Raw genomic sequence first — 68,058 nt, 5'->3', positions numbered from 1 at the left:
GCTCTTAAAGCCCATTCCACAAGGGCAGTAGCGTCCTCATGGGCCGAACACAGTTCAGCCTCGGTCGAGCAAATTTGCAAGGCCGCAGTCTGGAAAAAACCCCACACGTTCACTAAACACTATAGGGTAAAAGTGCAGCAGGACGAGGACATGGCCTTCGGCCGTAAAGTCCTCTCGGCAGCGATCCCACCCTAATAAACTTTAGTTGGTACGTCTCAGTTGGTGCTGTCGTGGAGACGACTGGGGGAAAAAGTGGATTATACCCACCTGATAATCAGGTTTCCAGTAGTCTCCACGACAGCACCCGTACCTTTCCCGCCCTATAAAAGTAAAATAATAAATTTAAAAATAAAAAAACCCCGGTTAGGGGAAGAAATTTAAGTTTAGCTCCTGCCCCGGCAATTCGTTAGAATCCACTGAGGAAAGTGGGGAAGGGGGGGAGCTTTTAACCTCTCAGTATGTTCCTGTCCTACCAGGGGGAGGCAATCTCAGTTGGTGCTGTCGTGGAGACTACTGGAAACCTGATTATCAGGTGGGTATAATCCACTTTTTTCAGCATTTTGAGGAACACTTTGTTTTCCTACACCAATCCAAGATTGGAAAGGCTCATAGGAGTCAAAATGATAGATACCCCCACAAGTGACCCCATTTTAAAAACTACACCCTTTAACGTATTCACTGAGGGGTGTCATGAGTATTTTAACCCCACAGTTTTTTTTTTCAGGAGTCAATGCAATTTAGAAGAGAAAAACAAAAATTTCATATTTTTGCAAATATGTCATTTTAAAGACAGGACTTTTTTCTATAGTACACATGAAAATTAGGATTTGCGCCCCAGAAGAGATACCCCAGTTTGTCCCGTGCTCAGAAACATACCCATTGTGGCCCTAATCTTACATCTGGATGCACAATGGGGCCCAAAATGAAAGGTGGCTTTCGGAACAGAAATTTTGCTTGAAGGAGATTTAGTCCCCATTGCCCACTTGTAGAGCCCTTGAGTGACCAAAACGATGGAGAACGCCCACAAGTTACCCCATTTTGAAAAGTAGACCCCTTAACAAATTTATCTAGGGGTACGATGACTTTTTTGACTTTACAGTTTTTGAATGAATCTAAGCCAAGCCGAAGGAAAAAAAATACGATTTGCATTTTTTTTGGTAATTCTGTCATTTCAAAAGCAGTTTTTTTTTGTACCGCACATATATGAATGAAGACTTGCACCCCAAAATGGATACCCCTATTTGTCCTGTGCTCAGAAACATACCCATTGTGGCCCTAGTATTGGGTCTATATGCACAATGGGGCCCAAAATGAAAGGAGCAATCGGTGGCTTTCGGAACAGAAATTTTGATTGAAGGAGATTTAGTCCCCATTGCCCACTTGTAGAGCCATTGAGTGACCAAAACGATGGAGAACCCCCACAAGTGACCCTATTTTGAAAAGTAGACCCCCTAACGAATTTATCTATGGGTATGATGACTTTTTTTTTTTTTTTTTTTTAAATTCAATTTTTATTGACATTTTAAGTATTAAACAATCAATCGACAAACAGTGAACAATGTCTCGGATAGCTCAATAGGTGGATCAAAGCGTACAGAACAGCCATTAACGACATTCAGCACCCATTGGTAATTTCAAGACACACAAGGACAACAAAATGGCCAAGCCACTAGGGGAGGGGGGAGAAACCCCTGCCATTGGGGCGACAGCCCCTTCGGGATCCCTCCCTCCAACCAGCATCATCAACCTATAAAGTGGGGAGAAGGGAGACAGTGGGAACCTAACAGAGCCGGGGGGAGGGGGCGAGGGGAGGGAGGGAGGGGGGGGAACCCAGGGGGGGGAACCCAGACTCGCGCACCGCCAACCTCTAAGTGTAGAAAGGGGGACGTAGCAGCCAGTAGCAATCCGGTTAAGGGCGACGCCTCTGTATCGGGGAGTTGGTGAGGCGCCGCGGGCCTGTGAGCAGAGGGGTCACTCCATCAACCCTCAGTAGGGTAGTATCGCCACCCCCCTCGTGAGAAACGGGTGAGCGCCTATACCCCCTACCCGCCAGGACCGACAGGCCTCCCTCCCACCCACCTCAGAGATCAGCCCTAACAGCGCGCCATGAGCTCCATGTCTTCAAGAACTCCTCATGAGAGCCCCTGGAGTAGCTGGACAATTCCTCTAAATTTGAGAGGAGATCCACTTTCTCCTTCCACATTTCCAGGGAAGGGGGGTCTTTACGGAGCCAGAGACGTGGGATAAGCGATTTCGCCACATCCAAAAGGAGCGCTATTAATTTGTGCCTCTGCGGATGGAAGGCAGCCGACGGCCTCCACAGGATGACCACTTCAGGGGAAAGCACCAACCCTGGTAGGAGCTTGTTCAGCACACCCCCAACGTCCCTCCAGAAGGGTTTCAACACCGGGCATTCCCACCACAAGTGTAAGTACGAGCCCGTTGCCGAATCACATCTCCAGCAGGAATCTTTAGATGATAGCTTGTGATCATAGAGCCATTGGGGAGTCCTATACCATCTCGATATTAATTTATAATGTGACTCCTGTGCTGTAACACAGGGCGAGGCACCGAAAGCATTCTTGAGTATGACTCTGATATCCTGTTCTGAGAGAGAAACCTTGAGCTCCTTCTCCCAGGAGGTGATGAATACTGGTTTATTGTTACCCGTAGGGGATATAAATTGTTTTCGAATAGCCGCCAGTTTCCTCCTAGAAGCGTTGTTATCGGACAAGGTTTTCTCAAAGTTAGTTAGCGGTCTAGTCGACCTGTGTTGAGTTAAAAATTTTTTAATGACTTCTGTCATGTGTGCTGTCACTAAGAATGGGAGGTTGTGACTAGGTGCTAAGTCCTTTGGGATCTCCTCCGGGGGGAGATGGGCCCTTGTCTGTATGTCCGCTATTTTTGGGGTATGATGACTTTTTTGACTTCACAGTTTTTGAATGAATCTAAGCCAAGCAGAAGGAAAAAATTATGATTTTCATTTTTTTGGCAATTGTGTCAATTTAAAAACTGTTTTTTTTGGAAAGTGTACATAGGAATGAAGACGTTCACCTCAAAATGGATTCCCCCCGTTTGTCCCGTGTTCAGAAACATACCCATTGTGGCCCTAATCTACTTAAAGAAAACATAGCAAGGCCTATAATGGAAGGAGCACCTGTTGGATTTCAGGGTACAACGGAATAAATTCCAGTCCCCATTGCCCACTTGTAGAGCCATTGAGCGTCCAAAACAATAGAGAAACCCCACAAATGACCCCATTTTAAAAACTAGACCCCTTAACAAATCCATCTAGGGGTGTACTGCATATTTTGACCCCAAAGTATTTGAATGAATCTAAGCAAAGCAAAAGGAAAAAATTAAGATTTTCATTTGTTTGGCAATTTTGTCAATTTAAAAACTGTTTTTTTTTGTACAGTGTACATAGGAATGAAGACGTTCACCCCAAAATGGGTACCCCCGTTTGTCCCGAGTTCAGAAACATACCCATTGTGGCCCTAATCTACTTACAGGACACATGGCTAGGCCCATAATGGAGGGAATGCCCGCTGGATTTCAGGGCAGAACTGTATAAATTCCAGGCCCCATTGCCCACTTATACGGAAAAAAATTTGACTTCCTAAAAATAATTCCCCCCCCCCCCGCCATCCCCGTTTTTTGGCATTCCCTAAATATTAGATAAAGGTAATAATATAAACTGTGTTTTATGTCCGAAGACAGGGGTAATTACGGAGGCTGGTTGGGTTGGCCACATGGGGCAAGAAAACCGGGTATCCCCCCTCCTCTCATGTATTTTGGGGGGTATTTCGTAACCTTAGCGGCGGGGATGGGGTGTAGAAAGTGGCGCTGTGAGGCTTTGTAATCTTGCTGCGGTGCAGCGGTCTCACAGAGAAGGCGCTCAACAAGGTGCTCCTGGAACTGCAGGAAGACAAACGTTCCCGGGGCTTCTTGTAAATTACGGATTACTGGTAGCGGTCTGAATAACGCCGTGCTCACGTAGCCGTAGGCGGAATCCGCTTGCGGAGGCCAGCAGCGGATTCCAGCTGTGAGCCCGGCTGTGACCCTGCGTACGGCCGCGTAATGTACTGCGCATAACTGCCTACTCACACAGGCGGTTTTTTGTTTGCATTTCTCGCGCCATCGCTTAGAGATGACCCGGGTACCCGCTGCTCGTACACAATGTGTTTGCATATGGGCTGCGGGTATATCCGCGGTCATAGAGCACAATGGGCTCTAGGTCGCAGATATTTGTGGTAAAATATAGCATGCTGTGTTCTGTTTCTACGAATGGATTACGTAATTCCGACCCGCTAATTGGGGGGAATTGTGTAATCCAATGCATGCGATTGATCCGTGGATTACCGCTGATCAAGCGCATGCAGAACCCGTAATTCCTCTCCGGTCATGTGTGACCGGCCTAATGTTAGATCGCTACTTTATCACGTGACCGGGGACCGCTCAGCGAGGCCGCCGGTCACTGCTCCAAGCACTGGGAGCAAGGAGATTTACAATTTCCTGGGCTTCCCGGCTCCTGCGAATGTGTCCGGCATTTTGCCGGCGGGCGCATGCGCAGCAGCCGGAAGGGTCCATGGAGGATAATCGCATCTGGATTCAAATGCGGAAGCCTCCGAGAAGATGTTTGATCTCCCCCAACCGATCGCATCGGTGAGGGGAAATGAAACTGCCACTTTTTAAAGAACTTTTACATGATCGCCATTATGCATTGGATAACGAGTAACCAGTAACCGCCCCGTGACATCTCCAGGCTCTTGGCTACCTTTGGTAGCCAGCAGCAGGGAGATTTTATATTTCTTGGGCAATATTTCACTTTTGTGCATGCGTCCGCCATCATGCTGACGGGCGCATGCGCTGAAGCTGGGGTAAGATCCGCGGATCAACATCTCACCAGGGAACAAATCCGGGACCTTGGGTACGTAATTTTATCCCCCCTTATGGATACGATCCATAAGGGGAGATGAAACTTTAACTTTTTAAACTTTTTTTTACTTTTAACTTTTTTTGTTTTTTTTACTTTTTAACTTTATATGATCACCGTTATCTGATGGATAACGGTGATCATATGACTGGAAACCACATACAGTGGTCCGCAGTCATATCTCCCTGCACTCGGCTATCTGTGACAGCCGGGTGCAGGGAGATTTTGAATTTGCCGGGCTCGCCGGCTTCTGCGCATGCGCGCCGCATCGGCACATCGCAGAAGCCTGCGGGGGGTCCCGACACCGGCCGGAGGACATCGGCGGACCTGAGGTGAGTATTTTCACCTCCCCTCATGGATCCGATCCATGAGGGGAGGTGAAACTTTTCTTTTTTTACACTTTTTTTCACTTTTCCGCGATCGTCGTTATCCATTGTATAACGGCGATCGCGGTACCGGGGACCGCTCAACGTGGTCCCCGCTGACATCTCCTGCCTCCCGGCTACCTACAGGAGCCGGGAGCCAGGAGAGTTTAAGTCTCCCGCGCCGCCGAGCCTTCTGCGCATGCGGCTGACATAATGCCGCCTGGCGCGCATGCGCAGAAGGACGGCTACGGCGCCCGGAGCATCGGGACAGCGGGGAGTCGTGCGGCGGACCTCGGTGAGTAATTTCAGCTGCTCCGATGGATCCGATCCATCAGAGCAGCTGAATCTTTAACTTTTATTGCACTTTTATTTAGTTTTTTGCGATCGGCGCTATCCATTGCATAGCGCCGATCGCAATGCCGGGGGGGGGGGGGGGGGGCTCCGAACAGCCCGGGATGACAGCTCCATGCTGTCAGCAACCTGCGGACACCGACAGCATGGAGCTGTCACGTTCACAGCCCGAGGGGCATTATTCTCTGCAGGACACATGTTTTTACGTCCTCAGAGAATAAAGCCCACTTCGGGAGGACGTAAAAAGGCTATGGGCTGGTCGTTAAGGGGTTAAGGCACTTTCATACACACCAGCATATTGTGCAGTCAAAATCTGCATGTCTGATGGTGGCCTCACATGGGTGTAAGCGCATATACCCTTGTTATCGCGAAACCTTAATGTGCTAGGCAGGGAGCACGATCGTGGACTATTGCCCCCGTATCGGCACATTTTTCTGTACTTTTTTGCACTGCAGGGACCGCTGGTTAGAGTAGGTGGGTCAGCTGACTTTGTATTCCTATTTAAGGCAGCAATATTGCACCATTTGTTGCATGATTTCGGAGATACGGGGGCCTTCCATGCACAATTGTACCAAAATAGGGCATGTCGTGGGTTTTTACCAAGTGCTCTAAATGCACGCAGAAAAAAAAAGAAATGTGAAGCAACTACTTGAACTCAGTGGGTTCTATTTGCTGCGACGTCAGCGTGCAGATTTTACGGCCACAAATATGACCATGCGAGGCCAGGGGCATAACTAAAGGCTCAGGGCCCCCCCTCTATCTGGATATGTATCCGTACCCATACCTAAACCATGCTGCACAGAGACATAACTTGAAGTTTCTGGGCCCCAATGCAAAACCTGTAACAGGGCCCCCAACTATAATGCTTTACTCATAGTACTGGGCTCCCTATATGGAGAAGAGAGGCCTTCTGGGCCCCCTAAGGCTCCTGGGCACGGGTGCAACCGCATCCCCTGCGCAAGGCCTCTCTAAATGTAAGATTTGATGCAAAATAAAGCCATTTTCAAATCCGCCTCAGAATCCATATGAAGATGATAATTTCCACAGCATTTGCGCTAATTGTAATGATTCTCTACTCTGACTAAAAGGGGTCTTTTTAAAGGGGATGTCTGGTTTAGAAAGATCAACTTTCAAATACCCTATTAGGGCATTCTGAGTCAATCGAGGGGTGTCTAATAGTAAAGGGGTATTCTGGGCATTTAGTATTGATGACCTATTCTCAGGGTTGGTCATCAATAGTTGATTGGTAGGGGTTCACTGCTTGGGATCCATGTCGATCAGCTAATTCTCTGGCCTGCTGTCGTTATAGCAAGGTTGCACGTCTACATTGGCGGTTAAGGTCGGAAGTGAAATAGATGGCTTCACTTCCATTGAACTCAGTGGCAGCAATGCCATCTATTGCATTTCCGGCTCTGACTCCAATGCGGAGCTTGAAGTGTAATAGAAGGCACCACTCCCATTAAAGTCAATGTGAACTGGGCCTGAAATACCAAGCTTGGCTACTACAGTGAGAACAGAGTTGTCTGCTTCCTGCAGAAATCAGCTCAGTGCATGTGTGCACCGGCTCGGCAAACACTTGATCGGTGAGTGTTCTGAGCATCAGACCCCCGCCAATGCATTGTGGATGAACTGTAACCGCAATATTGTCCACTATAACAGTAGAAGCCATTGTACCCCACAACAGCGCTAGCCACAATGGCATAAAAATGAGAGCTTCCATCACAGGATTCCCAGAGCATAATGGTGGCAGCTGCTGGGCTCCCATAGCGGTTACAGAATCACCATGTATAAGGGTGTGTTCACACCTGGCAGATTTGATATGGATCCTCACCAGAATCCGCAGCATATTTTGTGCTATGGATACACACCCAGATCTGCAGGTATGTTGATATGGATCTGCAGCTGATTACACCCTTTCAATAGAAGAGGGGAAGTCTGCTGCCGATCTGTGTCAAAATTCACACCAATTATCTGCATCAATTATCAAAAATCTGCATCAATTCCGCTACATGTGAACGCACCTCTAGGCTGTATTTACAAAGGCGAGCGCGGTATCTGTCCGAGAATGCTGGAGCTTCTGAAAATACGAGTGTGATGCGATTTATGTGAACATCACATTGCTGAACATAGGATTTTTCACATGCAAGGTGCATGGTATTTCGATGGAGAAGGGGGGGAACCTGCATCGCACTTGCATGAAAATCACATCTGCATATGTGTGATGCCATTTTTTTTTTATTGTCTAAAAGTAAACAATGGGCGAAGTGGCCTAAAAAATTAAGACATGCTGCATTTTTTTTCTCTCATTTTGCGAACAATGGGTTCTCATCTTCATGCTAGTTTTGTGTGTCCCATGTGAAATTAGCCTTAGGCCATTCACACACATGCATTCAGATAAACGCCGCTCGAAACCGCAATTTGGGGCGGCATTTTTGAACGCATGGTACAGCTTTTAGCTAAAACCCTCTGTCTTGTTTGCTACGTTAGTTCACTTTCCGGCGTATTCGGTAATGTTTTGGTACTGAATGCTTACTATCTGTGCCTATCCAGTAAAGAGGGAGTAAAAAAATGAGGATTAAATTAACAGCCTTCAGATTACACAGGTCTGCAAAAAAAAAAATTAAGAGCTGCTTTGGTTATTCCACGTAATCTTTATATTTTGTTTCGGTACGCTGAATCCGAAAATAACTCCATTTTGTCATATCACATCACGTTTCCTGTCTATTCAGTTATCTATGTTAAATAAGGCAATACCTCAAAATAAATGAAATAGACTTATAAAATTAATTTTTAATTACAAATTTTACATGAAAATCATTTTTGAACTGAAATGAGCACTAAAACACACTCTTCTTCCCTGTGAGGCTCCTATTGATACTTTTATGCTTGTGAGTAGCATCTGGAATGTCTCTCTAAAGCATCCAGCAGTAATCTGCCATCATTGGAATGCTCCATTTTCCCTGGTATCTTCTTTCCATCTCTTTAATGTCCTGGTGGAATCGTTCACCTTGTCCTTCACTCACAGCTCCCAAATTATTGCCTAAAAAATTCTCTACGACCTCTTTAAATGCAATCCACCCTTCTTTTTGGGAATCCGTCATGGTATTGACAAAGTCTTGATCAGCTATAAGCCTTCTAATGTCTGGTCCGACGAAAACACATTCATTCAATTTTCCCTCCGAGAGCCCTGGAAACTTGGTGACCAGATATTTCAAGCATTCTCTATCTCTTGGAAATGTTATCACAAATTGCTTCATCAATCACAATTTCATATGGAGAGGTGGTAGAAGAACTTCATGTGGAGGTACCAAAGTTTCTTGGAGGACATTTTTTGAGCGACTGTGAGCACCCTCGGCTGCCAACTCTTCTTGGTGATTTTGTCGGTCTCGACTGTCCCATAGACCCAGAAAACAAGGGTATTTGGTATATCCAGCTTGTTGCCTGAGCAGCATGCACAAGACCTTTAAATCCCCACACACTTGTCACCCGTGGTCTTCATATTTAAGTTTACGCAGAACCAATTCCAAGTTCTCGTAGGTTTCCTTCAAGTGTACGGAATGACATACAGGGACTTCTTTTTGAAGAATCTATGAAAAGACGCCATTGCGTTGTATCATATTGGATTTTGAATTGACCCATCAAACCTTCAACATTGATGCAATAGGGGGCGTGGCTTAGCCAACAAGGCAGGAGGATACACGCTGCTTGACTCCTCCGTTAAGGGGCATAAAAACAGGCTAATCTCCCTCTACTGTAGCCCTGACTAGCTGCCTGCACCTCCTGACGTCTCCTGGAGGAGATCTGGTAGGGGAGCAGTGACTCACCATTCTCCTGTGATCATCCTGCAGCCGTTGGGGCTGAAGAGGAGGTTGCGGACTGCAGAGACTCTCACATCCTCAGGCTAAAGTTGCAGCCCCGGTCTCAACAGGTGCCCAGTGTCTGCAGGAGAGGGTCTCTCACTCCTGACAAGAGAGGCAGCAGTGTGTAGCTCCAGTGACACTGCGGGCAGCAGTAAATAAGGAGAGCAGGCAGTGCAGAGGATCTCCCATGGAACATCATAGGGCTCTTCTCCAGGCACTGAGAGAACTGGAGGGGAAGGGGCGGCACTGAAACTGCCGATAGACCCCCACAGTGAGTACCTGAAGCAGCAGCAGCCTGTGACAGACAGTGGGTAAAAGTGCTAGCAGACCCCACAGGGAGAGCAGCTACAGCCACAGAAGTGAGAAGCACAAAAGGGTTCTCAGGCACACAGTGAAACTGAGGCTTCACAGGAGATATATAACTGGGAGCTGAGAGTTCCCTTAGACTTTAATTAAAGATCAGCTAGCTCCTACCCAGAGCATGAACATAGATGCTTCCCAGTATTCTATACATCCACCCATCTCTCCAACAACCCTTTGCACAGTAACCTTGAAAAGAGACTTGTGGCCCCACAGCTGCTTGAAGGGCCCCATAATTGCCAGAGCCCTTAATAGAGCGATACCTGCATCTAATCTGTGACATCTAATCTGTGACCCCTGCCAGGCTAACTGCTCCCTTACTCTTGTAGAGGCGAGCGACCAAGGGCCAGAGAGGGAGACACAGCAATATGGAGGAATATTTGATTAACATACAGACGGGAGACCCTGAGACTACAGCTACCATACCTGACAGACCTGATAAACCAATATATAAAAATATAGCTTGAGAACACAGCTTGCAGTAGCGCGACATTGTCTACAGCACGATTGCAAAATGGTGAAGCACGGGAAAGAAAGAGGCAGAGAACACGCAGATACCCCTAAAACAAGCAAAAAACAGGCTGATATGGATGAATACTAGAGATGAGCGAGCACCAAAATGCTCGGGTGCTCGTTACTCGAGACGAACTTTTCGCGATGCTCGAGAGTTCGTTTCGAATAATGAACCCCATTGAAGTCAATGGGCGACCCGAGCATTTTTGTATATCGCCGATGCTCGCTAAGGTTTTCATTTGTGAAAATCTGGGCAATTCAAGAAAGTGATGGGAACGACGCAGAAACGAATAGGGCAGACGAGGGGCTACATGTTGGGCTGCATCTCAAGTTCCCAGGTCCCACTATTAAGCCACAATAGCGGCAAGAGTGGGCCCCCCCTCCCAACAATTTTTACTTCTGAAAAGTCCTCATTAGCAATGCATACCTTAGCTAAGCACCACACTACCTCCAACAAAGCACAATCACTGCCTGCATGACACTCCGCTGCCACTTCTCCTGGGTTACATGCTGCCAATTCCCCCCCCCCCCACGACCCAGTGTCCACAGCGCACACCAAACTGTCCCTGCCCAGCCTTCAGCTGCCCTCATGCCACGCCACACTCATGTCTATTTATAAGTGCGTCTGCCACAGGAAAAGCAGGCACACACTGCAGAGGGTTGGCACGGCTAGGCAGCAACCCTCTTTAAAAGGGGCGGGGCGATAGCCCACAATGCTGTACAGAAGCAATGAGAAATCCAATCCTGTGCCACCTCCATCTGGAGCTGCACACGTGGGCATAGCAATGGGGAACCTATGTGCCACACACTTCATTCTGTCAAGGTGTCTGCATGCCCCAGTCAGACCGCAGTTTTTTATAAATAGTCACAGGCAGGTACAACTCCGCAATGGGAATTCCGTGTGCACCCACAGCATGGGTGGCTCCCTGGAACCCACTGGCGGTACATAAATATATCCCATTGCAGTGCCCATCACAGCTGAGGTAGTAATGTCATGTTAAATGCAGATGGGCTTCGGCCCACACTGCATGCCCCAGTCAGACTGGGGTTCTTTAGAAGTGGACACATGTAGTTACAACTCCCTGTGGACCCACAGCATCGCTGGCTCCCTGGAACCCACCGGCGGTACATAAAAATATCCCATTGCATTGCCCATCACAGCTGAGGTAGTAATGTCATGTTAAATGCAGGTGGGCTTCGGCCCACACTGCATGCCCCAGTCTGACTGGGGTTCTTTAGAAGTGGAAACAGATGCATTTACAACTCCCTGTGGACCCACAGCATGGGTGGCTCCCTGGAACCCACCGGCGGTACATAAATATATTCCATTGCATTGCCCAACACAGCTGAGGTAGTAATGTCATGTTAAATGCAGGTGGGCTTCGGCCCACACTGCATGCCCCAGTCAGACTGGGGTTCTTTAGAAGTGGAAACAGATGCATTTACAACTCCCTGTGGACCCACAGCATGGGTGGGTGCCAGGAAGCCACCGGCGGTACATAAATATATCCCATTGCATTGCCCAACACAGCTGAGGTAGTAATGTCATGTTTAATGCAGGTGGGCTTCGGCCCACACTGCATGCCCCAGTCCGACTGGGGTTCTTTAGAAGTGGAAACAGATGCATTTACAACTCCCTGTGGACCCACAGCATGGGTGGGTGCCAGGAAGCCACCGGAGGTACATAAATATATCCCATTGCAGTGCCCAACACAGCTGAGGTAGTAATGTCATGTTAAATGCAGGTGGGCTTCGGCCCACACTGCATGCCCCAGTCAGACTGGGGTTCTTTAGAAGTGGACACATGTAGTTACAACTCCCTGTGGACACACAGCATTGGTGGCTCCCTGGAACCCACCGGCGGTACATAAAAATATCCCATTGCAGTGCCCATCATAGCTGAGGTAGTAATGTCATGTTAAATGCAGGTGGGCTTCGGCCCACACTGCATGCCCCAGTCTGACTGGGGTTCTTTAGAAGTGGAAACATGCATTTACAACTCCCTGTGGACCCACAGCATGGGTGGCTCCCTGGAACCCACCGGCGGTACATAAATATATCCCATTGCATTGCCCAACACAGCTGAGGTAGTAATATCATGTTAAATGCAGGTGGGCTTCGGCCCACACTGCATGCCCCAGTCAGACTGGGGTTCTTTAGAAGTGGAAACAGATGCATTTACAACTCCCTGTGGACCCACAGCATGGGTGGGTGCCAGGAAGCCACCGGCGGTACATAAAAATATCCCATTGCAGTGCCCATCACAGCTGAGGTAGTAATGTCATGTTAAATGCAGGTGGGCTTCGGCCCACACTGCATGCCCCAGTCAGACTGGGGTTCTTTAGAAGTGGAAACAGATGCATTTACAACTCCCTGTGGACCCACAGCATGGGTGGCTCCCTGGAACCCACCGGCGGTACATAAAAATATCCCATTGCATTGCCCAACACAGCGGATGTAACGTCAGCTGTAATGCAGGTGGGCTAAAAATTCATTTGATTACACTGTAGGCGAGGGCCCACAAAAATTGCTGTATCAACAGTACTAATGTACATCAGAAAAATTGGCCATGGCCAACCAAGAGGGCAGGTGAAACCCATTAATCGCTTTGGTTAATGTGGCTTAATTGGTAACTAGGCCAGGAGGCAGCCCAGTTAAAATAAAAATTGGTGGAGGTGAAAGTTTCAACGCTTTAATGAGCATTGAAACGTATAAAAATTGTTTAGAAAAATTATATGACTGAGCCTTGTGGGCCTAAGAAAAATTGCCCGTTCGGCGTGATTATGTGAGGTTTCAGGAGGAGGAGGAGGAGGAATATTATACACAGATTGATGAAGCGAAAAGGTCCCCGTTTTTGATGGGGATACAGAACAATGCTTCCATCTGCGGGTGCAGCCTACCTATTGCTTAGGTATCGCTGCTGTCCGCTGGTGGAGAAGAGAAGTCTGGGGAAATCCAGGCTTTGTTCATCTTGATGAGTGTTAGCCTGTCGGCACTGTTGGTTGGCAGGCGGGTACGCTTATCTGTGATCATTCCCCCAGCCGCACTAAACACCCTCTCTGACAAGACGCTAGCCGCAGGACAAGCAAGCACCTCCAGGGCATACAGTGCGAGTTCAGGCCACGTGTCCAGCTTCGACACCCAGTAGTTGTAGGGGGCAGAGGCGTCACGGAGGATGGTTGTGCGATCGGCAACGTACTCCCTCACCATCCTTTTACAGTGCTCCCGCCGACTCAGCTGTGACTGGGGAGCGGTGACACAGTCTTGCTGGGGAGCCATAAAGCTGTCAAGGGCCTTAAAGAGTGTTGGCCTGCCTGTACTGTACATGCTGCCTGATCTCCGCGCCTCCCCTGCTACCTGGCCCTCGGAACTGCGCCTTCGGCCACTAGCGCTGTCGTATGGGAATTTCACCATCAGTTTGTCAGTCAGGGTCCTGTGGTATAGCAACACTCTCGAACCCCTTTCCTCTTCGGGTATGAGAGTGGAAAGGTTCTCCTTATACCGTGGGTCGAGCAGTGTGTACACCCAGTAATCCGTAGTGGCCAGAATGCGTGTAACGCGAGGGTCACGAGAAAGGCATCCTAACATGAAGTCAGCCATGTGTGCCAGGGTACCTGTACGCAACACATGACTGTCCTCACTAGGAAGATCACTTTCAGGATCCTCCTCCTCCTCCTCCTCCTCAGGCCATACATGCTGAAAGGATGACAGGCCAGCAGCATGTGTACCCTCACCAGTGGGCCAAGCTGTCTCTTCCCCCTCCTCCTCATCTTCCTCCTCCTCCTCACCGCGCTGAGATATAGACAGGAGGGTGCTCTGACTATCCAGCGACATACTGTCTTCCCCCGGCTCTGTTTCCGAGTGCAAAGCGTCTGCCTTTATGCTTTGCAGGGAACTTCTCAAGAGGCATAGCAGAGGAATGGTGACGCTAATGATTGCAGCATCGCCACTCACCACCTGGGTAGACTCCTCAAACTTCCCAAGGACCTGGCAGATGTCTGCCAACCAGGCCCACTCTTCTGAAAATAATTGAGGAGGCTGACTCCCACTGCGCCGCCCATGTTGGAGTTGGTATTCCACTATAGCTCTACGCTGCTCATAGAGCCTGGCCAACATGTGGAGCGTAGAGTTCCACCGTGTCGGCACATCGCACAGCAGTCGGTGCACTGGCAGATTAAAGCGATGTTGCAGGGTGTGTGTGGTGGCAGTATCCGTGTGGGACTTGCGGAAATGTGCGCAGAGCCGGCGCACCTTTCCGAGCAGGTCTGACAAGCGAGGGTAGCTTTTCAGAAAGCGCTGAACCACCAAATTAAAGACGTGGGCCAGGCATGGCACGTGCGTGAGGCTGCCGAGCTGCAGAGCCGCCACCAGGTTACGGCCGTTGTCACACACGACCATGACCGGTTGGAGGCTCAGCGGCGCAAGCCAGCGGTCGGTCTGCTCTGTCAGACCCTGCAGCAGTTTGTGGGCCGTGTGGCTCTTCTCTCATAAGCTGAGTAGTTTCATCACGGCCTGCTGACGCTTGCCCACCGCTGTGCTGCCACGCCGCGCGACACCGACTGCTGGCGACGTGCTGCTGCTGCTGCTGACACATCTTGATTGCGAGACAGAGGTTGCGGAGGAGGAGGAGGGTGGTTTAGTGGAGGAAGCATACACCGCCGCAGATACCACCACCGAGCTGTGGCCCGCAATTCTGGGGGTGGGTAGGACGTGAGCGGTCCCAGGCTCTGACTCTGTCCCAGCCTCCACTAAATTCACCCAATGTGCCGTCAGGGAGATATAGTGGCCCTGCCCGCCTGTGCTTGTCCACGTGTCCGTTGTTAAGTGGACCTTGGCAGTAACCGCGTTGGTGAGGGCGCGTACAATGTTGCGGGAGACGTGGTCGTGCAGGGCTGGGACGGCACATCGGGAAAAGTAGTGGCGACTGGGAACTGAGTAGCGCGGGGCCGCCGCCGCCATCATACTTTTGAAGGACTCCGTTTCCACAACCCTATACGGCAGCATCTCCAGGCTGATAAATTTGGCTACATACACGTTTAACGCTTGAGCGTGCGGGTGCGTGGCGGCGTACTTGCGCTTGCGCTCCAACACTTGCGCTAGCGACGGCTGGACGCTGCGCTGACAGACATTGCTGGATGGGGCCGAGGACAGCGGAGGTGAGGGTGTGGGTGCAGGCCAGGAGACGGTAGTGCCTGTGTCCTCAGAGCGGGGTTGGATCTCAGTGGCAGGTTGGGGCACAGGGGAGAGGCAGCGGTGCAAACCGGAGGCGGTGAACGGCCTTCGTCCCACCTTGTGGGGTGCTTGGCCATCATATGTCTGCGCATGCTGGTGGTGGTGAGGCTGGTGGTGGTGGCTCCCCGGCTGATCTTGGCGCGACAAAGGTTGCACACCACTGTTCGTCGGTCGTCTGCACTCTCAGTGAAAAACTGCCAGACCTTTGAGCACCTCGGCCTCTGCAGGGTGGCATGGCGCGAGGGGGCGCTTTGGGAAACAGTTGGTGGATTATTCTGTCTGGCCCTGCCTCCACCCCTGGCCACCGCACTGCCTCTTGCAACCTGCCCTGCTGCTGCCCTTGCCTCCCCCTCTGAAGACCTGTCCTCAGTAGGCGTAGCAAACCAGGTGGGGTCAGTCACCTCATTGTCCTGCTGCTCTTCCTCTGAATCCTCTGTGCGCTCCTCCCTCGGACTTACTGCCCTTACTACTACCTCACTGATAGACAACTGTGTCTCATCGTCATCGGCCTCCTCACCCACTGAAAGGTCTTGAGACAGTTGCCGGAAGTCCCCAGCCTCATCCCCCGGACCCCGGGAACTTTGCAATGGTTGGGCATCAGTCACGATAAACTCCTCCGGTGGGAGAGGAACCACTGCTGCCCAATCTGAGCAGGGGCCCGAGAACAGTTCCTGGGAGTCTTCCCGCTCCTCAGAATGTCTCATTTTCATGGAGTGAGGGGGCTGGGAGGAAGGAGGAGCAGCCAGAGGATTCTGAGTTGCAGCAGTGGACGGCGCAGAACTCTGGCTGGACGATAGGTTGCTGGAAGCACTTTCTGCCATCCACGACAGGACCTGCTCACACTGCTCATTTTCTAATAAGGGTCTACCGCGTGGACCCATTAAATGTGCTATGAATGTGGGGACGCCAGAAACGTGCCTCTCTCCTAATCCCGCAGCAGTCGGCTGCGATACACCTGGATCAGGAGCTCGGCCTGTGCCCACACCCGGACTAGGGCCTCCGCGTCTTCGGCCGCGCCCACGTCCTCTACCCCTACCCCTCAGCATGCTGTATTACCGGGAATGCAGAAACACAACACTGTAATTAAATGTGCCGCTTATTGGCCTGTGGTTGGAGGCTAAGTTCGCTTACGGAACGCCAGGAAATAATTTGGCGCAAGCCTGCTGTAACACTTAGCTGGCTGCGTATTTATTTGGAGAAATACTACCCCCAGCACACACGGACCCAGAACACTGAGCAGAGTGACAGGCAGGCCAAATAGATTTTTTCCAAATATTTTTTTCAAAAGGACCACTGCGTATATTCAATCTATAATATATGTCTTCTGGCCCTGCCTACACAATTCTGTCCCTGGACTGTGTGACGGAACTGCAGTGTTGCACTGTTATTAACTGCCACAGACCGGTGATTTCAGAGCCAGGAAATAATTTGGCGCAAGCCTGCTGTAACACTTAGCTGGCTGCGTATTTATTTGGAGAACTACTACCCCCAGCACACACGGACCCAGAACACTGAGCAGAGTGACAGGCAGGCCAAATAGATTTTTTCCAAATATTTTTTTCTAAAGGACCACTGCGTATATTCAATCTATAATATATGTCTTCTGGCCCTGGACTGTGTGACGGAACTGCAGTGTTGCACTGTTATTAACTGCAACAGACCGGTGATTTCAGAGCCAGGAAATAATTTGGCGCAAGCCTGCTGTAACACTTAGCTGGCTGCGTATTTATTTGGAGAACTACTACCCCCAGCAGACACGGACCCAGAACACTGAGCAGAGTGACAGGCAGGCCAAAAAGTTTTTTTTCAAATATTTTTTTTCAAAAGGACCACTGCGTATATTCAATCTATAATATATGTCTTCTGGCCCTGCCTACACAATTCTGTCCCTGCAGTGTGTCACGGAACTGCAGTGTTGCACTGTTATTAACTGCAACAGACCGGTGATTTCAGAGCCAGGAAATAATTTGGCGCAAGCCTGCTGTAACACTTAGCTGGCTGCGAATTTATTTGGAGAACTACTACCCCCAGCACACACGGACCCAGAACACTGAGCAGAGTGACAGGCAGGCCAAATAGATTTTTTCCAAATATTTTTTTCTAAAGGACCACTGCGTATATTCAATCTATAATATATGTCTTCTGGCCCTGGACTGTGTGACGGAACTGCAGTGTTGCACTGTTATTAACTGCAACAGACCGGTGATTTCAGAGCCAGGAAATAATTTGGCGCAAGCCTGCTGTAACACTTAGCTGGCTGCGTATTTATTTGGAGAACTACTACCCCCAGCACACACGGACCCAGAACACTGAGCAGAGTGACAGGCAGGCCAAATAGATTGTTTTCAAATATTTTTTTCTAAAGGACCACTGCGTATATTTAAGCTATAATATATGTCTTCTGGCCCTGCCTACACAATTCTCTCCCTGGAGTATTACTGAAGGGCGCAATGCTCTGCACGGCCGATATACCAAAAAAAAAAAAAAGTGCAACACTGCTAAAAGCAGCCTCCACACTGCTGCACACGGTTAGATGTGGCCCTAAGAAGGACCGTTGGGGTTCTTAAAGCCTACAATCACTCCTAACACTCTCCCTGCCTAACCACCACTTCTGTCCCTGTAGTATTACTGCAGGGCGCAATGCTCTGCACGGCCGATATACCAAAAAAAAAAAAAAAAGTGCAACACTGCTAAAAGCAGCCTCCACACTACTGCACACTGTTAGATGTGGCCCTAAGAAGGACCGTTGGGGTTCTTGAAGCCTATACTAACTCCTAACACTCTCCCTACAGCAGCTCCAACACGATACCACTGTCCCTCAGCTATCTACCAACGCATCTGAGGCGAGCCGCGGGAGGGGCCGATTTTTATACTCGGGTGACACCTGATCTCCCCAGCCACTCACTGCAGGGGGGTGGTATAGGGCTTGAACGTCGCAGGGGGAAGTTGTAATGCCTTCCCTGTCTTTCAATTGGCCAGAAAAGCGCGCTAACGTCTCAGAGAGGAAAGTGAAAGTAACTCGAACATCGCGTGGTACTCGTTATGAGTAACGAGCATCTCGAACATGCTAATACTCGAACGAGTATCAAGCTCGGACGAGTACGTTCGCTCATCTCTAATAAATACCTAAAGGAAAAACAACATGGCTCTCCTGCAGCACAAAGGCACAGGGCTCCACAAGAAAAGGTCACTGAACAAAATGTGGAGGATTCAGACGGGTAATGTGCCTCAGCCGCCTCAGATCAAAACGAAGAAATGCATAGAGAACCAATATAACGATCCTTTCTTAAAAGAATTCTGACCCAATCTATCTCTCCAGTCATGAAGGAGCTGGCAGATATCAAGACAGAGATCAAACAAATTGGCCACAGAGTCGAAGACTTAGAGAACTCACATCAAAAACTACAGCGCAATTTAGCGCTCCAGTCTAATTTAAACGACTATCAAGACCAATTAAACCTAGCCATACTGCTCATAGAGGATCAGGAGAACAGGAGCAGAAGGTCTTCCTGAATCCACAGCATCTGTAACATTAAATTAAACTGCATTAAACATCTTCCAGAACCTCCTGGGGAAAGAAAGAGCCGAGAAAATAATCATAGAACGCATACACAGAGCTCTTCCGCCTAGACCCTCACCATCAGACCCTCCTAGGGATGTGATCTGTGGACTTTCCCCCCTTTTCTCTCTCTTTCCCCCCCCCCCCTCTTTCTTCCTATCTCTCTCTTTCTCTCTCTCTCCCTCTCTCTCTTTCTATTTCTTTCTCTCTTGCTTTCTCTCTCTTTTCTATCTTTCTTTCTCTCTCTTTCTCTCTCTTTCTCCCAAACTCTTTCTTTCTCGCCCTCTCCCTTTCTCTCTCGCCCACTCTTCCTCTCTTTTACTCTTTCTCGCCCCCTCTTTTTCTCTTTCTCGTCTTCTTTTTCTCTTCCTCTCCTTCTTTTTCTCTTTTTCTCTCTTTCTCTCTCTTTTTCTCCTTTTTCTCTTTTCTCTTTTTATTCTTTTTCTCTTCTTTTTTCTTTTTCTCTTTTTCTCTTTCTCTTTTTCTCTTTTTTTCTCTTTTTCTTTTTCTATTTCTCTTTTTTTCTTTCTCTTTTTCTCTTTCTCTCTCTTTCTCTTTTTCCCTTTCTTTTTTTCTCTCTTTCTCTCTCTCTCTCTTTCTTTCTCTTTCTCTTTTTCTCTTTCTTTTTTTCTCTCTTTCTCTCTCTCTCTTTCTTTCTCTTTCTCTCTCTCTTTCTCTGTCTCTCTTTCTTTCTCTCTTTCTTTCCCTCTCTCTCTCTTTTTTTCTCTCTCTTTCTCTCTCTCTTTCTCTCTATCGTTCTCTCTCGCCCTTTCATTCTCTTCCTCTTCTTTTTCTCTTTTTCTCTTCTTTTTCTCTTTTTCTTTTTCTCTTTCTCTTTTTTTCTCTCTCTTACTCTTTTTTTTCCCATTTTCTCTTTCTCTTTTTCTCTCTTTCTTTCTCTTTATTACTTTTTCTTTCTCTTTTTCTTTTTCTCCTTTTTCTCTCTTTTTCTTTTTTACCTTTTTCTCTTTCTCTTTTTCTCTTTTTTTTCTTTCTCTTTTTTTCTCTTTTTCTTTTTCTCTTTTTTTCTTTTTCTCTTTTTCTCTCTTTCTCTCTATTGTTCTCTTTCTTTCTCTCTCACTTTCTCTCTCGCCCTTTCATTCTCTTCCTCTCTTCTTCTTTTTCTCCCTTTCACTTTTTCTCTTTCTCTTTTTCTCTTTCTTTCTCTCTTTCTCTCTCTTTCTCTTTTCCTCTTTTTCTTTCTTTCTCTTTTTCTTTTTCTCTTTTTTTCTTTCTCTTTTTCTCTTTTTTTATTTTTCTCTCTATTGTTCTCTTTCTTTCTTTCTTTATTTCTCTCTTTCTCTCTCGCCCTTTCATTCTCTTCCTCTCTTCTTCTTTTTCTCTTTTTCTCTCTTTCTCTTCTTCTTTTTCTCCCTTTCACTTTTTACCTTTCTCCTTTTCTCTTTCTCTTTTTCTCTTTCTCTCTCTTTCTCTTTTTCTCTTTCTCTTTCTTTTTTTCTTTCTCTCTTTTTCTCTTTTTTCTCTCTTTTTCTCTCTATCTTTCTATCTATTGTTCTTTCTTTCTCTCTCGCCCTTTCATTCTCTTCCTCTTCTTCTTTTTCTCTTTTTCTCTCTTTCTCTTCTTCTTTTTCTCCCTTTCACTTTTTATCTCTTTTTTTCTTTTTCTCTTTTTTTTCTTTTTCTCTTTTTTTTCTTTTCTTTTTCCCTTTTTTTTCTTTTTCTCTTTTTTTTCTTTTTCTCTTTTTTTTCTTTTCTTTTTCCCTTTTTTTTCTTTTTCTCTTTTTTCTCTTTTTCTCTTTTTTTTCTTTTTCTCTTTTTTTTCTTTTCTTTTTCCCTTTTTTTTCTTTTTCTCTTTTTTTTCTTTTTCTCTTTTTTTTTTCTCTTTTTTTTTCTTTTTCTCTTTCTCTCTCTCGCCTGATCCCCTGCTGACCTAATTTTGCAAGATGTTGAGGTTCTCTGCCTCTGTTCATTGTTCATCGATCATGCCTGTGTGATTGTCGCAGGTCGGACATTAAACTGATCCCCGGTTCTACGCCCTACTAAGCGCCCATTATATAGACGTGTGCTCTCTTTCAATAATTGATACTTTTGTTATAAACCAAATTAACTGTTCGGTCTGTTAGTTATTTTATATCCTAATTGATTAGAACAAGGTTATTCACCTTCCAAGATTTATCTATTATATATTTTTGATTAGTCTCGGGGGTCGTTCCCACTTACAATGAAGTGTGTCCAACCCCCCCTATGTGCTTGGGGGGAAGGAGGAGTCAAGGGGATTTTTCCCCGAATATGGGTCTTGCTGAGGAACAGGCTCAGGGCCCCCACGGGGGTGGTTTCTCTCCTACCCTATGTTTATTAAGTTTCCTCACTTTGCCATGGCTAGTGGCATTAATAGTTACTATTTGTTTAAACAGCGAGCTGACATACAATGAGGCTAGATGGGTGCGGGCAGATCTGCAACCAGATGGCAACCCCCTGAAATCCATTCATGGCAGACATTAAAATTACCTCTCTTAATGTTCGAGGCTGGAATATCCCACAGAAAAGGTCACAAACTTTCTCTCTCCTGAAGAAATACAAAGCGGAAATAGTGTTTCTACAGGAAACACACTTTCGCCACAATTGGGTCCCTAATCTCCCATCCTTTAACTACAACCAGTGGTCTCACAATATGCACTCCTCGGCCTCTAAAGGAGTCTCAATTGCGATCAGTAAGGACACCCCTTTTTGTATTATAACGCTTTATACAATCTGCAGGGTGAGACAGAGGGGAGCTCTTGTGCCTCCACATCTCTCTCTCCCACTGCTTTCCTTAATACCCTCGGACTCCCGGCCTTGTCTGAAGAAGACGCCTCTTAACTCTTAAAGCCGGTAACCACGGATGAAGTAGCTGAGGTTCTGGCCTCAATCCCCAATGGAAAAAGCCCAGGCCCAGACGGGCTCCCGATTCTGTACTATAAAAAGTTCTCGGAAATTCTCATCCCATATCTCACTAAACTATACAATTCCCCCCTCTCCGGGGCGGTGCTACCCAAACATTTCCTAGAAGCTTACATCACACATCCCCAAAGAGGGAAAGATCAGGATCTTTGCAGCAATTATCGCCCTATTTTGTTGTTAAACACAGATATTATACTTTGGGCCAAATTGCTAGCACAGCGGATGTCTCCCCTACTCCATAAACTAATGAACCCAGACCAAGTGGGCTTTATACCTGGTAGGGAAGGGAAAACCAACACGACACGTGTGATCCACGCGGTGCACTTTGCCAAAGTAAATAAATTGCCACTGGTACTGGTCTCCACTGACGCAGAAAAAGCCTTTGACAGGGTTAGCTGGGACTTTATGGAACACACCCTGTCGAAATTTGGCTTCCCAGCCCATTTCATCAAAGCCATTTTTTCCCTTTATTCAGCTCCTTCGGCCAGAGTGCAAGTTAATGGCACTTTATCAAAACCCTTTGGCATAAAAAATGGCACCAGGCAAGGCTGCCCCCTTTCCCCCATGCTCTTCATTCTAGTCATGGAGACATTGCTACAGGTGATTAGACAAAATACAAACATAGAAGGCCTGAGAATAGGTAACCCCACGCACACGACTGCAGCCTTTGCTTATGACCTTTTTATCCTCACCACTGGTCCAAAGAGGGCCTTTCCGGCGCTCATGGAGATTTTCGAGCTCTTCAGCAGGCTTTCCAATTTCAAAATTAATTTCGAGAAATCTGAAATACTCAATGTTTCCGCACCAGATCATATTACCTCCAGCCTAAAAAAAGATTATGCTTTTCGATGGCCCCCGCAGCCATTAAATACTTAGGCATATCACTGACCTCAAACCCCTCACAACTGTATGACGCCAACTATGTTCCACTGATTAAAAAATTTAAGACACAGCTCAAACAATTTAACCTCCCACTTATCTCTTGGCTGGGCAGGAAGAACTTGATTTCCACTTATATTTTGCCATCCATAATTTACATTCTATATACAGTTCCAATAGAAGTGCCTGTTTTTTTTTTCTCCCAGATAAATAGATTACTTAGAGAGTTTGTCTGGGACAGACACAAGCCACGTCTAGCCTTCTCCTACCTAGTTCAGAAAAGACCCCAAGGGGGAACTGATCTGCCACACCTTCACCTATACCAGAAAGCGATCCACATCTCTAGATGGATCGCCCTAGTGAATACCAATGTATCCTTGCCCACTCTTGAAATGGAAAGGGCTTTGCTAACAAAGGAAAACCAAATTTATCTCTGGGCGGACGGTCCTTCTTTGGGCAAACTCAGTTCCCTGAGCCGCATAACTAAGGGTACAATTAAAGTGCTCAGGACGTTGTGATTGCCATCCTAGCAAACAGACCTCTGAGAGTAGAAGGGATTTGGGACAAACCCAATGATCTCAGTATATATGATATTGTTAAAAATCAGACGGCAGAAAACCTGGCTCAGCTTGACACCCTTTTCACCAACACCCAGCTGGATTTTCTTAACAGGATGGGGCTTTATTGCTCCTTGCCGAGGTTCTGGAGCTCTTCTTTTAGTGTTCTGAGGGACCCCCTATGGTTCAAGACTTACCTTGCACTCCCCTCTGCCCCAGGAAAATGGTAAAACATTTATACAAAGACCTCCTCTTGCAGTCCTCATCTGAGAAACCATGGTTTCTTAGAGAGTGGGAGAGAGACCTGGGAGTTGTTCTCAACAAAGTTGAAACCCTTCAGGTTCTACGGAACTCACATGGTTTCTCTAGATGTGTTCACATTCAGGAGAACTCATATAAAATCGTGACTAGGTGGTACAGGACACCAGCAGCAATGTCAAAAGTAAATGCAGGTATCCCGGACAGGTGCTGGAGATGCGAGTTAGAAAGGGGAACCTTCTTACACCTGTGGTGGCAATGTCCCAAGATCAGACCCTTCTTGGAAACGATCACTAATCTCATCAATACCATCTGCAACACTTCCTTTTACTTCTTGCCTGAGGAGATTTTGATTTGGCTACCCAAGAATCGGTTCAAACCATCAAGAAAATGCCTACTGACAATCCTAATCTCAGCAGCTAAGCTCCTCATTCCCCTCTGTTGGAGGGAAAATAAACTCCCCCAAATTTCCCATTGGTTGGAAAGAGTTAAACAAATTTTCAGATTCGAGGAGGTTCTGACTTGGGAATTGGGCTCAAGAGATGAATTTACAACCCTATGGGCCCCTTGGATCGGATACTGAGGTAAAAGGGACAACCCTCCCTAACAACCTTCTGAGTTGCCTAGCACTGTACAAGGATTACTAGACCTACACCTCTCTGCCTTTATTTAAAGAGTAAACAAACGCACTTGCTGTATGTTATTCACTCTTACCCTTCCCTACCTCAAGGTTTTTTCTTGTCCTTTTTTAGTCTTACTCTTTCAACTGTGTTTTCTTTATTTTTAGAAATGCTGTTAGAGGATCCATATAACTTGCAGAATTATTTTTGGTTATTATCTGGTCCTACTAACTGAATGATTATGTTATTGTGCAGGTTTAATTGAGGTCCTGCGTGACCCAACTGTTTTGGGTTTTTTTTGTATTAAGTTTTTATTGATTTTCAAAATGTGAGTTTACATAGTATCAAACAAGGCACCATACCAGAATATTACAATGTTTTCAATAGCAGTTATGTTATTGTAGTTATTTAACATATTCTATACAGTATAATCATAGATTACAATTATTAATTTTTATAACTTTTTGATTTTGTGTTCATAAAGTAATAGAATAACATCGACTTTTATAGCAAGTTTCTAGGGATCTTGTAGGTGCTATATTGCTTTTAGTGTTATTTTACAAATCAAAATTTCAACAGTATAACATGGCATCTCTATATATACATCTTTTAGTCATTTTTTTTAAAGAATTTCCTCCGCATGTCCCAAGTCACCTCAAATTGTTTGCTAGAGTTGCTGCGAAACGCTAACCATTTTTCAAATATATATTGTTCCGCCATATGGTTTCTGAACTCTTCCGTCTCTGGGGTCTCTGGATTTTTCCAGTATTTTGCTATAATGGTTTTAGCTGTCATTAAGAAGTGTACCAACAGGAGTCTTATATGTTTGGGAATATTTTCAATTCCTATTAGTAATAGGACTAGTTTGGCATCTCTAGGAATGTGGTATTTTAGTATTTCTTGTAGGAAATTTAGTATTTTTTCCCAGTATAGTTTTATTTTAGGGCATGTCCAGAAAATATGTGACAGTGTTCCTTTTTGGCCACAATCTCTCCAGCATAGACCATCTCCTCTATTTGATCTATTAAATAGTAATGAAGGAGTGTAATACCATCTTAAAAGCAGTTTTGTCTGGGTTTCCAGTATGCCCAGGCCTTTGGTAGATTTTAGTATTAGTTTCAGTGATCTGGACCATGACTCAACAGGTATTTTTTCTCGTAATTCAATTTCCCAACTTATCATATATGATTTTTTTGTCAAGATTATGTTGTTGGTCAATATATCATAGAAGGATCTTGTTTCAGGTTTGTTTTCGGGGATGTTTGAGGTAATACTGTTAATGAGTTCTATAGGAAGCAATACTTTATGTATGGGAGTATCTTTTAGAAAGGATTTGACCCTAAGATACTTGAAAGTTTCATTTGGAGGGAGGTTGTATTTGAGACGCAGTTTGTTAAATACTTTAATTTCTTCTGAAATAATAAGGTCATCTACCCATCTCACTCCTCTTGTTTTCCATATTCTCAAATCTAAATCTGGTAGAAAGAGATTTAATATTTCAATAGGTAATGATGGTTTTTTGGGGGACTTTCTCCTCTAGTTCATAATGCGCATCAATCAGTGAATTATGCGAAGGGACTATTTCTTCCATTTTTTTATCGTTTTTTTCAATTTTTTGTTAATATTTAGCATTGAAGAATTAACTTTTGAGGTCAAGATGAGAATGTCTGCTTGTATAGTGTCTCTGAGCCATTACTGCCTCTTTAATGTATAGTTGTGTCACTGGTCTGTCGGTAGCTGCTAAATTGTTTAGTCCACCTTCTACCACATTTTCATGTGTAAGATTGCTGTCATTCTCACCTGCTTCAGCTGTAAACATTTTCTGTCTTTGTTTTTCAGGGCTGCTGGTAGGTGATCTTTCCTTTGCTTTCAGCGTGGTCAGTGCCATCTTGGATGGGACGTGCACAGGGACAGGTTTCCCTATATGTGCTGGGCTAGTGTTCCCTGCTTGTATCGGGACCTGTTGTATGTCACCGCTGGCTTCTTCTGAGTCTCCGGGTGCTCTCTGATCCGTCTCTCCCTCTACTATAGCCCAGCTGTGCTAGCTGTGCTCTGTCTCCGGAGCGCCGGAAGCCAGTGTCTCCTCGGCGGCCATCACTGAAGGAGTCCCGCGCGCCGCAAAGCAAGACTCCAATCTGGCCGGAGCGGGTTTAGATGCTCTCCTTCTGGACATTGCTGGGTCCCTGGATTCTTCTTGCAGCTTTTGGTTAGTAGCTGGTCTCCGTTAAGGGTTGTGGGTAGCTATAAGTGCCACTACCGAGCGGAGCTTAAAGGGGTTGTCCCGCGCCGAAACAGGTTTTGTTTTTTTTCAACCCCCCCCCCCCCCCGGTCGGCGCGAGACAACCCCGATATGCAGGGACCTAAAGAAAGCTTACCGGAGCGCTTACCTGAATCCCCGCGCTCCGGTGACTTCTATACTTACCGGTGAAGATGGCCGCCGGGATCCTCTTCCTCCGTGGACCGCAGCTCTTCTGTGCGGTCCATTGCCGATTCCAGCCTCCTGATTGGCTGGAATCGGCACGTGACGGGGCGGAGCTACACGGAGCCGGCATTCTGCACGAGCGGCTCCATTGAAGAGAGCAGAAGACCCGGACTGCGCAAGCGCGGCTAATTTGGCCATCGGAGGGCGAAAATTAGTCGGCTCCATGGGAACGAGGACGCTAGCAACGGAGCAGGTAAGTAAAAAACTTTTTATAACTTCTGTATGGCTCATAATTAATGCACAATGTACATTACAAAGTGCATTAATATGGCCATACAGAAGTGTATAGACCCACTTGCTGCCGCGGGACAACCCCTTTAAGAACTTGCTGCCGTCTTGGTGCCTCTCCAAGCCACGCCCCGTGACCCAACTGTTTTAAATTGCTTTTCCTGCAATGCTTTTTAATAAAACGAGAATGTTTAAAAAAACATAGATGCAATAAACCAATTTGTCTTCCTGGGCAAAGTAAGGAGCAAACTCCTTTTCATGATGTCTGAACCATGAAAAAGACACTCCTGGCAATAATAAATTCCTGCTTTTGAGCCTTAAACCAAGTAACTAAGTGGCATCTTTGGGAAGATTCAAGTCTCTTACCAAATTATTCATCTCCTCCTGGGAAAAAAAAATTGGTCTTGTATCATCTTTAAAGTCAGAACTTGAGTCGTCATCTGGTTCAGGTATGACTTCACCTTCATCAGAGCTAGGTATCTCTCCCAAGGTAGCAGGGGGCTTGGGTACTGGCATATCTGTGCCATGGGGCTTGGGACAAATTGCTGAGTGAAGAGTGGGGTATAAAAATGGAATGCTTCCATTTAGAATTATACCCTTTCACATTGCATGAACATAAGGAACAGTCATCACTATGGTTCTTTTGCTCTTACCATACCATAGGAATCACATAACAGAAGGCTTTTTTTCTTACCCTTGAACCAATTTCGGAGGTCCTCAAAACACCGCTTGAAACTTTATGAGGCACCCAAACTTTATCTTGATCTCCAAGTTTTAGTCTGAAGTATGCAAAGTATACTTTTTTCACAAAGTCTTTAATATTCAGCCGTTGCTTCAACACTGTCATTCACCACAAATGAAACAGAAACTGTCAGGCAAATTAATACACTTCCGCGGAGCCATAACACTAACTTGGGGAAACTTGATTTAAGAATGACAAGCTAACACAAGAAATTGTGGGAGTTACTCCCTCTCTTTCCGTTTGTTAGCGGCCACAGCAGCAGAGAGCGGGCATCACTGGTAGCGGCAGCAGACACTGAGCGGGGAGCGAGCTGTCAGCTGCCACAGCAGCAGAGTGCCGGCGTCTTGGACAGAGCTGAAAGGTGGCACAAACACATCCGCGAAGGGATCTGTGAGGGAGCAGATGGCATGGGAAGATGCTCTTCGGCTTCGTAAGTCACATTGCAAGAGTGTTGCCAGGGAAGATGGGAGGGCACAGCCTCACAACAGGTGGATTCCTAGAGCAGCTGTAGTATCACACTGTGAGCGCAGGTGCCACCTAGCGGTTCACCTTAGGGAAAATGGAGGGGGACGGCAGCTCCGGGTAGAGTGATTGTTGCAGCGTGCTAGAACCTTGCTCATAGCAGCCAATCAGCTCCTGGGGACGTCACAGCCCTGTAAAGCACCCTGTATCTTGTCTCCACCCATACTTCCGGTGTCATCAAGATACAAAGTACTACAGGCGGGAACCAAGAAAAAAAATTGAATCAAGCGCGGTCAGCTTGCAACATGTTAGCTCATTCTGGAAGTTCTTTTCTTTTGAAAGTTATGTTTTTTTGGCATTGTATATCTTAAATGCACTGATTTACAGCAATTTTGACTTTAAATTTAGTTAAAAACCCTAAAATAAAAAAATACCAAAAATTTAGAAATATTTGCTAAATTTGAAGAGAATTTAGCATTTTGAGGTAAAACCTGATGTCTAGGATTTTTTTCAATTTTTGCTTCGTTTTCAGCACACCAAAGTACATGGAAATTAGTTGAAAATAATCAAACCGCTTTTTAGTCGCAGATCTGTTATGAGACTGACGCGCTTTGTACTGGCCAAGCAAGACAGCTTGCATGAGATTGGCTGATGCCCTCCATGCCTAAAATGGAATTCTGTAAGCACAAAACTTTTTTTTTTTCTTTCAAATATTTCCCTTATGGTCTAGTGGTTAGGATTCCTAGTTTTCGCCCAGCCAGCCCGGGTTTGATTTCCGGTATGGGAATGAGTATTTTGCTAAGCTTGTGCCTGCATTCAAGGGCCTGCACCTTTCTTGCATAATTAAGTGGCTTAGGTTGCAGTTGCTCTTGGGAGCCAAAAATGCTGTGCTAAGAAGGCAAATTGTACCTGATGCCATTGCAGCATCCCGAAGGGTAACTCAGAACATGGGGCATATGCTGAGGAGCTGCAAGGGTAAAGCTATCACTTGTCATGGTGGCACTTACCAGACTTCTACCGAGAGTGACACATGCAACCTCGGCCAGACCATTGCTGGGCCTCTTCTAGACACCCCCCAGGAGAGGGATGGCCACTATACATGCTGGGAAAGTTTAAGTTGTCACGTGATGCCACCGTTCACCGGAATAAACCTTGGCGATAATAAAAAGAGTCCACACACACTTTAGTGTTTAGGTACCTCAGTCCCTGGGAATGGTCAGGGCCTGGCAAAACTTTACTTGAAAAATTTTATCATGTTACAGAGTAAACGCACCAGTGTAGGCAAGACAGTAGAAGGGAGGTCAGGGAGGTAACTCAGGATGATGCCGCTCCTACAGTCCTCGTTACCTGTATGGTACCACTCCTGGAAGGGGGAATTTTCTCAAAGAGTATACTAAGGATGATACCGGCTCTACAGTCCTCATTATCTGTGTGGTGCCGCTCTGGGAAGGGGCAAACTCTCCACAGGCACTCTCTTATTAAAAAAATATCTTTGCACAGTGGTCTTGGTCTTCTTCACTCCTCACTCTCTCTCTCTCTCTTACTCTCTCTCTAATGGCTCCTGGCATTGAGGAACTCAGGATACCATTCTTCCTCTTCCATTCTTCACCACATGAGGGTTGAAGTTACCCCTATGGGGCTGGCACTCTGCTAACTGAAAACTTTTTCCAATACGCCACCATGATGGCTTGAAATACAGTCAGCATTGGCAATATTTGCAGGTCTCTCGTGAGACTTCTTCTCTAATAGAAAGAACAAAAATGCAGTAAGAGATTGAGCTTAGAAGGCATGTTAACTTGCTTTGCTCTTACTCATGCCCATTTACCAATTGCAAGAAATGTTAATTGTCTTCCTGCCATGTCTACTTTGTAAATCCATGACAAGAATAAATGCCATTTGGATTATCACCTGAAGGATGGCTACCCTAAACCTTCAGTCCCTAAACTCCCAGGATGCCTTACAGTAGCTGGGGAAGTGGATGAGTCCTGTTTGTTAAAAAAAGGTACTGGGTTCGCAGCAAGCATGGGTGAGGGGTTACCAGGTTTTATTGCCCCATGTGCCCATCCCAGGCCTCTGTAATTACCTCCGTTTTGAGTAATTATACACAGTTTTAGGTTATTAATTTAATATATGACTAGCTGATATACCCAGCTTCGCCCAAGTTAATTTGGTACAGGTGTTTCATGAAGTCATGGTTACTTCAGAGGAATCGAGAAATAAAATATGCATATACATGGAGGAGCGTTGGATTTTCCTCAGACTGCATATACCGATGTCCCTCTGCAGAATGTGCCACACCCCACTGTCCTCACTTTATACTCTTAAAGGTAACACCTCCTTTATTTAAATTTAACCCCAGACTGGAGGTTGCAGCCCTCTCTTAGCCTTAAAGGCATGTTTCATCCCTGCAGTCCATGGCGGCTTCCTTTATGTACTTTACAGCCTTTCAGTATGTGCACATGGGGTTCAGTTAGATTGTTCTCGGAATATACACGAAGGTCATTTAGATTCTTCTCAGTATATATACATAGAGGTGAGGTAGATTCTTCTCAGTATATGCACACAGAGGTCAGTTAGATTGTTGTGACAAATTTCACGCTTGTATGACACTGGGAAGTTACATTACATAGTGGTGCACTTACTTTTGCACTTAGCATTAATAATCAAGTAGTGACCTCTTTACTTATCCTATTTAGGACCTAAAGAATCCTCATGCCAAATGTCACACTTGTACGACACTGGGAAGTTACATTACATAGGGGTGCTTTTATGTCCGCTGGGCGCACCTCGCCGAAGCACGGATGCAGAAGTGGTATCACGTTCCCACAGGACACAACACTGGAACATCAAAGGCACAGTGAACTGTATACGGGAAACTAGACTCACGGACAGACATAACATAGAACTGATAACAGCCAACACACTCACCAAACATCCCCAGATACATAGGAATTGCTGTAATAAATATGAGGGGGGCGGAGCCTGGACGCCGAGAGCAATGGCTGCTTAATAGCTGCGCTCTCACAAGCGGGCACCCACGGCACCTTACAGCAGTGCACAGCCGACAGAAAGATGGGCAAGACGAGCAAGGAGAAAAGCTCTGACCTGCAGGGCACCCCTCGCCCGTCCAGAACGCAAGCTGACATGAGGGGTTTCTTTAAGGATCGCTCCTCTCGCTCCCCGCGGCCCCTGGCGAAGATGGCGCCGGCACGAGCGCTCGCTCCCGCTCTCAGCCATGTGGATGAAGGAGAACAGTCCTCGGAGGAAAAAGATGGTGAGTCCATATCCAAGGGCTTCATGAAGAACCTGCTGTCACAAGCCCTGCGCCCCATTAGTGCTGATTTAGCAGAGATAAAAGAGGAGTTCAAACTAATGGGGCACAGGGTGGAAGATCTTGAGTCCTCCGCTGCAGCCTTTGCTTCTCACTCTCTGCAGGTTGAGCAAGCCTTAAAGGAACAGCACCAGCAATTAAATAGGTCTCTCCTGCTCCAGGAGGACTTAGAAAACAGGAACAGGCGGAACAATCTGCGCTTTAAAGGCATCCCTGAATCTTATGCAAACGAATGCCTGGAAAAAGTCGCTAAAGTGATTTTTGCCATCTTATTGGGAGAGGAGAGATCGTCCACTATTTGCGTTGAGAGGATCCATCGGGCCCTCAGACCACCGTCGGGCCCCTCTGAACCGCCAAGGAACGTTATTTGTAAAGTTCTGACGTTTTCAGACGCAGTAGCGGTCCTTAGGGCGGCCATAATCTTTAAGGATCTGAAGTTCGAGGGAGCGCCGATCTCGATCTTCCAGGACTTGGCGCCCTCCACCCTGGCGAAGCGCCGAGCCTTGCTTCCCTTGCTGGAAATCTTGAGAGCTCGTGAGATCAGGTACGCGTGGCTGTTCCCTTTTGGCATCGGTGCGACCATCAAGGGTAAGAGGGTCAACATACGCTCCCAAGAAGAGATGCGGGAGCTGTGGGACCTACTGGAAATGGATCCGATCGAGCTTCCCAACTGGCAACCTCTCCCGGACCTCCCCCAGTTCCAGCCTTTAGAGGGTCCAGGAGACTGGCTGCTGGCGGGCAGCACGAAATCCCCGAAAGGGAAAAAGAAAAAGCCCAAGCAGGACTCGTGATTCGCTTGTGCCGGAGAGTGATCTCTCCTGTTTTGCCCCCAGACTTGGTGACAAGCCGTCGGGCCCTTCCTTCCATGGCCAACTCTTGAGCGACTTGGAGATGGCCCCGCGGTGGTCGGCTGGTTCAGGTTCCGGTTATGCTTCTTTCTCTTTTTTGCGTGCTAACCTTTGTTCCTATAGCTGGCGACAGCGGAGGGCCGACGTCGAGCGGATCTGCGGACCGGTATGGAGTCCCGGTCTTTGTGTTCGTGGCGGAGTAACGCTCTTCTTTCGGGACTTGATATCGCAGATCACATTACCCGGACCGGTGATTATGTAAAATGCTGAAAGAATGTTTTGTAGAACGAGTATAAGGTATTATTGATGCAAGTATTTAGAACCTCCGGTACCTATGTTTGGCTGGTTAAAAGCTTTCTTTTCTGTCATTTAATAGTGGGCTGTGGGTGTCTGTTTCGTCCAGGCCGAAACTAATTCGCTGACCTCCCGCCGAGCCGTTGCTTGCTGGGATCTCGGTAGACTGCCCCTAGAGTGGGCCCTAAGTAGGGAGTCATTGGACCCCCCCGGGGCACACTCTAAATAAGTTTTCTCTGCCAGCGGAAGCTTGGCTGCAGAGATTTATCTGTACGTTGTTTACTCTGCTGACTTTGATTGTTTGAACCCCCACCTACTTGTGTCATACTCCCCCTCCTGTCTCACCTACCCCTCCTTTCCTCGCGCCTCTCCCCGCCACCAAACCCGGGTATCGCGTAGGAGAGTGCTTGCGGAGCCCGTTCCCACTCTCTACAACTGCTAACTCTGTATCGATTACTCACTTGTGCTCTTTCTCATATATAGTACGGTGTTCTCGTCATGAATGGACTGCGTTTCACCTCCTTCAACGCCAAAGGTCTCAACTCGCCCTCCAAACGCCACAGCCTCGAGTTGCTACTGAGGAGGTACGACACTAAAATTCTCTTCCTCCAGGAGACCCACTACAAAGGTAATAAAACTTTTTCCCTACCAGGGAAGACATTCCCCTATGCGTTCCACTGCACTCACCCCTCGTCGGCCTCGAAGGGGGTCTCCATTTTTCTTCATAGAGCAATTAATTTTGTCGAGGAGGCTCAATTCAGAGACGACGAGGGCAGAGTCCTGTTCATCAGGGGCACTCTGAACAATTCTAAAATAACCTTAGCCAACTTATACACTCCAAATACAGATCAAATACCTTGGCTGCTAAAGCACCTTGAAATCTTAAAACACTTCAGTCAGGGCCAGATTATTTTAGCGGGCGACCTGAATGTTACCCTCAACCCCACGGTAGACTCCTCCTCGGGGCGCTCACATATATCCCAAAGAAAACTGAAAAAACTCGGTAATCGGCTCCAAGAATTGGGCTTAGTAGATACCTGGCGTACCTTGCACCCCACCACGAAAGATTTTTCATTTTTCTCCTCCATGCATTCCACATTCCAGAGACTGGATTACATCCTGGTCTCCTCCTCCCTTCTTCCGTCCCTGATCAGCTCGAACATTGATACTATGACGATTTCTGATCACGCCCCGGTGCATACTTCTCTGCGTCTCCCCCAGCCTCTAGCCAGGGAGTGGAGATGGTCATTGAACCCCTCCCTTTTAGATCAATTAGAGGATAGGGAATACTTATCAAAATACCTAGAAGAATATTTCTGTCTCAACTCAACAGAAGAGTCGAGTTCACCTGTGGTCTGGGAAGCCCATAAGGCCTATATGCGTGGCCTACTTATAGCCCTGGGCTCACGGATTAAGAAAAGAAACCAGAAAGCCATTGATGAGAAGCTTTCACAGATCGCCAGTCTGGAGTTGACTGTGAAACTCTCCCAGGCGAAGCAGAACCTGTCTGAACTTGCGGTAGCAAGGGCAGACCTGAAACTCCTGTTCAACGCTAAATTCAACAAAAGTCAGCTGCATTTTAGACACAAAATATATGCCCAGGGAAATAAAGGCAGCAAGCTCATGTCGTCGATGATTTAAAAAGCTAGGGCAAAAAAACAAATCAGAGCAATCAAATCCCCCACGGGGACAACATTGACCACCTCCAGAGATATTGCAACGGAGTTCCAGAGATTTTACTCGAACCTGTACAACCTTCGAGACACCCATAATACACCCCCGGTAGCGAATCTCGCGGCCCATGTAGACAAATTTCTGGAGCAACTCAATATGCCGAAACTAGACCCTGCGGGTGCCGCAACTCTGGTCACTCAGGTCACACAGGAGGAAGTGGAGGCGCTGATCTCCTCGAGTCCCCCTAATAAAAGTCCGGGCCCGGACGGCCTACCAATACAATATTATAAAGCCTTCCTCGCTACATTAAAACCAAAACTGACATCCTTGTTTAATGACCTTTTAGGGGGGGCGTCTCTGCCGCGTCAGTCCCAGGAAGCCCATATCACCTTAATCCTCAAAGACAATAAGGACCCGGAGTTATGCGGCAGCTACCGCCCCATATCTTTGATTAATCTAGATATGAAGCTGTGGGCTAAATTGCTAGCGAAAAGACTGGAGCCGTTTATGGCCGGTCTGATTGACCCAGAACAGGCGGGCTTTGTTGGAGGGAGGGAGGGGAGAGACAACTGCATCAAACTCCTCCATGCGGCCAGGTTCGCCCAACATCACAGGATTCCTCTCGCCCTAGTAGGTACTGACGCCGAAAAGGCTTTTGATAGGGTGGACTGGCTGTACATGGAGAGAGTGCTGCGGGCCTTCGGTCTTCCGGTGCAGTTTACACGAGCAATCTTCTCGCTCTATGGCTGCCCAAATGCAAGGCTGAAAATTAATGAGATCCTCTCCCCTCCCTTCCTTATAAAAAATGGCACGCGGCAGGGTTGCCCCCTCTCCCCATCACTGTTCATCTTATCCCTCGAGCCCCTCCTCCTGAGGGTCAGACAAGACCCGGGATTCAAGGGCCTGCAGGTGGGAGAACAGCAGATCTCGGCGGCGGCTTTCGCCGACGACATCGCCTTTGTGGTCATGGAGCCCCAGAAGAGTCTCCCCAGACTCTCTGAACTGCTTGAAGAGTTCGGGGCATTCTCAAATTTTAAGATTAATTTTATGAAATCAACAGCACTGAATGTCTCCATACCGCAAAGGCAATTTGAAATCATAAGAAGCAACTCCCCTTTCACTTGGTCGTCTTCCTATGTGGAATACCTTGGGATTAAATTGACCAAAAAAGCAGAAGACCTGTACGCTACTAATTTCATCCCCCTCATTGCCCGGGTCAAACAATTGCTCAAGTCATATGACATTCCCTATATTTCCTGGCTGGGGAGAAAGAATATTATAAAGACATATATCCTCCCTCTCATTCTTTACAAAATAAGAATGCTCCCTATTCACCTACCCACTAAATTTTTCAAACTAATGCGTGCGGCTTTTTCGGCGTTCATATGGAGACAGAGGAGACCGAGATTAGCACAGGGTTTGATGACTAGAAAGAAAAGGGAGGGGGGTGTGGATCTCCCCAACCTTTACGATTATTATTGCGCAGCTCAACTCCGCTACTGGTGGGACATCTCTAGATTGAGGTATGACGAACCGCTCTCAAGGCTGTTAGTAGAGCATAGTAACGTGCCGCTATCTGAGATGTTATGGCTACCCACAAGTGCCCAATACCGGGCCAAAACGTTTAACCCCCTCCTTAGGGGACCTTGCGAAGTCTGGGATAAGCTCAGAACGGAGCTGGCGCCGTCTCCCTCGCCTATCTCCCCCATTGATGTGATACCTGGATTAATGAACTCACAAGGCGATCGACCCCGGGCAGCGGTTTGGAGCAAATGCAGGTCGATCTCCATAGCCAGCTTGCAAGCGCTGGTGCACTTAACACCCCCGACGATCCTCCAAAAACTATTCCCCACGGAATCCCTCTCCTTCTTAGAGGGTGCTCAACTGGCGGGTGTCTTCAAAGAATTTCTCGGGAAGTTCAAATCGACCAGACCCCTCACTGTGTTTGAAAAGTCCTGGTCAGATAATAGAACCTCACACAAAAAGATATCGTTTATTCGCAAGACCTTAATCTCCCCCTTCCTACCCTACAAACCAGCTTTTCTTACATCGTGGGAGAGGGAGCTGGGCATCCGGCTCACGGAGGAGGAGACCGGGACGATCCTTGATACGTCCTTCGGACTCACCCCCTGCGTAATTGCACAAGAGGCTCACTACAAGTTACTAGTCAGATGGTACCGAACGCCACAATGGCTATTTGAACATAAGCTCGCTCCTCAAGATTCCTGCTGGAGATGTTTGAGAGAGACGGGCTCTTATCTACACATCTGGTGGGATTGCCCGGTGTTGATCCCCTTCTGGAGGGATGTAGGGAAAATCATTGAAAAGGTTGCGCCCGGTGTCTGCCTATCCCCTGACCTGGTTTTCTTGTGGAGGCCGAGTAAACATTTCCACCCAAAAAAAAACAAACTAGTTGCCCTGCTAATAGACACAGCTAAATCCCTCATTCCCCGCCTTTGGCTTCAGAAGGTTCCCCCCTCGCTGGGTCTCTGGAGGGAGAGAGTGGACAGCTTATACTCCTTGGAGGAACTGCACAGCTGGTCAAATAATACCTATGACAAATTCATTGTGACTTGGGCTCCTTGGCGAGAGGTGAGATCCGCGACGTTGTGGGATGTGTGAGAGGTAACCCCCCTGAACCACCCGCTTTGGTAGTTCTCCCTATTCTACTCCCCTCCCAACGTCTCTCCCCCCTCCCTAACTGTGAGTGTCAGTGTTTGTCTTGTCCTGTTCGTCTTAGTTAGTGCAGACTGTTAAAGGTTGAATGTCAGCTCAGTCCGTTGCCGGACGTCAAAGCTCCCCAGTTCGATCATTCTAATAGTTAATGTTGTTTTAGATTTTTCAAGTGGAGAATAATAGGTATGTAGAGGAGTCATTTTGTGGGAGCGTCGTTACGCATTGGACTGCAGTCCATTTGGATGTCTGCCTGTGTAGAAATGATGTCAGATTCCTTGTATAACCTATGTAAACCATAATAAAAATTGGATTTGAAAAAATAAATAAATAAATAAATATGAGGAATTAGTTAGTGAGTTGGCCATATTCAAAGACCTCAACACGGTTGCTTTTAGCCCCTAGCCAAAACCCTTCTGCCTTGTTTGCTACCTTTCCATATTATCCAGTATCGTTTCGGTATTGAATGGCAAAGAGCTGTGCCTATCCAGTTAAGGCGGAGGGAAAAAACAAGGACAGATCCATGCCCCGTGTGAGGATCGAACTCACGACCCTCAGATTATGAGACTGACGCGCTACCTACTGCGCTAACGAGGTACCTTGCGTGTGATTGGTTGTTGCCGTCCAGAGATAAGATGGAATTTTGTAAGCACAAAACTTTTTTTTTTTTTTTTTAATATGTACATGTATATATCTACATATATCGGAAAGTTTAAAGCAAGCTGTGAAAGCAACTTTTCCCATATGGTCTAGCTGTTTGGATTCCTGGTTTTCACCCAGGCGGCCCTGGTTTGACTCCCGGTATAGGAATGAGTGATTTGCTAAGCTTGTGCCTGCATTCAAAGGCCTGCACCTTTCTTGCAGAATTAAGCGGCTTAGGTTGCAGATGCTCTTGGCAGCCAAAAATGCTGCGCTAACGAGGCCACTAGCAAGTGGTTGTTGATGCCATCCATGCTTAAAAATGAGTTTTCAAATCATGAAACTGATTTTTTTTCAACTTATTACTGAAAAAGGGTCTCAGCGGTTCCCATATGGTCTAGCGGTTAGGATTCCTGGTTCTCACCCAGGCGGCCCGGGTTCGTACTCCTGGTATGGGAATGAGCATTTTCCTAAGCTTGCAACTACATCGAAAGACCCTCTGAATTAAGATAGCGCTCAAAAAGTTCATAAAAGTATCATTCAGGCTTGACATCTACAAGAGCACCTTTGCTTTTTCATCAAGAATGCCGTGACCCGAATTCGACCCGGGGTTGCTGCAGCCACAATGCAGAGTACTAACCACTATACGATCACGGCGACATTCACGAGCCAAACCTACAATTTTCTGATCCGTAGTCAGACGCGTTATCCATTGCGCTACTGGCCCTGTGTGAGAGGTTGCCACTAATCATGCTCCCCATTTTGAACTTTTGCTACGCTCGCAGCCATATTCAAAGACCTCAACACGGTTGCTTTTAGCCCCTAGCCAAAACCCTTCTGCCTTGTTTGCTACCTTTCCATATTATCCAGTATCGTTTCGGTATTGAATGGCAAAAAGCTGTGCCTATCCAGTTAAGGCGGAGGGAAAAAACAAGGATAGATCCATACCCCGTGTGAGGATCGAACTCACGACCTTCAGATTATGAGACTGACGCGCTACCTACTGCGCTAACGAGGCATCTTGCGTGTAATTGGTTGTTGCCGTCCAGAGATAGGTTGCAGATGCTCTTGGCAGCCAAAAATGCTGCGCTAACGAGGCCACTAGCAAGTGGTTGTTGATGCCATCCATGCTTAAAAATGAGTTTTCAAATCATGAAACTGATTTTTTTTCTACTTATTACTGAAAAGGGTCTCAGTGGTTCCCATATGGTCTAGCGGTTAGGATTCCTGGTTCTCACCCAGGCGGCCCGGGTTTGACTCCCGGTATGGGAATGAGCATTTTCCTAAGCTTGCAACTACATCGAAAGACCCTCTGAATTAAGATAGCGCTCAAAAAGTTCATCTACAAGAGCACCTTTGCTTTTTCATCAAGAATGCCGTGACCCGGATTCGAACCGGGGTTGCTGCAGCCACAATGCAGAGTACTAACCACTATACGATCACGGCGACATTCACGAGCCAAACCTACAATTTTCAGATCCGTAGTCAGACGCGTTATCCATTGCGCCACTAGCCCTGTGTGAGAGGTTGCCACTAATCATGCTCCCCATTTTGGACTTTTGCTACGCTCGCAGCCATATTCAAAGACCTCAACACGGTTGCTTTTAGCCCCTAGCCAAAACCCTTCTGCCTTGTTTGCTACCTTTCCATATTATCCAGTATCGTTTCGGTATTGAATGGCAAAGAGCTGTGCCTATCCAGTTAAGGCGGAGGGAAAAAACAAGGATAGATCCATGCCCCGTGTGAGGATCGATCTCACGACCTTCAGATTATGAGACTGACGTGCTACCTACTGCGCTAACGAGGCATCTTGCGTGTAATTGGCTGTTGCCGTCCAGAGATAAGATGGAATTCTGTAAGCACAAAACTTCTTTTTTTTTTTTTTTTAAATATGTACATGTATATATCTACATATATCGGAAAGTTTAAAGCAAGCTGTGAAAGCAACTTTTCCCATATGGTCTAGCGGTTAGGATTCCTGGTTTTCACCCAGGCGGCCCGGGTTCGACTCCCGGTATGGGAATGAGTGTTTTGCTAAGCTTGTGCCTGCATTCAAAGGCCTGCACCTTTCTTGCAGAATTAAGCGGCTTAGGTTGCAGATGCTCTTGGCAGCCAAAAATGCTGCGCTAACGAGGCCACTAGCAAGTGGTTGTTGATGCCATCCATGCTTAAGAATGAATTTTCAAATCATGAAACTGATTTTTTTTTCTACTTATTACTGAAAAAAGGTCTCAGCGGTTCCCATATGGTCTAGCGGTTAGGATTCCTGGTTCGACTCCCGGTATGGGAATGAGCATTTTCCTAAGCTTGCAACTACATCGAAAGACCCTCTGAATTAAGAATTAAGATAGCGCTCAAAAAGTTCATAAAAGTATCATTCAGGCTTGCCGCACAGGGAGTCTACAAGAGCACCTTTGCTTTTTCATCAAGAATGCCGTGACCCAGATTCGAACCAGGGTTGCTGCGGCCACAACGCAGAGTACTAACCACTATACGATCACGGCGACATTCACGAGACAGGTAGGAGTCGAACCTACAATCTTCTGATCCGTAGTCAGACACGTTATCCATTGCGCCACTGGCCCTGTGTGAGAGGTTGCCACTAATCATGCTCCCCATTTTGGACTTTTGCTACGCTCGCAGCCATATTCAAAGACCTCAACACGGTTGCTTTTAACCAAAACCCTTCTGCCTTGTTTGCTACCTTTCCATATTATCCAGTATCGTTTCGGTATTGAATGGCAAAGAACTGTGCCTATCCAGTTAAGACGGAGGGAAAAAACAAGGATAGATCCATGCCCCATGTGATGATCGAACTCACGACCTTCAGATTATGAGACCAATGCGCTACCCACTGCGCTAACGAGGCATATTGCGTGTGATTGGTTGTTGCCGTCCAGAGATAAGATGGAATTCTGTAAGCACAAAACGTCTTTTTTTTTTTTTCTAATATGTACATGTATATATCTACATATATCGGAAAGTTTAAAGCAAGCTGTGAAAGCAACTTTTCCCATATGGTCTAGCGGTTAGGATTCCTGGTTTTCACCCAGGCGGCCCGGGTTCGTCTCCCGGTATGGGAATGAGTGTTTTGCTAAGCTTGTGCCTGCATTCAAAGGCCTGCACCTTTCTTGCAGAATTAAGCGGCTTAGGTTGCAGATGCTCTTGGCAGCCAAAAATGCTGCGCTAACGAGGCCTCTTGCAAGTGGTTGTTGATGCCATCCATGCTTAAAAATGAGTTTTCAAATCATGAAACTGATTTTTTTTCTACTTATTACTGAAAAAGGGTCTCAGCGGTTCCCATATGGTCTAGCGGTTAGGATTCCTGGTTCTCACCCAGGCGGCCCGGGTTCGACTCCCGGTATGGGAATGAGCATTTTCCTAAGCTTGCAACTACATCGAAAGACCCTCTGAATTAAGATAGCGCTCAAAAAGTTCATAAAAGTATCATTCAGGCTGTCCATCTACAAGAGCACCTTTGCTTTTTCATCAAGAATGCCGTGACCCAGATTCGAACTGGGGTTGCTGCGGCCACAACGCAGAGCACTAACCACTATACGATCACAGCGACATTCACGAGCCAGGTAGGAGTCGAACCTACAATCTTCTGATCCGTAGTCAGACGCGTTATCCATTGCGCCACTGGCCCTGTGTGAGAGGTTGCCACTAATCATGCTCCCCATTTTGGACTTTTGCTACGCTCGCAGCCATATTCAAAGACCTCAACACGGTTGCTTTTAGCCCCTAGCCAAAACCCTTCTGCCTTGTTTGCTACCTTTCCATATTCTCCAGTATCGTTTTGTTCTGGATTATGATTTTCTCCAGCAGGCTTTGGGGTATTTTGCCGCTTCCGAATTGTATCGTGTGCACACATCATCGAACCAGATCAGACACAAATGCTGGTCTAAAACTGGGAGAGTCTCTACAATGTGTAGAGGCTCAGGCTTTTTATTATAACACATGACAACCGCCTGTAATGGGCGTGCAGCAGATTACATCAGTAACATATAGGATTCTCATTTGTCGGATCATATAGAATCCCCCACCTCTCTGCCCACCCTCTCTCACGTCCGCCATAGTATGGACTTTGTCTTCTTTAGCATGCAGACAGCCTTAAGGAATTCTGTGTAGCTGAAGTCATTGTTTACCTAGCTTCAGGATGGGAGGGGTGGAGAGGGCTAGGAAGACACTCAGTATTGAATGCAGGTATATATATATATATAATCCTATGACCTTTAACTCTTAGAGGCTGGTTGTGTAATTCTATGTACTTAGAGCAAATACCATGATTAGATTGTGTGTGTCCATTAACATCCACAGAGCTTAAAGTCATTACAACCGCATAATACATTTGAGTTATATAAATCGATAGACATTTTATACTAAATGATCATCATGTCTATCACAGTTTCGGTATTGAATGGCAAAGAGCTGTGCCTATCCAGTTAAGGCGGAGGGAAAAAACAAGGCTAGATCCATGCCCCGTGTGAGGATCGAACTCACGACCTTCAGATTATGAGACTGACGCGCTACCTACTGTGCTAACGATGCATCTTGCGTGTGATTGGTTGTTGCCGTCCAGAGATAAGATGGAATTCTGTAAGCACAAAACTTCTTTTTTTTTTTTTTTTAATCTGTACATGTATATATCTACATATATCGGAAGGTTTAAAGCAAGCTGTGAAAGCAACTTTTCCCATATGGTCTAGCGGTTAGGATTCCTGGTTTTTACCCCGGCGGCCTGGGTTCAACTCCCGGTATGGGAATGAGTGTTTTGCTAAGCTTGTGCCTGCATTCAAAGGCCTGCACCTTTCTTGCAGAATTAAGCGGCTTAGGTTGCTGATGCTCTTGGCAGCCAAAAATGCTGCGCTAATGAGGCCACTTGCAAGTGGTTGTTGATGCCATCCATGCTTAAAAATGAGTTTTCAAATCATGAAACTGATTTTTTTTCTACTTATTACTGAAAAAGGGTCTCAGCAGTTCCCATATGGTCTAGCGGTTAGGATTCCTGGTTCTCACCCAGGCGGCCCGGGTTCGACTCCCGGTATGGGAATGAGCATTTTCCTAAGCTTGCAACTACATCGAAAGACCCTCTGAATTAAGATAGCGCTCAAAAAGTTCATAAAAGTATCATTCAGGCTTGCCGTCTACAAGAGCACCTTTGCTTTTTCATCAAGAATGCCGTGACCCAGATTCGAACTGGGGTTGCTGCGGCCACAACGCAGAGCACTAACCACTATACGATCACAGCGACATTCACGAGCCAGGTAGGAGTCGAACCTACAATCTTCTGATCCGTAGTCAGACGCGTTATCCATTGCGCCACTGGCCCTGTGTGAGAGGTTGCCACTAATCATGCTCCCCATTTTGGACTTTTGCTACGCTCGCAGCCATATTCAAAGACCTCAACACGGTTGCTTTTAGCCCCTAGCCAAAACCCTTCTGCCTTGTTTGCTACCTTTCCATATTCTCCAGTATCGTTTTGTTCTGGATTATGATTTTCTCCAGCAGGCTTTGGGGTATTTTGCCGCTTCCGAATTGTATCGTGTGCACACATCATCGAACCAGATCAGACACAAATGCTGGTCTAAAACTGGGAGAGTCTCTACAATGTGTAGAGGCTCAGGCTTTTTATTATAACACATGACAACCGCCTGTAATGGGCGTGCAGCAGATTACATCAGTAACATATAGGATTCTCATTTGTCGGATCATATAGAATCCCCCACCTCTCTGCCCACCCTCTCTCACGTCCGCCATAGTATGGACTTTGTCTTCTTTAGCATGCAGACAGCCTTAAGGAATTCTGTGTAGCTGAAGTCATTGTTTACCTAGCTTCAGGATGGGAGGGGTGGAGAGGGCTAGGAAGACACTCAGTATTGAATGCAGGTATATATATATATATAATCCTATGACCTTTAACTCTTAGAGGCTGGTTGTGTAATTCTATGTACTTAGAGCAAATACCATGATTAGATTGTGTGTGTCCATTAACATCCACAGAGCTTAAAGTCATTACAACCGCATAATACATTTGAGTTATATAAATCGATAGACATTTTATACTAAATGATCATCATGTCTATCACAGTTTCGGTATTGAATGGCAAAGAGCTGTGCCTATCCAGTTAAGGCGGAGGGAAAAAACAAGGCTAGATCCATGCCCCGTGTGAGGATCGAACTCACGACCTTCAGATTATGAGACTGACGCGCTACCTACTGTGCTAACGATGCATCTTGCGTGTGATTGGTTGTTGCCGTCCAGAGATAAGATGGAATTCTGTAAGCACAAAACTTCTTTTTTTTTTTTTTTTAATCTGTACATGTATATATCTACATATATCGGAAGGTTTAAAGCAAGCTGTGAAAGCAACTTTTCCCATATGGTCTAGCGGTTAGGATTCCTGGTTTTTACCCCGGCGGCCTGGGTTCAACTCCCGGTATGGGAATGAGTGTTTTGCTAAGCTTGTGCCTGCATTCAAAGGCCTGCACCTTTCTTGCAGAATTAAGCGGCTTAGGTTGCTGATGCTCTTGGCAGCCAAAAATGCTGCGCTAATGAGGCCACTTGCAAGTGGTTGTTGATGCCATCCATGCTTAAAAATGAGTTTTCAAATCATGAAACTGATTTTTTTTCTACTTATTACTGAAAAAGGGTCTCAGCAGTTCCCATATGGTCTAGCGGTTAGGATTCCTGGTTCTCACCCAGGCGGCCCGGGTTCGACTCCCGGTATGGGAATGAGCATTTTCCTAAGCTTGCAACTACATCGAAAGACCCTCTGAATTAAGATAGCGCTCAAACAGTTCATAAAAGTATCATTCAGGCTTGCCGTCTACAAGAGCACCTTTGCTTTTTCATCAAGAATGCCGTGACCCAGATTCGAACTGGGGTTGCTGCGGCCACAACGCAGAGCACTAACCACTATACGATCACAGCGACATTCACGAGCCAGGTAGGAGTCGAACCTACAATCTTCTGATCCGTAGTCAGACGCGTTATCCATTGCGCCACTGGCCCTGTGTGAGAGGTTGCCACTAATCATGCTCCCCATTTTGGACTTTTGCTACGCTCGCAGCCATATTCAAAGACCTCAACACGGTTGCTTTTAGCCCCTAGCCAAAACCCTTCTGCCTTGTTTGCTACCTTTCCATATTCTCCAGTATCGTTTTGTTCTGGATTATGATTTTCTCCAGCAGGCTTTGGGGTATTTTGCCGCTTCCGAATTGTATCGTGTGCACACATCATCGAACCAGATCAGACACAAATGCTGGTCTAAAACTGGGAGAGTCTCTACAATGTGTAGAGGCTCAGGCTTTTTATTATAACACATGACAACCGCCTGTAATGGGCGTGCAGCAGATTACATCAGTAACATATAGGATTCTCATTTGTCGGATCATATAGAATCCCCCACCTCTCTGCCCACCCTCTCTCACGTCCGCCATAGTATGGACTTTGTCTTCTTTAGCATGCAGACAGCCTTAAGGAATTCTGTGTAGCTGAAGTCATTGTTTACCTAGCTTCAGGATGGGAGGGGTGGAGAGGGCTAGGAAGACACTCAGTATTGAATGCAGGTATATATATATATATAATCCTATGACCTTTAACTCTTAGAGGCTGGTTGTGTAATTCTATGTACTTAGAGCAAATACCATGATTAGATTGTGTGTGTCCATTAACATCCACAGAGCTTAAAGTCATTACAACCGCATAATACATTTGAGTTATATAAATCGATAGACATTTTATACTAAATGATCATCATGTCTATCACAGTTTCGGTATTGAATGGCAAAGAGCTGTGCCTATCCAGTTAAGGCGGAGGGAAAAAACAAGGCTAGATCCATGCCCCGTGTGAGGATCGAACTCACGACCTTCAGATTATGAGACTGACGCGCTACCTACTGTGCTAACGATGCATCTTGCGTGTGATTGGTTGTTGCCGTCCAGAGATAAGATGGAATTCTGTAAGCACAAAACTTCTTTTTTTTTTTTTTTTAATCTGTACATGTATATATCTACATATATCGGAAGGTTTAAAGCAAGCTGTGAAAGCAACTTTTCCCATATGGTCTAGCGGTTAGGATTCCTGGTTTTTACCCCGGCGGCCTGGGTTCAACTCCCGGTATGGGAATGAGTGTTTTGCTAAGCTTGTGCCTGCATTCAAAGGCCTGCACCTTTCTTGCAGAATTAAGCGGCTTAGGTTGCTGATGCTCTTGGCAGCCAAAAATGCTGCGCTAATGAGGCCACTTGCAAGTGGTTGTTGATGCCATCCATGCTTAAAAATGAGTTTTCAAATCATGAAACTGATTTTTTTTCTACTTATTACTGAAAAAGGGTCTCAGCAGTTCCCATATGGTCTAGCGGTTAGGATTCCTGGTTCTCACCCAGGCGGCCCGGGTTCGACTCCCGGTATGGGAATGAGCATTTTCCTAAGCTTGCAACTACATCGAAAGACCCTCTGAATTAAGATAGCGCTCAAAAAGTTCATAAAAGTATCATTCAGGCTTGCCGTCTACAAGAGCACCTTTGCTTTTTCATCAAGAATGCCGTGACCCAGATTCGAACTGGGGTTGCTGCGGCCACAACGCAGAGCACTAACCACTATACGATCACAGCGACATTCACGAGCCAGGTAGGAGTCGAACCTACAATCTTCTGATCCGTAGTCAGACGCGTTATCCATTGCGCCACTGGCCCTGTGTGAGAGGTTGCCACTAATCATGCTCCCCATTTTGGACTTTTGCTACGCTCGCAGCCATATTCAAAGACCTCAACACGGTTGCTTTTAGCCCCTAGCCAAAACCCTTCTGCCTTGTTTGCTACCTTTCCATATTCTCCAGTATCGTTTTGTTCTGGATTATGATTTTCTCCAGCAGGCTTTGGGGTATTTTGCCGCTTCCGAATTGTATCGTGTGCACACATCATCGAACCAGATCAGACACAAATGCTGGTCTAAAACTGGGAGAGTCTCTACAATGTGTAGAGGCTCAGGCTTTTTATTATAACACATGACAACCGCCTGTAATGGGCGTGCAGCAGATTACATCAGTAACATATAGGATTCTCATTTGTCGGATCATATAGAATCCCCCACCTCTCTGCCCACCCTCTCTCACGTCCGCCATAGTATGGACTTTGTCTTCTTTAGCATGCAGACAGCCTTAAGGAATTCTGTGTAGCTGAAGTCATTGTTTACCTAGCTTCAGGATGGGAGGGGTGGAGAGGGCTAGGAAGACACTCAGTATTGAATGCAGGTATATATATATATATAATCCTATGACCTTTAACTCTTAGAGGCTGGTTGTGTAATTCTATGTACTTAGAGCAAATACCATGATTAGATTGTGTGTGTCCATTAACATCCACAGAGCTTAAAGTCATTACAACCGCATAATACATTTGAGTTATATAAATCGATAGACATTTTATACTAAATGATCATCATGTCTATCACAGTTTCGGTATTGAATGGCAAAGAGCTGTGCCTATCCAGTTAAGGCGGAGGGAAAAAACAAGGCTAGATCCATGCCCCGTGTGAGGATCGAACTCACGACCTTCAGATTATGAGACTGACGCGCTACCTACTGTGCTAACGATGCATCTTGCGTGTGATTGGTTGTTGCCGTCCAGAGATAAGATGGAATTCTGTAAGCACAAAACTTCTTTTTTTTTTTTTTTTAATCTGTACATGTATATATCTACATATATCGGAAGGTTTAAAGCAAGCTGTGAAAGCAACTTTTCCCATATGGTCTAGCGGTTAGGATTCCTGGTTTTTACCCCGGCGGCCTGGGTTCAACTCCCGGTATGGGAATGAGTGTTTTGCTAAGCTTGTGCCTGCATTCAAAGGCCTGCACCTTTCTTGCAGAATTAAGCGGCTTAGGTTGCTGATGCTCTTGGCAGCCAAAAATGCTGCGCTAATGAGGCCACTTGCAAGTGGTTGTTGATGCCATCCATGCTTAAAAATGAGTTTTCAAATCATGAAACTGATTTTTTTTCTACTTATTACTGAAAAAGGGTCTCAGCAGTTCCCATATGGTCTAGCGGTTAGGATTCCTGGTTCTCACCCAGGCGGCCCGGGTTCGACTCCCGGTATGGGAATGAGCATTTTCCTAAGCTTGCAACTACATCGAAAGACCCTCTGAATTAAGATAGCGCTCAAAAAGTTCATAAAAGTATCATTCAGGCTTGCCGTCTACAAGAGCACCTTTGCTTTTTCATCAAGAATGCCGTGACCCAGATTCGAACCGGGGTTGCTGCGGCCACAACGCAGAGTACTAACCACTATACGATCACGGCGACATTCACGAGCCGAACCTACAATTTTCTGATCCGTAGTCAGACGCGTTATCCATAGCGCCACTGGCCCTGTGTGAGAGGTTGCCACTAATCATGCTCCCCATTTTGGACTTTTGCTACGCTCGCAGCCATATTCAAAGACCTCAACACGGGGGGGCGTGGCCTAACCGAGCTCTAAGATGGCCGCTTAATCTCAGTGCTCTGAAAACCTTCTCCCATCAAAGCGACAAAAAAGCTCCAGAAGAAGCATTTTCTCACCCGGACACGATCCTCAGATCCCTCTCCATCGGATAAGCTACCGGAGCAAACCTTCACAGCAGCTGACCACACGTTTGGAGGTCTTCTGCCCTACACGTGCTGTCGGGCTTCCCGCCGCACTAGAGATCACCTCCCGGGTCGCCCGCCCTGTCGGAGTAAACTACGGCGCCTCGCATCTCCCTAAGCACAGCAGAACGAGCTGCAGCCGCCCGGAGGGGCAGCCGTGGGCGCCGAGGAGCGGAGACAGCGGAGGTGAGAAAGCTTCATATACTTACTGTCTGGCTGCGGTCCCCCGACGCGCTCGGCATCCCTGGTGATTTCATCCCCCCGTAGGGGAGCCTAGCTCCGGAGTGTGTTGCGCGCTGTCCTGAGAAGCACAGCTATATCATCTGCTGTGCCGGAGACAAAAGGAGATCTTCCCTCACCTGTAAATCCTGTGCTACCGGCCGTTTGGTGTTCCGAGGACCCTGCCGAGCTCCCTGCAGTGCCAAAGCTAGGTGAGGTGTATGCCTCACGTACTAGTTCCCCAGCATCGGCATCTGAAGTCCTGAAGCCTCTTAATTGAGCCCGCTGCTGTACTGGAGCTGAGAGAGGTATCTGCCTCTAACAATTAAGCTTATATCGGAGATTCCAAACCAGCACTTCGTTTTGATAGAGGTATATGAGAAGTTAACCTCATCGAGTGAATCCTCATCTCTGACCAACACCATCTTGGACTCTCACTATAATTCTCCCAACTTGACAGAAAACAGAGGTGAGAGAAAAGTGGCTGTTAACCCCTCGCTGCCCACAAGTGTTAATACCGGGACTTTGGTCTGCTTATCTACCCCAAAACAGAATCGAGAGGTGTACATTTGATAACCATCTACTCTCCACAGCTTCCGTGCGCAGAACTGGGCGACAGTTCAACTCTTTGCTAAATTTCTACGCGCAAATTGCTCCATAAAGAAGCTTTTTCGTCAAGAGAGAGAGAAAAGAAAAAAAAAGAAAAAAAAAAAAAGGGAAAAATAGAAAAAACAGAAGAGGTCGCCGTGGTCTGGCTGCCGGCCGAACTGGGCGCTTTTTGCTGAGCTCCGCGGACTGGTTCCCCTCCAACTGTTTATCAGGCGGCTAAAAGAGCTTTCTTCACCCTAAAGAAGAGCTACCTACCGGTGGGGAGCACAGCGATGTCGAAGCTCAGGATTTCCAAGCCGCCCCCGCAGAAGGTCTCCGAATTCTTTTCTGTCCGGGGAGCCGCCCGGGGGGAGCCTGCGGCTGCGGATGCCCCGCCTGCGCTCCTCGAGCGTCCCGTAGACGGGGAAGCGCTGCGGTCCTCCACTGAGCCGGAGGAAAATTCTGCACCGATTACAGAAGCGGGAGAGAAGAGCAGGGATTCCTCACCGTCTAGCCAACAACAAGAGCCGCTGTCACAACGCCAGAGGAGGGTGAGTGAAAAATCCATTACACACAACACCATCAGAGGTATAGATAAGATGCCCCCTCTAACAATAAATCAGCGGGAAAGTGCCTTTTCCCCTACCTCTAGCCCTGAAAAGCAAAGGCCAAGAGTAGACTCTCCCTCCCTTTCCGACACCACCTCACTTGAGACAGAAGATCCGTTTACAAATCTACCTTCCACAGACCAACCGGCCTCTGAATCGTTTATAAAAAACATAGTAATGGCCTTGAGAAAGTCTATGCAGAAAGATTTTAACATATTCTCCACTTCCGTTAATACATCTATACAAGAATTAGGTGACCGCACGGATCATGTGGAGCACAAGATGGAAGAGCTGACTTCCTCACATAACAATCTAATTGACTCACATTATTCACTAGAGGAGGAGGTCTCGGCCATTAAAAATAAACTTGCGGACCTAGAAGATAGGAGCAGACGAAACAACTTAAAACTCCGAGGAATACCAGAAAACATAAATCAATCAAATTTAAAAACCTTCCTCACAAAACTTATTACCGCCATTCTGCCAGGTACTCCAGAGTCTGAACGAATTATAGATAGAGCTCACAGACTTCCCAAACCAAATTTCCTCCCACCAGACATTCCAAGGGATGTGATTGTGAGAATCCATTTTTTCCATGTAAAAGAAGCCATGATGCAGGCAGCTCGAAAAATGGACTCTTTGCCTGATCCTTTCTCTAAAATCCAAATATTTTCTGACCTCTCCCAAGCAACTATTCAAGCAAGAAAAGCCTTTGCTCCTGTGACAACGGCACTACGCGCAAACAAAATTCTATACAAATGGGGCTTCCCAACGAAACTGCTAATCAACAAAGACGGCACCCTCCATATCATCGCAACCCCCCAAGAGGGAACTAGGATTCTCGCGACGTGGAATATTTCCCTTCCGGAGCTTGCCCGGGACACCTCTACAACAAGACCCAACAAATTATCCAACTCATGGTCCCATACCTGAATCTTCCCTTTGTTATCTCTGCTTCACGTCCCGGGTGAGATTGCTCTTGCCAACCTTGGGGGAAGGTTGACTAATTTCAGGCGAACTTTTGCTCTCCCCCACTAGTATGCAGGCATCAAACCCTGCCTTTCTTGATGTTTGTTACATTTGTGTTGTTCTTTTTAATTTTCTCCCCAGGCATCAAGAAATCTGCATGACACCTTTTACAAATGTCGAACCTGATGCACGCTTTTTCGTATGTACCTGTAACTGTTTATCTGTTGTTTGTGTGGTACTGTCTCACTCTCGGAACTTTAATATCTATACGAGTAAAACCCATGTCACTTAGGTTTACATCCCAAAATGTGAGAGGTCTAAATTCACCCTTTAAGAGAGCCATGGTGTGGAAAGATGCCAAGCAAACGGGGACCGATGTGATTTTTATACAAGAAACACATTTTTCCTCCTTAGCAAGCCCAAAATTTTCCAATAAAAATTTCCCTCAAGTTTATATGGCCTGTGCCCCTAAAAAGAGAGCGGGTGTACTAATTGCCTTTAAAGCCCAAGTCAACTTCACACTCAAAAAACAGTCTGATAGATCCTAAGGGAAGGTACCTTATTCTATCCGGCACTATTGACCAAACTCCCATAACATTTGCTAACATTTATGCTCCAAATACATCTCAGATTTCTTTCCTAAATAAAACTATAAAAAAAGTTAAAAAACTACAAGTAGGCAAATTAATAATAGGGGGAGACTTTAACATAACGCCAGACAGAAATCTTGACTCAACAAATATCCACAGATCCTCGCCTACACTCTCCCCTTGGCTTCATAAAGAAGCCTTATATGACCTATTTAGATGCTTAAATTCCTCTTCTAAAGAATTCACGTATTTTTCCCCACGCCACAAAACTTTTTCACGCATAGACTTATTCATAACGGACAGGTGGACACTACCATTAGCTAAGACATCTGAAGTTGGTATAGCAACTTGGTCCGACCATTCTCCAATATACCTTAAACTAGACCTTGGACCCCCTAGAACAAACACCAACATCTGGCGCTACAATGCTCCGTTAATAAACATCCCCAAAAATAAAATTTTAATCGCTGAAGCCTTGAAAGAATACTTCGAGATAAACACAGACCCGGAAATCAGCCCTTCCACACTATGGAACGCCTACAAAGCGGTCATCAGAGGGGTAATGATCAAAATAACCGCCCAACACAAAAGAAATAAGAAAAAACTGATGGACGAACTGCTAAACCAAATCCAAACCATAGAAACTAAAATCCAAAAAACCTCCCAGACGTCTGACCATATTGAGTTAGCATCTCTTAGGAGAAAACTGAGATCAGTACTTATAGAAGAACATAATAAAAACACCAATTACATGAGAGCTAATTATTATTTTTCACACAATAAGCCCTCCAAACTTATGTCAAACAAAGTCAAACCAAAACCTATAAAGGCAAGGGTCCCATTTCTACTCAAACTTGGTAACCCAAGTGTAAAGCTCACCCATCCTCAGGATATTGCTAACGAATTTAGCTCATTTTATGCTAATCTATACAATTTAAAAAACGACCCCGCCACTCCCCAACCGACTTCGGAACTAATCAACCACTTCCTACAAAAAGTAACTCTTCCCAAAATAGACCCATCTAAATACGATTTGGACGCCCCTATCACTAAAACAGAAGTTCTTTCAACTATTAAACTATTAAAAAACTATAAATCACCAGGCCCAGACGGTTTCATAAACGAATATTACAAGGCCCATTGGCAGACCCTCTCCCCCTACTTAGCTGATGTCTTTAATGAAGCCAGCGCAAAAAGCACCATGCCAATAGAGATGCTTAGAGCCACTATTGTTGCAATCCCTAAACCAGGGAAATCACCAGATAACCCAGCGAATTTTAGGCCTATTTCGTTACTTAATTCAGACACAAAACTTTTTTCTAAAATTTTAGCGACAAGACTTCTTCAGATACTCCCAGATATAATCCATGGCGACCAGGTGGGCATCACCAAAGGTAGGCAGACATCGCATGGAACAAGAAGGGTTGTTGACCTGTTGTCACGCATGGGGTCTAGTCGAGCGCCTTCTCTCCTCCTTGCCCTGGATGCGGAGAAGGCGTTTGACAGACTACACTGGGACTTCGCATTTGCGGTCCTGGAGAGGTTTGGCATTTGTGGTGGCTTACTTGGAGCAATTAGGGCACTTTACTCTTGCCCGTCGGCGAATGTCTTGATTGATGGAGCCCTATCTGTTCCCTTTCAAATTACTAACGGTTCTAGACAGGGCTGCCCCCTCTCTCCCCTGCTTTTTATAATGGTTATGGAGCCCTTGGCCGAACTAATTAGATGCTCCCCTCATATCACCGGCTACCCATTAAACAATAGACAACACAAGATAGGACTTTACGCCGATGATGTCTTATTAACGTTATCAAACCCACTAACGTCACTGAGGGCACTGCAGGACATTATAGGAGAATTTAGTAATGTATCTTACTACAAATTAAATACAAACAAGTCCCTAATTCTAGGCATAAACGTTCCCCCCTCCTTAAAAGAAGCCATCCAAACCGAGTGTAAATTTGTGTGGACAACAGCGATCCCATATTTGGGAATTAACCTATCCCTTCCACTGTCGGAAATGCTGGCGCTCAATTTAGACCCTCTTCTCACTTCAATTCAGGAGGAATTGATCTCTTTGGGGAGACATGAACAATCTTGGATAGGTAGAATTATGTTGTACAAAATGTTGGTCCTACCTAAATTACTGTATCTGTTTCGCACCATGGCTCTCCCAATTCCCTATAGCAAAATAGTACCTTTTCAGAGGCAACTGTCGTCTTTTGTCTGGAACAATAAAAGACCCAGAGTTGCATCCAAAATATTATTTCTTAATCGTAGACAAGGAGGTTTGGGAGTTCCGGACCTGTGGGCATATTGCCAAGCTATTAATCTAAATTTATCTGCCTCTTGGGTAGGTACAGACCAGCCCCCTCCATGGCAAAATATAGAAAAATACTTAAACAAAAATAGAGAATTAAAGTCTCTACTTTTAGCTACGACAGTAGCCGGATCCCCTCTACACCCTACCTTAGATCTGGAGCTTCAAGGTTTCTCTCCGCCCATGTTAGCAACATTACAAGCCTGGAATATATGCAAGCTCAAACTAAAAGGAGATACAAATAAAAGTGAGATCAAACTCCCCCTAGAAGTCCTCACTTATTTCATTCCGAACTTTTCAAAACTGAACTGGACCAAGGCAGGAATAACCCAAATAGCGGACCTTTTTCTGGAAGGAAGGATTGCTTCTTTTCAATCCTTAAAAATTAAATATGGAATCTCTGATAAAGAGTTCCACTCTTATTGCCAACTATGCTCCTTTTTATCAAAGACCCAATTAGAAAAATACTACTTACCTAATAAATTACTCAGCTTCTTTTCCAAAGCAAAATCATCAAATACCTCCTTAACAAGAAAATTTTATAATATCCTTTCAGGAGATATGGGTACAAGAAAAAAAAATCACTTGCTAAATTGGGAAACGGACTTGGGGAGATCCTTCTCAGTAGATCAATGGCTGGTAGCCTTTGAGTGGGTAAATAAATCTACCATGTCGGCCAATCTCCTCCAGATACAATATAAAACTTTAACTAGATGGTACTATACTCCTGCTAAATTGGCTAAATGCTTTCCTGGTACGGACCCACATTGTTGGAGGGGTTGCGGTCAAGAAGGCTCGCTCGTACACTTACTCTGGTCCTGCCCATCCATACAATTGTATTGGAAAGAGGTTTTTCGTATTTCCCGAGAGATCTCTAACTGCTCTATCTCTAGGTCACCGGAACTGGCCCTACTGTTGCTAAAATACAGCAATATCCCACTTCCAAGGCGAAAACTGATATGCCACTTAATGATGGTTGCCAAGTTGGTTGTTTTCAGGAAATGGAGATCCGCAGTACCTCCAACACTATCCGAGGTCTCTGATGTTATGACCGATCATTGCTCCTACGAAAAAATCTTAGCATTATCTACTGATACTATGCCTAGCTTCTCTCGCATGTGGAACCCCTGGCTAAACCATATCTTACGATAAGCCTGCTCGAACTCCTTGATATAGACGCTTTGTGTACAGTTACCGAGATGTGATTACAGACCACACTGAAGTTTAGAAATATTTGTTCCCTTTATGTATACCAAATATATCTTTGTTTCATCGCTTCTTTTTTTTACCAGCGACAATTGAAATCACCTTCAATGACTAACGACTGTTAAATAAGCAGTAACTTTCTAATCTTGTTTTTTTTTTGTTTGGTGATGTTTTGATATATCAGTCTATTCATTGCGAAGATGTGAATGTAACATCTTATCATATGTAAACTCAATAAAAAAATTATTTGGAAAAAAAAAAAAAAAAAAAGACCTCAACACGGTTGCTTTTAGCCCCTAGCCAAAACCCTTCTGCCTTGTTTGCTACCTTTCCATATTATCCAGTATCGTTTCGGTATTGAATGGCAAAGAGCTGTGCCTATCCAGTTAAGGCGGAGGGAAAAAACAAGGATAGATCCATGCCCCTGCCGGTCTTTCTATCCTCTTCGCCGGATCCCCACTGTTGTTGCTCTTTTACTCTTTTGACTGTTTTAACGATATCGTAGAGGGAGCGATTCCAGATAATTTGCTTGTCTCCGTATCCCACAGAATGTCCATAAGTTGCAAACACCATCACTTTTCCTCTGGCTCGGGAACTTTCTTGCAGTGGGAGGCATGTATCCACTTTTACAGAAGTAGGTGTTGACAACAGAACTTGGTATGGTCGTCAAACCTTGGGTCCAAGGCCTTTATTACGTGTCTTTTTGCGACCACCCAGTCTCCAGGCTGCAAGAAATGTGTCCCCTCTAGGTTGTCAGGGTCTGGAATTGGGGAAAACACTAGATCGGGTGTTATTTTCAGTTTACGACATAGTTCTTGTACATATTCAATAATCTTATCACACCCCTGCTGCAGGGCCTGTGGATGATACAGGCCTAATCTTGGCATAGAGCCAAACAACACTTCTTTTAACTTAAGCATATCATTTCAGTTCTTTCAACTTTGTCTAAACTCTGCGGGTGGTATGGAGTGTAAAACGCTTGTTCCACCCCAAGGCTGACATCACCTCTCGCATCACTTCACCTGTAAATTGTGTACCTCCGTCACTCTCAATTGTCTCTGGTACCCCAAATCTACATACAAGTTCTGACACAAGTTTAGTCACTGTACATTGTGCGGTGGCTTTGAACAGGTCCACGCACACAAGGACGTACTCATACCTGCCTGATTTGGGAAGCTGGATGTAATCGATTTGTAATCTCTGAATAGGATACAGTGGTCTGGGTGTGCACTTCACATGCCTTCACATATGCCTTCGCCAACCTGTCCAACCCTGGAGCATACCATACCTTGTCCATAACAGAAACCATGGCATTCCGAGAGGCATGCACTTTCCCGTGAGCTAGGACGGCGAGGTGGGTGTAGGCAGCCGCTGGTACATCATCTACGTCCCGTAGGACGCCAAATCCCAAATCAACAAGAGTGGTGGGACCAAGATCCAACTTACAGCACAAGGGGTCTTGCGTCCTGTCCAGGAGAGTTGCAGCCTTGGCTGCCCTATCCCTTGCTCTCTGGTGACTGCCCCTGCGTGTGTGCTTTAACCTTTATTATGGCCACCTGTCCTGGCAACATGATAGCTTAATGGGCTTGCCTTGTGCCGTGAGAAAGCTCCTGGACCGCCAGATGGGTCCATAATCGTGTGCAGTACCAAAGGCGTACCTGGAATCAGTGTAGATGTTAGCAGTGGTACTTTTCAGGCTTCAGTTCCTGCGCTGACATGTATGGCGGCAGTGGTTTTTGTACAAGTATCTCATTCAGTGTGACTACTTCAAAACCTGTTACAAACCTTCCTTCGTCATTCAGGTATCTAGATCCATCCACAAACATTTCAAGGTGGGGGTTTAGGAGGGGTTTGTCAGTGACATGTGTGAACCCAGCTGTCTCCTGCTCCATGAGCGCTGCACAATCATGCTGGTGTTCTGCATCAAAGGCCTCCTCTTCATCAGTCAGAGAATTAGCAAAAAGCTGGTCCTCTGTACTTACTCCCCCATTTGAATCAGTGTCACCTAATGGTAATAAGGTGGCCGGATTCAAAGTGGTGCAACGTTGAAATGAGACATTGGATGAAGAGTGTAAATGCAAGTTCCATTTTGATCTGTCTAGCAAGAGACAGATGTCTACGGCTTACCTGAGTCAGGATACCATGTATGTCATGTGGGGTGTAGATCACCATGGTGTGATCTAGGACAACGTCAGAACTTTTGTCTATTAGTGCCTGAACTGCTAGAACCGCTCGGACGCAGGATGGAGACCCTCTAGCCACCGCGTCAAGATGGGCACTGTAGTATGCTACAGGTCGCTTTTTGTCACCATGCATTTGTGTCAGTACAGCGGTGGCGTGTCCCTCCATCTCAGTGACGTACATTTGGAAAGGGTTGTCATAGTCTGGCAGCCCCAGTGCACCCGGTTACCTGTACTTTCAGCTGATAGAAGGCTGACTCGGCCTGCGGGGTCAGGGCACATGGCCGTGAACCCAAACAGTCGTACAGAGGCTGCATGGTCATGGAGGCAGAGCGTCCATTGCCAATAGTATGAAACCAGTCCCAAGAAGGTACGCAACTGGGCATGGGAGGTGGGAAGTTGCATGTCACTTACCACCTTCGTGCGTTCCGGCGTCAGGTGCTTAGTACCTGGACCTAGGCAGTGGCCCAGGAACACTACGTGAGACTTGCAGAACTGAAGTTTCTCTTTGCTGGCTTTGCAGCCATTCTACTCTGATGGAGGAAACACAAAAGGCTTAGTGATGCATTGAGGTAACTATTTGTGTCAGCAGTACATAAAAGAAAATAAAAATAAATCATCAACATATTACAAGAGGGCGGTGCCCTCGCAAATTGGCCAGGCGTCTAATACCAGTTTCATGAATCTGGTGAACTGATATTGGGCTATACTGTGCCCCTTGTGGCAGCACTATCCAACAGTACTGCTTTCCTCTGAAATTAAATACAAACAAATACAGACAGTCTGTCGAGGTCCGTCTGACTGGTAGCCCAAAGGCTCGAAGGAACGACACTAAGAACTTGTTTCTCTGCGTGCGTAAAAGTGAAGACAGGTAGAGGTGTTGCTAGGTCTGCTGCCATCCGACAGAAGGTCGGGTGACTTTCAGACCTGGGGTGTATACGAGCCCCACCGGACGGGTGAAGTTCGATACAAGATCCCAAAGGTCCCATCATTTCGGTTCCCAATATGCTTTCAGGACTTTCCAGCACAAGGAAGCGCATGAGGCATCGTGACCCTTTAAACATTACCTCTAGTGGTTCAGTTTCTGCCAGCTGAATCGGCACTCCTGAAACCCTTTGCACCAATTACTGCTAGACAATCAGGCTGGTATTCTATTTAAAATAGATCAGAATCTTGTTGCAAAAAAAAAAAAAAAAATTAAAAATTTAGAAATTGCTGACCTGCAATACCTGGATCACTTATGTCAGATGTCCAGTTCCTTGGGCTAAGCAATGACTCAGGAATTGGAGTTTGTCTTGGAGGTGGCTTACTATTTATCAGGACCTGCGGAAAGCTGAGTTTCTGCAGTAGCTATCAAGACAAATACATGAGCCGGATCCACCAAGAGAGCAGTTAGTTTACAAACCTCCTCTGAACTGTCACCTGAGGTCTCAACCCGTACCGATCTATCCGGTGAAAATTTGATGGATGCAGATAAGGCTTGTAAGATATCAATACAAATAACAGAGACATGAATTACAACAAGGCAGAATAATCCACAAACATCTATCCACATTGAAATATGATATTCTTTAAGCAAATTCATTATTAATCTGATTCTGCCTGCAATGTCTCATCAAATTTGAGAAGAGAAAAAAAAACTTTTCCTAACTGCCCAAGCTCCTCACCCCCTCCCTTTGTAGACAAAAGAAGGATGAAACATTACGTACTTTTACATTATCTAGCTCCACCCCTTCGATGCTGGTCGTTTGCATGTCTCTCCTACAGAACATTTTCTCAGAGACAGTGCAGTACTAACAGCATTTAGCAGTGATATAGACATCCAACCAATCACAGAACTGACATTTACACAAAAAGCAAAAATATATCTTAAAATCCCTATGTTCTCTATTTTTAAGACCGTATAATTCACATAATTCATTACAAGTTTCTTATTTCATCAGCGTCTGTCTTCCTTTCTATGACACTGAATTTTATCTCTATGAAACAATAGCTAAGATATTAATAAGCAACTAAAACATTCAGACTTTAAACAGCATTAATTATTAGTAATTACAAGACGTATACTTCTCTCCTAGGCTGGTCTGTGTTGAGGGTGGAGCAAGACCTCTTCCTATTGTTCTTCCCTCCCATCTCCTTACATCACCTAGCTCCACCCCCTGTGATCTGGCTCAGCGTTTGGTCTTTCTTGCCTCATTTAGTTTCTAGCCACCGGACAGTATATACCATATAACACAATCTAACTCTCATACGGGCCCTTCATTAATACACAAATTCACACTCACTGGGGTTTTCATTCACTCATATACAGACTGATAAGTATCTCATGTGAAGTAGAAACTGGGATTGTATTTACTGTTCATAGAACTTCCCATATTGAACAAAGTATATATATATATAAGAAAAACTCTTATGTACCGCGGTTTTTACATATTTTGTTCAGAATAGGCTATCCAATGACAAACATAATACAACTTATGCCCATTTCCATCCACATACTTATATTCACCACTCCAGATAGCAACTATTATCACCGTTCATTGTTAAACCTTCTACCTTTCCTTAACTCATTGAACCTTCAGCTAAAATAGTTTACATCAACTTTTTCTTTTTACTTTCTTGTAACAAGTTATACTACACATTCTTTGTTCCCTATTAACCTGCACAGTCTGTTCACACCATTCACTACTACAGAGACAATATAAAAAAAAAAAACCCATAGCTCACACCTTCTTACACTCAGAACATTACTTCACGGACAACATAAAAACCACACAGTATATATACTTCATTGTTCTTTTGAACCCCCACAGATGTGAGTGGGGTATAACTTTCTTACACTTACATGAAGAAGACTAAGTCGTACAACAAAGATTAGTTTACATAACAACAAGACTTACAAGACAAACAATAATGGTTATTTGTCACATAATTGTCCACAGATTTTGCATGAACTTACTTTATGTCCCAGAGGGACACAAACTATAAGAGGATTCCCTTTCTCTGATAACCCCTTACTGCCGTATCTATACTTGCCTTTTTCCAACTATTTAACATTTCCTGTAATCCATTATCTTTTGCCCACCCAGCATGACTGTCTGAAAACCTTTCCCACTGCTGGAGATCTAATACTCCTGTCCCTTTATATCCTATGTGCTTAAACAATTTATCACATCCTCTACCAACTGCAGCTCTGCCTTCTCTTTCTTGTACAATTTCTTTAGCTGTCTTCCATACCTTATCCTCTTTACCAGCAGTATTGCCCATGGCTGGCGGTTTATGTACACTAAGAGGCTTATTATTTTATCCTTTCACACACATAAAACAATCCCCTGACCGTTGAAATATACAAACGGAACTGCAGGGGGCCCTGTCCGGAATCGTGGCCTTGTTAGGGACTCCTTTCAGCGTCACTGATCAGGTTCCTGTTAACACGGGACACAGAGATTTATATTTGCACCCCGGAGGTCAGGTTCCGTCGATCAGGTCAACTCATCAATCACTCACTCGTGCATAAACAGGCACACATAAAGACAAAAACATTTGAATGTCAGTTACTACTTTTTTAAGTGTCAGTACTTCCTCACTTGTCTGTAAGTGTCGGTACCTCCCAACCCTGCTTATTTTTCCCCCGTCTAAACTACTTCTCTTATACCTATAAGAGGCTCCCATCAGGGATTTTATCCCCTGAAAATTTTTAGGCTTCCCTGGTACAATTTATACCATGCCTTCCAGAGATCGGCAAGAGGGTTTCATATTCTGTACACTGACCATGCAAAGTAACAAATAAAGACAATAACAGTTAAAGAACACCTGCACAGCATATTCAGCCCACCATATGAATTCTTAAAAAGCTTGAAGATTTATAAGAGGCATGCACTTCTTACCCCTCGGACAGGAAAGGAGCAGCCAAGAAGCACGGATAGATTGTGGCAAGATAAAGCCTTACCTTACTGCGCAGTTTTTGTAAATCCGTGGTTCCGAGTGGCTCCTTATCCCATCTGAGTCTGGGGGGGGTTTGAGGTGCAGGTGGTCCTCTTGTTCCTTCAAGCCCCACGTTTTGGGCACCAATTACTGTTATGGAATTCAATGTTCCGTCAATATGCTGTGAGGCGCCAAATCAGAGGTGGTTATGGCGGCCGCCGTGAGAAAGCAATGAAACACAGAGATCAGGCCTGTGTCTAGAAGCAATCTGTGTTTATTCTGTACATTGTCATTTCTTATACAAAAAACAGAAGGAGTATCAGTAGGCGTATCAGTAGGCGTATCAGTGCAAAGGCTAGTGTTACAAAGTTCAATCTGTTATACTGAGGTCAAAGTACTAATGTGGTGAATAATTGCGTTTTCTCAATAAGCATGGCTTCTTTTGTTGGAATGTAGACTGGCTGTCTAGTACCTTGATTCTTTATCACAATCTACTTTTTAATCACATGCCCTAGACAGCAGTTAATGATCGAAGCATTCCATTATCCTTTGATCATTGTAACGAGATTAACAAGATCTTGGAGACATGATGGACATTTAAGATTACACCTCTACTTAATGTAATTAAGTACTAACCTAAATGTACAAGCATTTATCAGAGCTTTTCATAGGACACAGAATAGAGTGTACAATTTAGGCCTAAAGCCTCCAGAAACGTATATCAAATATACATACATATATAAATTAGTATGTTCATAACCCTCACAATGCCATCCATGCTTAAAAATGAGTTTTCAAATCATGAAACTGATTTTTTTTCTACTTATTACTGAAAAAGGGTCTCAGCGGTTCCCATATGGTCTAGCGGTTAGGATTCCTGGTTCTCACCCAGGCGGCCCGGGTTCGACTCCCGGTATGGGAATGAGCATTTTCCTAAGCTTGCAACTACATCGAAAGACCCTCTGAATTAAGATAGCGCTCTAAAAGTATCATTCAGGCTTGCCCTCTACAAGAGCACCTTTCCTTTTTCATCAAGAATGCCGTGACCCGGATTCGAACCGGGGTTGCTGCGGCCACAACGCAGAGTACTAACCACTACGATCACGGCGACATTCATGAGCCAGGTAGGAGTCGAACCTACAATCTTCTGATCCGTAGTCAGACGCGTTATCCATTGCGCCACTGGCCCTGTGTGAGAGGTTGCCACTAATCATGCTCCCCATTTTGGACTTTTGCTACGCTCGCAGCCATATTCAAAGACCTCAACACGGTTGCTTTTAGCCCCTAGCCAAAACCCTTCTGCCTTGTTTGCTACCTTTCCATATTATCCAGTATCGTTTCGGTATTGAATGGCAAAGAGCAGTGCCTATCCAGTTAAGGCGGAGGGAAAAAACAAGGATAGATCCATGCCCCGTGTGAGGATCGAACTCACGACCTTCAGATTATAAGACTGACGCGCTACCTACTGCGCTAACGAGGCATCTTGCGTTTGATTGGTTGTTGCCGTCCAGAGATAAGATGGAATTCTGTAAGCACAAAACTTCTTCTTTTTTTTTTTTTTTTTTAATATGTACATGTATATATCTACATATATTGGAAAGTTTAAAGCAAGCTGTGAAAGCAACTTTTCCCATATGGTCTAGCGGTTAGGATTCCTGGTTTTCACCCAGGCGGCCCGCGTTCGTTTCCCGGTATGGGAATGAGTGTTTTGCTAAGCTTGTGCCTGCATTCAAAGGCCTGCACCTTTCTTGCAGAATTAAGCGGCTTAGTTTGCAGATGCTCTTGGCAGCCAAAAATGCTGCGCTAACGAGGCCACTTGCAAGTGGTTGTTGATGCCATCCATGCTTAAAAATGAGTTTTCAGGGGCGGAGCCTGAACGCTGAGGAGAATGGCCGTGTGAGAGTGTAGCTCCCCCGGCAAGACTCCTCTGCAGGACCTATAGCAGCAACCAGCAGCGTTGAAATGAAGAGAGTCGGGAGGGAGAGAGGATCGGAGCCCTCAGGGACGCCGCGGACGAACAGAGGGCAGTCCGATATGCAGCGGTACCTCAAGGAGAAGGGCCCCCGCTCCCCGCTGTTTCCAGCAAAGATGGCGCCGGCTCAGCTATCGGCTGCACCACACAGTAAGGAGGGGGAGGAGGGAGCTGCCTCGGACAGTGAGGATGGAGAAATAGTGTCCAGAGGCTTCATGAAGGAGCTGCTCATGAAAGCACTAAACCCCATTATGTCTGAGCTGGGGGAAATAAAGGAGGACATTAAACAGCTTGGTAGACGTGTGGAGGACCTGGAGATGTCCTCCTCTACTATTATTACACATGCCACGGAAATAACAGGCGCCCTAAAAGAGCACCACAACCATATAAACAAAGCCCTCCTGATGCAGGAGGACTTAGAGAACAGAAACAGGCAGTCAAATGTACGCATCAAGGGGCTACCAGAGTCGTGGGCTGCGGACTGTCTTGATAAGGTGTCCAGAGAAATCTTTGCACTCCTCCTCGGAGCGGAGAGAGCGGCCCCCATTGTGATTGAAAGAGTCCACAGAGCCCTTAGGCCTCTCCCGGCGACTGCAGACCCCCCACGGGACGTTATTTGCAAAGTCCTATCTTTTCAGGATGCTTTTGCAATCCTAAGAGCTGCCAGAAACTACAGGGACTTGAAATACTCTGAGGCCCCGATACAGATCTTTCAGGACCTGGCCCCGTCTACCTTGGCAAAGCGCCGCCTCCTCCGCCCGCTCCTAGATGCATTAAGAGAAAGGGGGATCAAATATGCCTGGTTGTTCCCCTTCGGCTTGGGCATCTCCCACAAGGGCCGACGGCTGAACATCCTGGACCCAGAGGACCTCCAGGCATGTTGGCAGTTCCTCGAGATGGAGCCGCTCGACCTCCCATGTTGGCTCCCTTTACCTGAGCTGCCTAAGTTTACAAACCTTCCTTCAACTACTGATTGGAACATGGCGCCCCCGACTAAATCACCCAGAAACAAAAAGAAAAAGAGCCGAGACCCTACTCCGGCGGGAGACTGAGAAGCTGTTCCAGTCCGTCTGCCTCTTGGGCAGGAGGCCCCCCTCACTTGTCCTCCACTCGCTGGACTGTGACACCAGTGCCGCAGCGGAGCAGATTGACCTCAGACCTATAAAGGGTCAACAGCAAATTTGGGGATTACCCCCCGTTCTTACTTATATTTCCTTTTTTTTTTTCTCTCCTGTTGCGCTGTCTTCTTCACCTGTTTTGTGGAGAAGCAGAATCGCCCCAACGGTGGGATTTTTTGCAGACTCACTAATCTTCAAGCATCAGACTCACTTGCGGATATTACTTATCTGTTCCATCTCTCCCCTCTCCCCTCCTCCCTTCTCCTTTACCGCTTTAACCAAACCTAATCTTACTGCTGGTTTCAAGTTATATATTTTAAATGGTCCTTAGGAGTCGTCCAGGGCAGGTCTAGTGCATTTCGGTCTACATCTGGTTAGCTGAGTGCTCCAGTGACCACTTTTGTGGCGGACACCGTCCTGCACACCACCCCCACTGACCGTCCTAGGACAAATTGGTCTTTTCTATTTCTAATACCTTACAGTTATTGTGCAGTGTGTCTATCCCCTCTGTGTAATCACACCTACCCACTGTGTTTGAACCCACTCCTTCCCCATAACCAACCTCCCCTCCCCCGCTGATAAAGTGACTTCTGTTTTGGTAAACATTTTGTCTTTCTCCACAACAGCACGTCTTTAGGACTTACGATGCGTCCACCGGTACCCGCTGGAGATGACAGCTTCCGCCTTTCCTCTTTCAACGTGAAGGGACTCAACTCCCCCTTTAAAAGACATAACGTAGCACAACTCTTGAGAAAATACGGCACCAAGATTGCCTTCCTACAAGAGACCCACTACAAGGCGGGTAAGTGCCTTTCATTACCAGGCAGACAGTTCCCACAGGGCTTCCACAACCCCCACCCGACATCCGCCTCAAAAGGAGTCTCTGTCTTATTCCATAAGTCAGTCACATTTAAATGTGAGGCACAGCACACCGACGGAGAGGGGAGAGTCATTTTCTTGAGAGGACGCTTAAACAATTTTAAAATCACCCTGGCCAATCTATACACCCCAAACTCAAATCAGGTGTCCTGGCTGATAGGGCAACTGGAGACCCTTAGGGAATTCGCAATAGGCCCCATTATCCTGGGAGGAGATCTGAATCTGACGTTAAATCCTCTACTCGATTCATCAGTCGGACGCTCCCAGATTTCACATCCTAAACTGAGACGCCTATTGCGATGTCTCTCAGAGATGGGTTTGGTAGATGCTTGGCGTCAGTGCTCACCATCAGTAAAGGACTTCACCTTCTTTTCACATGTTCATGCCTCTTTCCAAAGGCTGGACTATTTTCTCATAGCCTCTAATCTCATCCCCCTGCTAATAGACTCCTCTATTGCCGCCACCACTGTATCCGATCACGCGCCACTACATTTAGATCTTAGACCCCTCTATAATTCGCCTCGGGAGTGGAGATGGAGGCTGAACACCTCACTCCTTGACTCCGCAGATGACAAAGCGGGGATTGAAAAGCAATTAAAGGAGTTTTTCGAACTCAACAGGGGCGGGGAACAATCGGCTCCAGTGGTGTGGGAGACGCACAAAGCGTTTATTAGAGGAGTATTGATAGCTCTCGGATCCAAGAAAAAGAAAATCCAACAAAAGGAGATAGACGATCTGCTAAAACGTATCTCTAAGCTAGAATATACCACTAAACTTTCCACCAGTAAAGAAAATCTCACTAAACTCGCAGATATCAGAAAAGAACTAAATCTTTGTCTAGAAACAAGGTTTAACAAACGGTGCCTATACCTTAAACATATAGCTTTCGCACAAGGCAACAGAGGCAGCAAATATATGACTGCCATGATTAAAAAAGCCCGCTCTAGGAACCAAATTGATTCAATAAAAACGCGTTCGGGCACTCGAGTCACTTCTTCGTCAGATATCGCTGCGGAGTTCCAACAATTTTACTCCCATCTTTATAACCTTCGACCGCAACAGGACCAAAACGATATTAGTGAGACCAACAAACCAATAGAGGATTTTCTAAAAAAGCTGCCTCTCCCCAAACTGGACTCAGAAATAGCCCACCAACTTACGGCCCCCGTAAGAGAAAAGGAAGTTGATTAAGTCTTAAATTCCTCCCCCCCCGGGCAAAAGCCCAGGCCCTGACGGACTACCCCTCATCTACTATAAATCTTTCCGCAAAACGTTAGTTCCACATCTTACAGAAATGTTTAACACCCTTTTGAATGGCGGCAGCCTTCCAAGACAGACTCAGGAGGCCCACATCACGTTAATTTTAAAAGAAAACAAAGAGCCGGAGATGTGCGGCAGCTACCGCCCCATTTCCCTAATTAACCTGGACGCCAAATTATGGGCTAAACTCCTTGCTAAACGTATGGAAACCCTTGTCCCAACTCTGGTGGATAGGGAACAGGCCGGGTTTGTGAAGGGGAGGGAGGGAAGGGATAATTGCATCCGCGTCCTACACGCAATGCAATATGCTCACATGAACAGAACCCCCCTTGCCTTAGTTAGCACCGATGCCGAAAAGGCATTCGATAGAGTCGACTGGCAATATATGAAATCGGTCCTGCTACACTACAATTTCCCTCCCTCCTTTGTTGCGGCTATTTTCTCCCTGTACGCTGAACCGTTTGCCAGACTGAAAATAAATAATATTCTCTCCCCCCCCTTTGAAATAAAAAATGGCACACGCCAAGGCTGTCCTTTGTCTCCCACCCTCTTTGTTTTGGCGCTGGAGCCGTTGCTCCTGCATGTCAGGATGGACCAGGAGATACGGGGACTTATAGTGGAAGACTGCTCTTTGACCGCTGCCGCCTTCGCGGACGATATTATTTTCTTAATCACAAATCCGGAAGCGGGCCTTCCTAGACTCGTTACCTGTTTGGAGCAGTTTGGAGCTATATCGAACTTCAAAATAAACTTTAATAAGTCCACAGTTTTGAATGTCTCGATCCCAAGAGCCCGCTGTGCGACCCTAATGTCTGATTCCCCGTTCTCCTGGTCCAACACCGCAATTGACTTCCTGGGAGTGAGATTGACAGGGAAGATGGAAGACCTCTTCGAAGCCAACTTCCCCCAACTACTCACTAAAGTTAAAACCCTACTACATAACTATGATCTCCCCTACATCTCATGGTTTGGGAGAAAAAACATAATTAAATCTTACATACTCCCATTGATCCTATACCAGATCCGGTCCCTCCCGATCCACCTACCAACTAACTTTTTCAATACACTCCGTAGGATGTTTACCAAATATATTTGGAGACAAAAGGGCTCCAGACTACCTTACAGTCTTATGACAAGGAGGAGAGAGGAGGGAGGAATGGGGCTGCCGAGCATCTCTGACTTCTATATAGCGTCTCACATTAGCTACTGGGAGAGACTATCCATGCCATCGGGGGACCCCTTGTTGTTTCGGATGATTAAAGCCATGTATGGACCCTCTTTGTTGGAGTCCTTATGGTTCCCCAAAAAAGCTATATATAGGAAAAGGAGCTACAGCTTGCTTCTGAGGGGGCCCGCTGAGGCATGGGAATCTCGAGCGGAAGTGCTGGCGCCATCTCCCTCCCCAATCGCCCCACTATGCACCCTCCCAACATTGATGGGCTTCCCGTCAGACCCCTGCTCTTCCAGACTCTGGCAAAAGCTTAGCAACAAGCTTTTAGGTGGATCCAAGAATTCTGACTTGCCTAATTGTTTCTGACATGTACGTCTTTGTTAAAACTCAATAAAAAATTTGGGATTTAAAAAAAAAAATGAGTTTTCAAATCATGAAACTGATTTTTTTTCTACTTATTACTGAAAAAGGGTCTCAGCGGTTCCCATATGGTCTAGCGGTTAGGATTCCTGGTTCTCACCCAGGCGGCCCGGGTTCGACTCCCGGTATGGGAATGAGCATTTTCCTAAGCTTGCAACTACATCGAAAGACCCTCTGAATTAAGATAGCGCTCAAAAAGTTCATAAAAGTATCATTCAGGCTGTCCATCTACAAGAGCACCTTTGC

At 46.1% G+C, this 68,058-nt stretch overlaps 8 non-coding genes across 8 annotated transcripts; 1 reads left to right on the top strand and 7 right to left on the bottom strand.

The window, feature by feature from the left end:
• Positions 1-39,138: 39,138 nt before the first annotated feature.
• Positions 39,139-39,210, bottom strand: TRNAH-GUG (transfer RNA histidin (anticodon GUG)). Its single transcript has one exon. It is a non-coding gene; the product is annotated as a tRNA-His (tRNA).
• A 505-nt stretch (positions 39,211-39,715) lies between these two features.
• On the top strand, positions 39,716-39,787 carry TRNAE-UUC (transfer RNA glutamic acid (anticodon UUC)). Its single transcript has one exon. It is a non-coding gene; the product is annotated as a tRNA-Glu (tRNA).
• A 1,553-nt stretch (positions 39,788-41,340) lies between these two features.
• TRNAR-ACG (transfer RNA arginine (anticodon ACG)) lies at positions 41,341-41,413 on the bottom strand. The gene has a single exon. It is a non-coding gene; the product is annotated as a tRNA-Arg (tRNA).
• A 1,610-nt stretch (positions 41,414-43,023) lies between these two features.
• Positions 43,024-43,096, bottom strand: TRNAR-ACG (transfer RNA arginine (anticodon ACG)). Its single transcript has one exon. It is a non-coding gene; the product is annotated as a tRNA-Arg (tRNA).
• A 1,610-nt stretch (positions 43,097-44,706) lies between these two features.
• On the bottom strand, positions 44,707-44,779 carry TRNAR-ACG (transfer RNA arginine (anticodon ACG)). The gene has a single exon. It is a non-coding gene; the product is annotated as a tRNA-Arg (tRNA).
• Positions 44,780-46,389: 1,610 nt separating this feature from the next.
• Positions 46,390-46,462, bottom strand: TRNAR-ACG (transfer RNA arginine (anticodon ACG)). The gene has a single exon. It is a non-coding gene; the product is annotated as a tRNA-Arg (tRNA).
• A 15,646-nt stretch (positions 46,463-62,108) lies between these two features.
• TRNAR-ACG (transfer RNA arginine (anticodon ACG)) lies at positions 62,109-62,181 on the bottom strand. The gene has a single exon. It is a non-coding gene; the product is annotated as a tRNA-Arg (tRNA).
• Positions 62,182-62,399: 218 nt separating this feature from the next.
• On the bottom strand, positions 62,400-62,472 carry TRNAI-UAU (transfer RNA isoleucine (anticodon UAU)). The gene has a single exon. It is a non-coding gene; the product is annotated as a tRNA-Ile (tRNA).
• Positions 62,473-68,058: the final 5,586 nt, after the last annotated feature.

Source organism: Eleutherodactylus coqui, chromosome 2 (genome assembly GCF_035609145.1).
Source record: "Eleutherodactylus coqui strain aEleCoq1 chromosome 2, aEleCoq1.hap1, whole genome shotgun sequence".
In the NCBI taxonomy this organism is placed as follows: domain Eukaryota; kingdom Metazoa; phylum Chordata; class Amphibia; order Anura; family Eleutherodactylidae; genus Eleutherodactylus; species Eleutherodactylus coqui.
This window is presented reverse-complemented; position numbering and strand designations above follow the sequence as displayed.